The sequence below is a fragment of the Uloborus diversus genome, chromosome 10 (genome assembly GCF_026930045.1).
Source record: "Uloborus diversus isolate 005 chromosome 10, Udiv.v.3.1, whole genome shotgun sequence".
Classification (NCBI taxonomy): domain Eukaryota; kingdom Metazoa; phylum Arthropoda; class Arachnida; order Araneae; family Uloboridae; genus Uloborus; species Uloborus diversus.
The window spans coordinates 113,626,556-113,698,644 of NC_072740.1; the positions used below are offsets into that span (position 1 = coordinate 113,626,556).

Below are 72,089 nucleotides of genomic sequence, written 5' to 3' on the forward strand. Positions count from 1 at the left end.
CTGAATGAGACAAATATATTTTCAAAATATCTACCTTTCTTTAATGCTCAATTCAAAAACCTTTCTCTGTAAATATTAGGGAAAAAACTCACATGTTGCGAATATTGCGCCTCGCCTCCCTCCCATCCCAGGCGGACGCGGATGCGCCCCACTTCCACACAGGTTGAGAACTGGAGGATGAGAGAAATAAATTTTCCGAATATGTTTCTTTGTTTTTTACCCAATTCAAAAACTTTCCCTCTAAATTTTAGAGAGAAGACTCATAAGTTGCGGATATTGCACCCCCGAGGGGGACGTGGACGCGCCCCACTCTACACAGGTTGGGAGCAGCTGAATGAGACAAATATATTTTCAAAATATCTACCTTTCTTTAATGCTCAATTCAAAAACCTTTCTCTGTAAATATTAGGGAAAAAACTCACCCCCAATACCAGGTGGACGCGGGTGCGCAGGGCCCGATTAAGATGTCGAGGGGCCCTTGGCCAAACCATTTTTCAGGACCCCCTGTAGTCAAAAAATTACCGTTTTATTCATTAGGTTAAGCAATTTAAGCAATTAGCAAAAGCAATAGATGCGCCCCTCTCCACACAGGTGGAGAACTGGTGGATGAGAGAAATAAATTTTCCAAATATATTTCTTTTTTAACCCAAATTAAAAAAATTCCCTCTAACTTTTAGAGAGAAAACTATGTTACGAATATTGCGCCCCCTAGGTGGACGCAGGCGCGCCCCACTCCACCCAGGTTGAGAACTGGGGAATGAGACAAATAAATTTTTCAAATATCTTTCATTTGTACAGAATTCCAAAACTTCCCTAAAACTTAAAAGGAAAGCTCATAATTGGCGCATGTTGCGCCCCTTAGGTGGACGCGGACACGCCCCACGCGCGGGGGGGGGGACAGACTTATCAGATCACAGAGTTTAGACTGTGTTGTGAAAAATGGTTGTCATCTAGATAATTTTTTAGAAGAATTATTTCTGAGTGTTTAGGATTCATGTTGCTTAAATATGGATGTGTGTTGCTTAGGCGCCAGTAGACCCTTCCTACTCGCGCCCTCTTGATTTGTCCAGGGGGGGGGGGCAATTGCCCCCCTCAGATCCGCGCCTGAGTCGAACAAGAACCAAGTTATCAATAATGACTACAGATGTAACAGATATATTCTCCCAGCAGAAAAGTATGGGATGGAAAAAATAATCCCGTTAAGGTCTGGAAATTTTCCCCAAAGAGAAAATGGACAAGCGATCGTTTTGAAAACAGACGGAATATTTTTTAAAGATTGTTTCCGGGGGGGGGGGGATTAGCTGCAGTGCAACTTATCCATTCTGAAACACACCATCTCACCAATAAGTGGAACTCTTGGGGTTTCTAGACCCTGTTCTAAGACAAAACTTCCCCTTACCAGTCTCCCCCCCCCCCACCGGCAACCCTACTCAAACCCTCCACGAGCTTTTTTGGCGATAACCGATTTCCTGATGGCAAACCTGCTCCGCTCTGTTCCTCGGGATTCTGACCCTCTCCGAACCGGTCTACCGGGGGTCTTCCCAAAAGTCTGTGGTCTTCCCGCCCCCTTTTTGCCTTTCTCCGACCTCAGAAAGCGTTCGGCTACTCGACTGTGAAGAAGCATCTCGCCTCGTGTTCTCTTTTTAATCATTAACGTATATTAGAGTTTATATTATAATTTTTTAATATAAAAGTTATAGTATTAATTTTAATGGGATCTCAAGATCTCCACCATATCGTTAGATTCCCAGCAAGATGTGAGTATCACTTTTCAGTGTTAAATTTATTTCATTCTGTATGTAATCTTTTATAAAAATAATATATTTAATAAAAAGTCTAATATTTGATTGAATTCTAAATTTATGCATTTAAATCATTTTTATTTTTCGCTGTTCAGATGCTATTGGATTATGACGCACATGGGGGGACAGTATCTTGGCAGCCATGCCGTTTTATATTTTTAAGTATTATGGTAATTTTGTGTGTTTTTTCACCTGTTGCTAAATTTTTTGGCCACAAAGCCTAGACGTTATTACTTTCGTTGTGCCGATGAAAAAGAGGGAATAACTTTTTGCTAAGCTAGTGTCGTTGAAAATGGTGCACTTCCGTCCAGGGGACGGAATTCCGGCATTTCAAAAATTTCGGCCATCGGATTTTTTTTTTTTTTTTTTGTTTTGTTTAAAAAAAAAATCAGTTTTGAAAAATCTTTTTCATCTCTAAAAAGAAAAACAACTGTTTTGCCCTTTTTTTTTGCGGTTGTATTTGATGTCCCCCCATCGTTGATGCCAGGATGGAGGCTTAAAGCTTGCCAAAGCGTTGGGGAAGCGAGTGTCACTCCGTTTCTGAGTTTACTCGTGGTGCATTCAAAAAGTGTAACGAAACTCACTGGCTTAACGAAAGATAACTCTTCGGTTTTTTGTTATCTGTGTTCACTTTTTGAAAGATCAGTTAAAATTAAAGATGGCAGACGTTAGGTTAGCTGACGACGCAGATCATTGCTTTTTCGGAGGATATGTATGAAGTTAGTGATGAAAAAAAGACTAGAGGATTCTTCTTTTGAATAAAATAAAAAGAGGAAAATAAATTTTCAGATTCCTTTCAACTAAATTTCATCTTAATTAAGATAATTTTTTAGATGCCATCATTGTTTCTTAGCACAGAACAACAAATAGTACTTTTTTTAGAAAAGAAAAAAAAAATTTCCCACACTTTCTATTTTCTGCCCTACTGTTTGCAAAAATTGATGTATCCCCGGTACATGCAGAAAAAGTCAAGCCGACTCTTTTTGCGTAGAAAACATTTCACTATAAATGTACTAACTTTTATAAAATCAGATTTGACCTGATATAAACAAGGTATTTTTAATTATTTCTTGATGAGTTACAGTAAAAGGTAAAATGTATTTTTGATCTAAAATTTCCGATCTCCGACACATTTTTCCCCAGTAAGGAAATGATAGGCAAAGGTGCATTTAAATTATTTGACTAAAAGTAAAGTACAATGCATCGGTAAAGGCTAGTAAAATTCAAAATGCATTCTTATAATTTTTTTGGGATACTTTCGGAAACACGGTGCCACCGCAAGCGGTCGAAACAGTTGAGTCCCTGATTGAAAACGTATTGCGACTCGATCGTTTCCGAACGCTTGCGTGGCACCGGTGCCTGTTTCCGAATGTAGCCCAGTTTTCATATGCTCAGCAATAAACTCATTATAAACTGCGTATATAATAACAAACATAACATTTAAAACATAAACATTGCATGCACTGGGCGCCGCCATGTTTTCTAACTGAGCAAACCACCTCTTTCCTACGTAAGCTTCGTTACCACTTTCTTTGTTCAGATTCATATAAATAACAAGGATTAAAAATAATTTTACCAAGACTTAATTAGGAAGTGTAAAAAATATGGTAAAATTTTCAAAACGGTACCCGGTCATTGACGCTAATGTTAAAAGAACACAAAGTCTACTTAGAGCGACAGAGAACACCATGTAGTTGAAGCTACTCTGCCGTGTGCAGGTAAACGGCAGTATCTGCAGAAATAAGTTATCGAGAAATTTGAAGAAACGCGTTTTCGATTCAATACTAACAATCGAGAAATGTTGCAATTAGATGTCTTTTTCGCGCCTTTTTTTCAGCGGAAACCAAACAAGCGAGCTTGTTCAATAAAGATAACGTGCAATAGATGACAAAAATAAAAAAAATGAAAAATTTGCAGTTACTGCCCTTTACCTGCACACGGCAGTACTCTCCTGTAAAGTGATGAAAATGGACATGGTGTTGTTTCCCTCCCAGGTACAGATATATTTATTTATTCTTGCACTGATATTCAAATGCTTGCTCTTCAGGGGTCAATCCAGGATTTTTTTCCTACTACCTATTTTTGTGAAAGTATGGCATAAGCATTGTTTTTGTGATTTTTTTAAAGGAAAATTATAATTTTTGTAAAATAATATTGGAGCAACTAAATTTAAGTTCGATAGTTAAAAAGTGTAAAAGTCATCTACTAATATTCTGATTTATGTGAACAATCGCTTCAGTAACGATTATTTCGTTGTTTTAACTCATTTTTTTTGCCATTTTTCTCCAAGTGCATGTATGCAATTTTATTGCAATCTTTTAGCATCTATATTTTGGGGGCCCGTTTTTCTGACAATTTTCTGCATTGTAGTCTTGGATGCAAGACTTTCCATCTCAGGACGGATTTCCGTCGAGACGGAGTTCGGGACGGAAAGAAATTTGATGACTCTTTCAGTTTTTACTTAAAAAAGAAAGAATGAGTGTTTAAAAAATATGCTTTAATATTACTGGACCATTCCATAACCATGATGTTAAAATGTCTTAAGAGTTGAATTTAAATCACCGATTGAGAATGAATGATGAAAACATGAAATGTTTTCGGCACAGCTAAGGTTCCTGCATTTTTGACAAAGACCTGAGGAATCACTAAATTCCAATGTCATTGGATCTAACACTTGCTAGAATAGAAATATGGTGGGAGGGGGGGGGGAGAAAAAGGAAAGGAGAAAAATAGAGGTCTTAAAACGTTTATATATTGGATAATCTAAAGGGGGAGGCTACTCAAGAGTTCCAGTATAAAATATCAAAAAACTGAATTGAAAGCCATTTTTGAAGCTAGGAGTGGTTTAACATTTATCCTGTGCAAACTCTTTTAAAAATTTAAAAGTCAAAAACTTATAGGCTGTCTTTAATGATGTAAAAGTGGGGAGGGGAGGTTTTAAAAAAATGTAAAATTAGAGTCTTAAAAACGCTAATTTAGGCAATCTTTGGTGAATTTATGAGAGATGGTTTTGGTGTTCTAACATGAAAATATTTTGTACCTGATGTATTAAAATCTATTCGAGGCTGTACTTAAACGACTTAAATGAAATGCATTTGGGACCTTCTCCCGAAAACCGTTTGTAATTGAAGTCTTAAAACTTTTAGGCTGTCTTTGGCAATATCAAGAGGGAGGAAGGGGGCTCTCTTTAGGCGAAATTCCGAAACAGGAGTTAAAAGCGCAACCTTAGACCGTCTTGGGGTTCCCCTTCCCCAAAAAATATTAAAAGCTGAAGTATTCAGAACTCAGCTTTAGGAGAGGGAATTCGAAGGCTTTCTCGCAAAAATTTTTAGAATTTAAATTCATAAATCTTTGGTGATGAAAAGAGAAAACCACAAATTTAGTGAACTTAGAGGAAATAGTTAGGGGGGCTTTCTCGCCCGAAACTTTCTCTGTGCTGAAGTATTAAAATGCTATTTTGGCTATTTTTGAGTGAGTCAAGAGTTAGGGAATTCATGGGTCTTTCTCGAAACATTTTCTAAATTGAAGTCTTAAAACTTTGGGTTGTCTTTGGCGATGTGTGGAGGGGAGTTAAGATCTCTCAATAGAAAAATAATAACAAAAATGTGCGTTTAGTAAACACGATGAGGGGGGGAGGGTATTCCGCACCCCAGCCCGAAATATTTCCATTTCTGAAATTTTAAGAACTGCCTTAAAAGTTGAAATTTAGGACATTTGTGGTGAACTCAGAGGAAGGTGTTCGAGAGTTCTCTTCCGAAAATTTTTTGATGCTGAAATATTTAAAGTGCCACTTTAGGCTATATTTTATTGCTAATTTCACCACCTGCTATCTTATAAAAGAATTCTTTTTCAAATGAAGACTGTGGGGGAATGGTGCCAGTTCATTATCATTAGTCGGCCATAACCTTCCCTTTTTTTTCTGGTTTGTTGGCGCTACCTTGGGTAGACTTTCCGATCAGAACTGATTTATGTTGCAAAAGTGAAAATCTTATGTCTTAAGCGATTTCATTGCTACAATAAAAATGTATATGATCGGCAAAAAACTAATGGTGGGGAACTGTGAACGCTTTTACCACTAACCTTATCCAACATCCTCTAAAATTGCATTTTTAGAACTTCAATTTCGAAATATTGCCTAAGGAGGGTTCTTGAACTCCATCTTTCAATAGTACATTCAAAAAGTGTATAAACATTGTGAAAGTGAAATATGGAGTACAATTTCGTTTTTAAAGTTTCAATTTTGGAGTGAGCCCAGCGCACCCCCCCCCCCCCTCTTTGTCTAATATTTTTGTAGTTTGCCCAATATTGTGATTTTTGGGACTATTATTTTGAAATAATTGATGTAAGAGTCCCTGAACCCCTCCTTTCCCTGAACTTTACCAAAATGGCCTACCATAGCATTTTTGGACTTCAATTTCAAAAAATTTCTGGGGGAGAGCCCCCAGACCACCTTCCTTATTGCCAGATTTTAGGGTTTTTGGAATTATGATGTCAAAATGCTTAAAAATTACAATTTAATGGCTTAAAATTTAAATCAAACACAAATTCCAGAACTGGCATTGTTTAAATCTACAACATTTATACACATAAATTTTTCCTCAAGCCCACATGCGGGCGGAGGAGTGGGGAGGGGACTAAATTTATTCCGTCTTGAACACATCACCAAAACTTGCACCCGTGTACGCAGTACAAAGCCATGTGGGGTTGGGCCCCAAAATAGATGCTAAAAGATTGCAATAAAATTGTGTAATTATGCACTTAAAGAAGTTAAAACAACGAAATAATCGGTACTAAAGCGATTGTTCATATAAATCAGCTTAACATTTAATTTTATGAGTAAATTTTGTTTCAAATAGAAAAACAAATTAAAATGCTGATTTTTGTGAAACTTTAAATTTTTAATATTCTTTTTGTGATTGCCGATTTTCAAAGTTAGTTTTGTGAAGCTGCTGATTTTATTACTTGATTGTAGTGAAAGTACCGTTTTTAAAATGGGATTTATGTGAAGGTACTGAAAAACTGTAGTAAAATCAGCCTGTATTGGGCCCTGCTCTTAATCATATTATATTTACAGATATGTTGTATATAATATTTCATTGTTACTTCACCTTTACAGATAATGTAACAATGATTGTAAAATATATAGGCGGCTATGCACTCATGAGCTATTTTTTTCGAGTTTTCATGTTGGAAATTTTCAATTAAAAATGTCTTGATTTTCTACCCAGGGTCCTGTAAATTCAGCACCATTTTTAAAAAGTCTAGTGGGCAAAGAGTTAAAGTGGGGCATGGAATACAGAAGTGTGAATTTATTGGTGAGTTGTAAATATTCTATTTAAATTCTAAACATTTGATTCATTTGAAGTTTATTTACTTGAATAAATATTATAAAATGGAATATATTTTGATTGGATTGAATGATCAAGTATTTTTTGTTAGGTTGTAAAATGCAAATATTACAGCCTATTATGTACAATTTCACAGCTTGCAAGGTTTCTGTACCGCAATTTTTTTTATAAAGTTATCTAATGCACTTCCTAACATTTAAAGTTCTATGTTGTTAGTAAGTTAAGCAGAAAATCTTAGGATTTAATGTTTTATAGTAAATCTGTCTTCTTAAACCTGAGTGTGAAATGGTTGTGCTAATACTTAAGTTTGTGCTAATTGAAAATATCAGAAATATATCAAAATATCCGATATGTCTCAAAATATCGGATATTTTGGACATATTCAAAAATATCATGATGTTTTCCGACCCTGATTAAGAACAATATTTTGAGAAATTATGCAACTTTTTTTTTTTTTCAAATGGAATCAACTAAGGTAGGTAGACCTCAAGATTCAGAAAATTTTCAAGTGACCAATGGCCACTAGACTCAAAAAACTAGGTGGCCACCAGTTTTATCGGGTTTTGAAAACAGCGCTCTAGTACGAGAATGGGGGGGGGGGGGGGTTCAATTTGTATTTTTTGAAACAAATATTATGAAAGTGATGCTAAAGGAATGCTAGCAAGAGATATAAATTATATTAATCATTTAAATATAAGAGGCATTGGGTGATGGTTGGGAACTCCTAAAGCAATCCACCCATTTTAAAGTTTCATAAGAAAAAAAAATCATTAAGCCAAAAGTAAAGTAGTGTATGAAAGGATTAGAAAATATATTTGATAAACATATGATTTAAATTTTTTCAATAATTGAGATTATTGTTTTTTTTTCCTTGCACATAAAAATAATTAACTACAAACCTCCTCCAGTAATATACAATTTGGCATTTACCAAGAATATATTTCCAAAAAAAAAACATTCTTTTTGCATTATTTGAACTAAGAGTATGACCAAACATGGCGACTATGTTCCATACGCAGCGTCTCCATGTTAGGATGACCATGAAGGGAAAACAATCAAAGGACTGGCTATTGGGCTTATATTTTAATCTGATGCGATTGAGGATTAAAAAATTACAACAGTTATTCGAATAAATAGAAGCTAGCCCCCGTTGTTTAAATGATTTTCAGTGGAACGTATTCCTAATGAGTATTAGCGTCCACATCACAGCAGAAATATAAGATATAGTTTATAGAAATGTAGTAATATAGTTTTTTTTCTTTCTATTTTAAATGATGTATAGGATTTTTAATGAAATACAGGATTTATGGGACAACATGGAACATTGATTATGGCAAAGGAATGTTAAAACGGGGCACGCGGGTGGGGAGGGGGGGGGGGGGCTTTGTGCGGTCAAAAAAAGGAAGTTGCCTTTTCAAGTTTTAAATTAAATAATTTGTCTTCCTATTTTGACGATTTTCAGAATAAAGGCTGTTTGAGTTAATTGGGAATCAAATAGGATCGGAACGACCTTTGAGGGTTTATATAAAAAACATACAATATGGTGGGGTTTTTTTTTTTTTTTTTTTTCACTTTTAAAGAGCCAAAATTTGCATAATATTTTCACACTTTCAGAACAAGATTTAAAGCAAAACGTAAAACTGTTTAAGAAAAAGAATTTGAAAAAAGTAATACAGGTTTCATACAGTTGGTTAAAAAAAATTCCCTGACTTATCATTTTTTTCAGGTTATTTTTTAGAAAATTCCAGGTTACTCGCTTCATTCAAAATTAAGTTTAAGTAACAATATTTTCAAAATAGTCAAAATTGTTCAAAGTAGCAGGGCGTAAGAACTGAAACTTTTCCACTTGTAAAATAATAATAATTAAATAACTTTTTTTTTTTAATGTCACAAGTTTTTTTTTTTTTTTAAACATTTTGTTCAAAATTTTTTTCATTTGTTTACTATTTGTTAAAAACAAAGTACTTTCAATTTAATTTAGCATTTCTTTGATGCACGTGTCATGCATATTAGCGTTTTGCTGTAATTGGCAGCAATCTTTCTCCGCTTTTGGTTTACGATTCTTCTTTTTATTTTCTTATTAGTATGTAACACAAAACATATTGAGCAAAGTACAAAGCTATTTTTCAGTATAAATATGTTTAACTTGTTGCATTGATGGGGTCTATCATAGGCCAATGCCAATAATCAATTTTTTTTTTCCTTTGGCATATAAAGGATGCTTGAATTAAAATTAAAAATTTTCTTTCATTTACTTTCAAAGAACATTTACTTTCAATAGACATTGAGATAAATATCTAATTATGTTTTTGTAAATTTTTGTCGACTTCCATCTCGCAAACGATCAAATATGGCGACTAAGCAAAAAATTTAAGATAATGGGTAAATTTTTGAATTTGAAGCATAAAAGTAGTTATAAATAATAATTTATCCTGAAAAAAACTACAATTGTAAGACAAAATAGTCAGCACATAAGCGTCTAAATCAAGTAAAATAAAAAACAATTTCTTGAGATAAAATTTCAGATTTTTTCAGAAAATAATTACGAATTACCCGGTAAAAAGGGTACATTTTGCGTTATCAATAGTTTGCATTGCAATAAACATCCAATTCTATTTTCGGAATTTTAGGCAATTAAAAAGTCTTGTGTACTGAAAACTTGGGAATGACCAAATATGGCAGCTACGACAAAAATTAAGAAATAATTTTTTGAATTTGTAGTTTGAAAACAATTAAATAATAAATCTTCGTGAAACTACAATTCAGTTGAAAAGTTTTTAGCACATATGTCCAAGGCAATGAGGATAAGATTAACTTAAAAAAAAAAAAATTCATTTCTCAAGAAAATTACATATTTAAAATAAAATTAAAAAAAAAAAGTTGCAGTACATTTTGCGTTGTTTTCATTAGTTTGCACTTAAAGAAAACATCCAATTCTGCTTTGTTTTTGGAAACTTAGGCATTTAATGATCGTGTCTACTTCCATTTTATGATAACCAAAAATGGCGACTATGTTTCATTCGTAGCTGAAAAGCCTTTTCGATTAAAAAACGATTTTCCTAATTGACCCTACCATCCGCAGGCTTGTGCTTTACTTGCAGGAAAACATTCTTCTCCTGTTAAATTTGTGCATAATTCCTGTTCACCCTAGGAATTTTTTTCTTTGGAACTATTGAGGGGCAAAAATGGCGTCCGCGGAAGTTTTTTTTTTGGATAGGGGGGGGGGAGTCGCCTTTTTTTTATTTTATTGCCAGCGTCATTTTGCCTCGAAACTTCTGCATTTTTTTTCAAAAAACATCGATCAAAACAAAGATTAGAACTCAAGGTACAAGATTCCCTGGTAAAAAATCGGAAAAAAAATTTTTTGTGGCAAAATTTGAAATTTGTCTGACGTTTCCCTGACAATTCCAGGTTTTCCCGGAGCGTATAAACTCTGTATTAATGACCGTATTTTCCTGCGCATTATCTGCGGGCGGCATATAATCTGCAGGTTTTAAATGGGCCTGAAGAAAAAAAGCTCCATATAATCAGAGACGGTGTATAATACGATGTAAAAGAATGAAGTTTCAATTTAATATACCATTTCAGCAACTAAACTAAAAACGTGAAAAGGTAATTACTTTGAAGGCATAATCAAAATTAATCTGAAATATAATGATTTCTTCTTGAAATCATGATTATAGTAAGCTAATTACTTGAAAAACAAAGAGTCAAGACAAAGAAGCAAACGCTCTAATCTTGTACAAATGGCTTCCAAATTCACTGTATTTTTGCTTATTTTACATTGCCTGAATCGTGTAAGAGGAACATTCAAGCAACGTAAAATAACCAACATACAGGCAGGCAGTGAGAAAGAACATTCAAGCTTTGTAAAATAAACAACATTCAGTCGGGGTACGGTCTTGATCGGTGAATCTTTATTGTACTGATGCATCTGTGGAGTGGTGTGGAATTCTTTTCTTGGGATCTAAAATAAAAATAACCCCCCAAAAAAAAGTTGGCGACTGTAGACATTTTTTGGGGTCGCCAATTTTGAAAACTGAGTCGCCACGTGGCGAATGGCGACCGTAAATCTTGACCTTTAAAGGTAGGCAGTGTCTGTGTTGGGGTAAAGAAAGAGCAAAAGGTATTGATGGAAAGAATGATTTGGAACAAAATTATGAATTCATAAACAAAATTATGAATTCATAATTTTGTTTCCAAAATTCTTTTATGGCTTCTTTTGATCGAACTAATTATTTATGAACGTTCTGGTCGATGATTCATTGTTATGCCTTCGGAGTAGACTTTCTGAATTTCAATTTCCCTCTTGAGGATTTAATTTTCTTTACTGGTACTTGTCTAAAGCAATGTTCTTTTGTTTTAAATGATAAATTGTATACTATGTCAGATGGTCAAGTGTTTTTTTCTCCCATTAATAAACTTCCATTCTCTTCCTTTAAAGATTCTATTCACGCTCTTAAATGTTGTGACATTTATAGAGTTTATTGCATTTATTTTCTCGGATACACATCCAGGGTTCCCAAGGGCCCTCAAAAGTCCCTATAAAGGCCCTATTTTCTAATCAGAAGTCCTAAAAAATTAATCAAAGGCCCTATTTTTTAAGAATTTGTCTGTGTTAAATCAACGAAAAACAATTTCTCAACTTGAATTCTCAGATTTTCATGAAACTTTGAGATACCTTACTCATTTATGTCTTAAATTTATCTATATTTTTACAAAAATCTCTCATTCATAAGGGATGTGTTATTACTTTTAAGAACTTGTTAAACAGCACTTTTTTTTACTTGCCTGCAGTGTTTTAAAGTATTTCATTTGTACCTATACTCTCATTTGGAAGTAAGGACTTTAAAAGTGGCTATGAAATTTTTATGCATGCATTTTTCATTTGAATTTATAGTCACAAGGTTTTTTTTTCCCCCTCTTTATAGGGATCTTGCTAAACATGAAAGCAAGATATCAGATGTCATGGGAAACCTATTTAAAGTTAGAGTGGTGAGTAATAAATCCATATGTGTGTGTACTTGCATTTTAACTGTACAATTTTTAGGACATTCATTCTCATGTTGATTTTGTTAGTTTTCATATTAGGAATCTTTTCAAATTTTTGATGTCCTAACTTTATTGATGTATCTTACTTTTACATTTCATATGCATTTTTCTTTTTATTTTCAAGTTAATACAGTTATCAACTATTATGAGTGCTACTCCCCCCACCCCCCCCAATGTTAAGCAACCAAAACTTGTGACTAGAAGGTCCCTGTTCTGATCCTCGCTGGTCAAAATTACACTGTCTTCATTAATGGTGACTGGGGGGACGTTCATGGGTGCAAGACCTTCTGTCTCCGGACGGATTTCCGTCTTGGACAAAATTTCTGAGACTGAAGTCGGGACGGAAAGAAACTTTCTTTCAGTTTTTACTTAAAAAAGAAAAATTGAGTTTGAAAACATGCTTTAATATATTACTGGACCATTCCATAACCACGAATTTACATAGACATTCTCTCGGTTTTCCGTCACGGGCTTGTTTTGTTTGCAACGTGCTTTTGGAGGAGTGGCTTTTCAACTCACGCCGTTTGACTTTTTTTAGGTACAGCTCTGTTCATTCCAACTCACTGCATTGCAGACCAAGGAGTTGCTCGCTATTCCCCCTGATTTTTCGAAATAATCTGCTCTAATTGATAATTTAGCCTTTTCTCATGCTATTTTCGATCATCCTTTTTTTTTTCATTTGCGGGTTTTTTTTTTTTGCAAACTTAACATGCATAAATGAAAGTTATGTACGCTCTTAAGAGTTGAATCTGAATCACCGGTTGAGAGTGATTGCTGACAAGATGAAATGTTTTCGTCACAGCAAGGGTATCAATGTACCAGGTAAAACAGAAACTATCAGGCATTTTGAAGATATTAATGAAAATGGGAATTTCGGAAATAATTGAGGGGAAATTTCTATCTGGTTGGAAACATCGATGGGCAACCAGTCCTGCATTTTTAGCAAAGACTTGAGGAATCACTAAATTCCAATGTCATTGAATCTAACACTCGCTAGAATGGAATTATGGGGGGGGGAGGAGAAAGGAAAAGAGAAAAATAACGGCAGCACAAGTTTGCGAAAATACACTGCTCTTGCAAACAGTTCACAAATTAACCCACGATACTGAGGTCTTAAAACGTTATATCTTGGACAACCTAGGGGGGAGGGGCTTACTCAAGGGTTCCAGTATAAAATATCAAAAAACTGAATTGAAAACCATTTCTGAAGCTAGGAGTGGTTCGATATTTCTCCTCTGAAAATTCTTAAAATTTTCAAAGTTTTAGGCTGTCTTTAATGACGTAAAGGTGGGGAGGGGGAGGTTTTAAAAAAAATCGAAAATTGGAGTGTTAAAAACACTAATTTATGCAATCTTTGGTGAATTTATGAGAGATGGTTTTGGTGTTCTAACATTAAAATGTTTTGTAGCTGATGTATTAAAAACTGTTTGAGGCTATACTTAAATTTCTTAAGAGAAAGGGAATTTGGGACTCTCTCTCCCGAAAAGTGTTTGTAATTGAAGTCTTAAAACTTTTAAGCTGTCTTTGGGAATGTCAAGAGGGGGGGAAGGGGCTCTCTTTAGGCGAAATTCCGACACTGGAGTCTTAAAAGAGCAACTTTAGACTGTCTTGGGGGTTCGGGGTTCCCCTTTCCCAAAAAATATTCAAAGCTGAAGTATTCAGAACTCAGTTTTAGGTAAACTTTAAAAGACTTAAGAAGAGGGAATTCGAAGGTTTTCTCTCAATAAGTTTTAATATTTTCGTTTCAGAAATTTTAAGAGCTTTGTTTTGGGCTATCTTTGGATGACTTAAGGGGGAAGGGTGTAGGAAGGTTCTTTCAAAAAGTTTCCAAAATTAAAGTATTAAAACTTTTAGGCTTTCATAAGTCATGTTTATAGGTAAGAGGGGTACTATTCCTACAAAACAATTTAGAAACTGAAGCCTTAGAAATTGAAATTTAGGACGTTTGTGGTGAACTCAGAGGAAGGATTTTGGGAGTTCTCTTCAGAAAATGTTTTAATGCTGAAATATTTAAAGCACCACTTTTGGCTATATTTGAGTGCCTTAAGAGGGATGTGATTCGGGAACCCTGCCTGGGGTTAGGATTCAGTTCCCCTATTTCTTTTTTTAATTAATGAATATTGGAAAGGGTACCTTGTTTAAAAAATATATCTACTTCACTGAAGCAATTTTTTATTGCTAATTTCACCACCTGCCATCTTATAAAAGAATTCTTTTTCAAATGAAGAATGTGGGGGAATGGTGCCAGTTCATTATCATTAGTCGGCCATACCCTTCCCCCATTTTTCCTTCTTCTCTGGTTTGTTGGCGCTACCTTGGGTAGACTTTCTGATCAGAACTGATTTATGTTGCAAAAGTGAAAATCTTATGTCCCAAGCGATTTTTATTGCTACGATAAAAATGTTTACGATAGGCAAAAAACTAATGTCGGGGAGCTGTGAACACTTTTACCCCTAACATTATCCAACATCCTCTAAAACTGGAACTTCTTCAAAATATTGCTGAAGAAGGGTTCCTGAACTCCATCCCTTCGATACTGCAGTCAAAAAGCATATAAACATGTGAAAGGTAAAGTACAATTTCGTTTTTTAAAGCTTCAATTTTGGGGAGAGCCCAGTGCCCCCCCCCCCAGCTCCCAGACACGCTGTTATTGGCAGTTTTTAGGTTTTTGGCCTTACGCTATCAAAACGCTTAAATATTACAATTTAAAAGCTTAAAATTCAACTCAAACACATTCAAAAACTGGCATTGTTAAAACCTAACACATTTATACACATAAATCATACCTGCCAACCCTTCTGGATTTCCCGGAAGTTTTACGGATTTTTATGTCCTTTTCCGTTTTTCCCGTTATGAGCAAAATCTTCCGGATTTTTCTCGTTTTGTAGGAAAAATAATTATCTCGCCAATTTTGGCGCTAACGATACTTTTGTGGAATGCGGCACAGCGTTTTAGGCCAAGTAGCCAAGGAAAGGTTGCCGTAAGAGAATGGCACGAGAAGAAGCGAGGCAAGATTATGACGTCACTGAGTGATACAGCGCATGACTTCATCGGGATCCAATCAAAGCAAGCGTCGTGGCGGGCAACTAAGGGCACAATTTCGGCGCCAATTATCTTCTCATTTTCTCAATTCGAGCTGTTTTTGCTTTGTTCTTTTTTTAAGATGAGTAACAAATGTTATTTCCAAACTTTTAAAGAAAGCAATAAAAGTAACATTTACTAAACGAAAGTAATTTCAATTGATATGAAATTCATAACTAATATATTGTTAAATGTAAAGAGGGTAGGTGTCCTGTTTGATTTTATTTTGCGTTAAAATCTTGTGGATAAAAATAAAAAAAAATCTTCCGGATTTTTTTTTCTCGGAGGTTGGCAGGTATGCATAAATTTTTCCTTAAGCACCCATTCCGGGGGAGGGGGACTGAAATATTTTCCGTCTTGAATACATCACCAAACTTGCACCCATGATGATGCTTCTGGGGGTGCTGGACATGGGATTGCTCAGTTTCTGGTCTGGTTTGAAATAACAGAGCTGTCCAACTGGTTAAGGAACAAATAGTGGCAGGTACTGGGGACTCTGTAGTAAACAGTCAGAACAGTCCTAATTTTCCTAAAATTCCTAATATTTTGAATTGTAACTATAGGTAAATTAATTCATTTAAATGTCCACAAAAGCCAGCACAATACAATAAAAAAAATACTACAAAGATCTAATAAAAATTAAATATTTCATGAACATGATACGTTTAGATACTGATTAAACATAGCATAATACTCGACACAGGACACACATCCATCTTGTATGCAGAAAAATACACTAAACTTCACTAAATATTAAAAAAGTTGTCACAGATCAAGGGGGGGGGTCATGACTCACTTTTCCCTTCCCCTCTCTTTGTATCTAGCACTTCATGTAATGCCCCCAAAAATTGAATTAAAAAAATACTTACTTTTTCTCATGGTTTCAACATTTGTAAAAAAAATTTTTTCAAGCAAACATTCAAAATTTCCCCCACAGAGGGGGGGGGGGGGTTGTCATAACTCCCCTTGTATCCACCGCTGCTTATATTGTTTACATCTTGTGGTTTAGATTGTGTGTGGTAGAAAGCATTTGCCAGTCAAGGAATGCCAGTAGAATTGTCACTAGTGTATAAGAAAGCAAGCAGTAGACTTGGAAATTCATTTGAATTTATTGTCACATGCTCTTTTTAATTTATTCCCCTCTTTATAGGGATCTTGCTAAGCATGAAAGCAAGATATCAGATGTCATGGGAAATCTATTTAAAGTTAGAGTGGTGAGTAATTAAATCCATATGTGTGTGTACTTGCATTTTAACTGTACTATTTTTAGGATATTCATTAGGGTGGGCTGAAATAAGCCGAAAATTTTTTTTTTCGAAGTCAATTTTTGGATAGCGCGCAAAAGTTGCGTAGTGAGCTAGTTAGCACTCATAAAAAATTTCTTGGATATTAAAAAATATCTAGCCGGCGCTATTTGACACTGAAAAACCGAAAAAAAAAGAGAAAAATGAATTTTTGTCGAAATTTTTTTTTAAAAATAAATTTCAAATATTTTGCTGGAATGCACCGAAAATGTTATATAATGAGCCAGTTCGAGCCCATAAAATGTTTCATTGATTTTAATGAGCACTTACCGCTCCTTTCCGACATCAAAAATTGGAGAAAAATGAAAAAAATATTGAATTTCTTTAAAAACCAATGTGGAAATCATTTTTCAAAATTAAATCATAGACTAATTAATTAAATAGTGCCATTAATCATAGTAAATATTATCACGCAATAGTATCATACGTTTTCGAGAACTACATATATAGATAATAAAATTTTAAAAAAGAAATCTTCAAATTTGATTTATAATACCTCATGCATAATGAATATTATTTTTTGGAATAATATTGTCCCTTGTCATCAAATGATGGAAGTTCTTTCCTAGCTTGAAGTTTAGCACGAATGTATCCATCTCGTGCAGTTTCACCACGAACTTTTATTGCAGCTTCGGTTATTAGTTTCACACAACGTTTCACAGCTTGCGTGTGACAGGGAAATTTCTCAAAAGTAAACTCTGCAGAATGTTCTTTGCACATTTCTTTCCATTGTTGGTCTTTTAGATGCATTGTAAGAGGTGGCTCTGTTACAACACAGTTTGCCCAATCAACTAAATCAACATAATCAACGGCTTCAAAATTGAGTTTAGGACGCTCAAAAAATCGTACACCATCCGAGCTCTTCGTCTTCTTATTTCTGGAATTCAGAATGCGCCTAACCGCTAATTATCGAATGTATTTTCTTCAGTCAAACAACATTGTCAACAGTAGCTGTTCAGGATGAGCGAAATATGCAGAACTTTAAAAATTATCTCCATAACGTTGTCTGGAAACTGCCTTGCAAGAGAAATCATTTTCCAAAAATGTTGGGCGCGGTACTGGCAGTTCGGTTTCATTTTTATTTCAATCCACATTGGAGCATAAACTAAAATTACATACTTTACAAGCATTGTAAAGTTTTCTGATGGAGTTGGAGTGCCTATATGCAAGCGTAACAAACGGTTTGTAGTTGTTAGTCATCGCACATGACTGACTGAGTTTGCCTGGGCTACTGTAAGCCACGCTTGAATGCAGTCAATTTTATCAAATTTGACCACCGGATTTTTTTCACAATCTCTAAGAAGTTGTTCGATAGCTCCAGAATATGAATGAGGCCACTTTGTGCAACCGTCCAATTCCAGTATAAGATGCCTCAGTGGCAACTCATTGGGGACATTGCACACAAGAGAGGACCCCTTTAATTGCTTAATTCCCAGCTGTGGAGGTGTAGAATTACAGCATTTCTTGTCGGGGGGGGGGGGGGGTTTGTCTCTTAAGGGGACACTGGACGTTCAAAAAGAAGAAATCTTTGTCAGATTTTTGAACTTTTTATTTTTTGAATTTATTTGAATATGAGGACAATTTTGCGAGTTTTGTTTCATTTATTATAGTATAGAGAATGACTTAAAATAAGTTTCAGTGTTGTGAAATCAAATTAATTACGCAAGGGACTTTTCAAAGTTTTGTTAATTATTGTTAAGGTTATTTACATTTTTTTAAATAATTGGTCTTCGAATTGAAATTTTTTAATGAAATTTTATAATTAAGCTTGTATTAGTGTTTAAAGTATATGGTTAAAACTTCATGCAAATCCATCAATAATTAAAAAAGTTTGTTTTCAAGGTCCAGTGTCCCCTTAAGTGAGTTATAAAGTCGAGAGGAAGAAATGGCTTGAGAAAAAGAAGAATACTTGTGTTCAATTCATTAATCAGTTTAAAGGACTTCAGAGGATTCACATTTTTTTAATACTCAAAGGCTCTATTTTTCAAATATATATAAAATAGTTATAAAATAATCTTAGGAATAATAGAAGTAATTGAGCGCCGTTTATTATCCAGGAGAAACAATTGGAACCGAAGATTAAAAAATTAGCATCTTATGTAACTATTTTTTATTTGAGTGTGTGCATTTTTTAAAATTGGCGTGCAAATGTCGCATAAAATTGATTGAATTTTCACTGTTTTTTCTAAGTAATGTATTGCGTAACATTTCAGTACTTACTTATTTTGAAACTACTTTTAATTTTTTTTTTTTTTTCATTTTTCCAGTGTTTCAGTCTTAAAGGAGCGTAGCTAAATATTCTATGAAATGTATAAAAGTCTTTGAGGATTTCAACTAATTCACTGACAGATACTTCTAATGTTTGCTGAAACTAGCTTCAAACTTTTATTTTCGACCCCCACTTTTTTTTTTTTTTGAAATAAGTGCATTTTTTCCCTTTTTTTTCAGTTTTTCAAGGTCAAATAGCGCCGGCTAAATATTAAACAAATTTAGCGAAATTTTTTATGGGTAATAACGGGCCCATATAGCAACTTTTCCACACTATCCAAAAACAGATTTCCAAAAGAAGTTTTTTCGGCCCACCCTAATATTCATTCTCATGTTGATTTTGTTAGTTTTCATATTAGAAATCTTTTCAAATTTTTGATGTCCTAACTTTATTGATGTATCTTTCTTTTACATTTCATATGCATTTTTCTTCTTATTTTCAAGTTAATACAGTTATCAACTATTATGAGCGCTACTACCCCCCCCCCCCCCTCCGCCCCTATGTTAAGCAGTCAGAACAGTTCAGGGCCTTGGCGGCCTGGTCGATAAGGCATTGGAGTTGTGACCCAAGGGTCCAGGGTTGGATCCTCGCTGGTTAAAGATCCACCATCTTCATTAATGGTGACTGGTAGACGCTAAATATGCTAGTGATCACCAAGTCCTCCAAGTGAAACAATACCTCTGGGGGTGCTGGACTAGAGATTGCTCAGTTTCTGGTCTGGTTTGAAAAAACAGCTGTTTTCAGGGTCCCATCCAACTGGTTAAGGAACAAATAGTGGCAGGTACGGGGCATTCTAAGTGAAAAGTCTAAGCAGTCCTAATTTTCCTAATTTTTGAATTGTAGTTATAGATAGTCGACTCCCACAATATTGCGATTCAAGTTACGCGAAATGGCCATACGCGATTTTTTTTCCGAGTAACGAATTCTAGAGCTAACGCAAAATACCTCCTCCACAATAACGAATTTTTTTGGTAGGAAAAATCGGCTTCGTTATTGGATACTAAATACTGATTTCATGTCTTTTATTACATCCCCTTAGCGTCACTGACAGCGAAAGTTCTCACATCAAACTAGTCTCATCACGTTGTTAGTGCATCAAATAACCACTCAGTATCTTTCATTTATTTATTCTAAATATTAAAGTTGATGAAATGTAAGGGCATGTTAGTGTGCTTTTTTTTTTATCTAAGCACCAAAAAAAAAAAAAGATTACGATTCTGGATATGCTTGAACAACTACAAAACGTCGTCGGTAGCACGACAAAAAGTATATGATTGAATCTTCCATACGTACAATTAAAAGTCTAAACAAAAAGATATCTGTAAAAGTTCAGAACTTAGTTTCAATATTAAAGCTTGCAGAGTCTAAGCAAAGTAAATAGTATGAAAATGGAAGCTGCTCTTGTATTATAGATTAAAGAGATCAGGAAGAGAGGCCATTGATGCCTCGAATAGAAAACTTATTGAAAAAAAGGCGAAGCAACCGTATTTAAAAATGTGTTAGATAAAAATAATGTTCTGATTATGGAGCATAAACCATCATTTTATATCTCATAAATATTATTACTGTATTTACTCTACACAGTACTATTATAGTGCAGCATGTATTATTACTACATACTGTGTGTACCGTGTTTTATTTTGTCTTTCCCGTTGGTCATTTATTTTGTGCATCTTTAGTATTTTTAGTTGAATAAAACAGCTTTTTTTATCTTTTAAATACAGTAAAAGTTCTATTCTTTATGTAAGAAACTAATGTATGGTTGAGGAATGCTTGAAAGCAGTTTAAGGACGTGTTTACAAATGTCTAAAAAAAATTTGGTACGTTCCTAAAAAATTTGAAAAACATACATTTTTCCACAACGTGAAATTTCGACTTACGCGAGGAGTCTTGGAACGCATCCCTCGCGTAAGTTGAAACTCGACTGTACCCTAAAATTTTGATTTTTCTACCTCATATTTTGACAGAAAAAGTGCCACTGAAATTGGTTCACACTTTCTTAGTCATTTTGTCTTTTCACTTATATGCAGGGGCAGATACAGGACTGCAATAATTCAATACATTAAAATGATCTAGTTAAGTTGTTTTATAACCAGTGTCCTCAAAAGCCAGCACAATACAATAAAATTTTTTTAAAAATCTAAAAAAATGAAATATTTTATGAACATGAGTCATTTAGATATTGACTAAACATAAGCATAATACTCCCCACAGGACACACATCCATCTTGTATGGAGAAAAATACACTAAACTTCGCTAAATATACTTCACTAAATGTTAAAAAGTTTTGTCTCAGACCGAAAGTGGGGTGGGGGATCATGACTCCCATCACCCCTCCCCTCTCTTTATATCCACCACTTCATATAATGCCCAAAAAAATTCGACATTAAAAAAAAATTTGAAATTTTAACCGCAATGAGGGGGGCATGACCCTCCCTGTTTTCGCTACTGTTTATATTGTTTATATCTTGTGATCTAGATTATGTGTGGTAGAAAGCATTTGCCAGTCAAGGAATGCCAGTAGAATTGTCACTATCGTATAAAAATGCAAACAGTAGGCTTAAAAATTCAAAATTTAGCCTGTAACATATTGACTTTTAAACCGTTTTTTTTTACTTAAACCGTTTGTTTCTTATAAAAAGGATAAAAATTGTAATTCTATTAAATAGGAATACCACTGTTTGCTAGAATTATAGTTGGAGGATTGGTGGTCACAGCAGGAGAGCGGGATTGGGATAATTGTTTAACTTGAATGATGCATTTGCATTAAAACTTGTATTATTATTTTAAAAAATAGCTACTGCCATGAAATGAAAATAGTTAAGAAGTTGCTTTTTCATCTATTGTATGAAATATATTATTTTTATAGATGCAAAGTAATTTTCATTACTAGTTATTGAAGACCCCCAAGGGCAAGAGCTCCCCCCCCTCTAATTCAATGACGCAGTTTGTTCTATGACCGATCTTATGTGGTCACCCGTGCCATCGCAGCCAACTTTCTTTATTTGTTTGGGAGACTCCCGAACAATACCTGCAGTTTTTGCTTAATGTTGCAGCAAACTTTTAAATTAATATTTATGGATGTAGATTTCTGTTGAAGTACTAATTTTTATTTTATTAATTTGTTTAGTTAGGATTTTTCAACAATGACATGATTAGGTTTTTTCTTACAAAAAAGGGTAATTTTTTATTTTTAGGAGCGAGATAAACTTCAGGAGGCTTATGGCATTGCAGAACAAGATAATGCGCAAAGAGCAATAAGAGTTCAACAATTAGAAGTATGTAAGAATTTCAAATTTTTTCAGAATTTATTGTGCTCTTAATATTATTTGAGCTGCTATGAAAAGTTCATGCAATGATTGCATCACTTTGTCTGGGGGCCATTTTGAAGTAACCAGGGGTCTGGCCAGAGGATATTTGGGTCCGTTAACGGACCCTTCACAAAAATCCGATCAACCAAAACGGACCTTTCACAAAATCCCGATCAAACAAAACGAACCTTTCACAAAATCCCGATCAAACAAAACGGACCCTTCACAAAATTCTGATAAACAAGATCGGATCTGTCACAAATTGTTTATTGAAAGAGCAAATCTGAAAGCAAAATAACGCATATTTCTGAGTATAAACCGATAATTTTTGGAACCTTTTTTTAAGTCAAGTTAGAGGGATCAGCTTATACAAAATCGGCTAATTTAAAAAAAAAAATCTCTTTCTTTCCGTCTTCCGTCTTTCTTTTTATCCGTATAAAAATCACAAAGAAAAAATTTTCAAGCGAAATTCTGTGTCATTTATGATAGTCAAAAAGTTAAAATCTAAATCGCTGATTTAATTTGATTTTTGCTTCAATTACGTCGATTGTTATTAATGATATGTTTATTGTAGAGCTCTAAAATGCAATTCTAAAATAAAGGACTGAAAATAAATTATTTTATGTGCCGTTCTTTATACTTTTAACACATTCACTTTTAAAAATCGCAATCTCTTTGCATCCACCTCGGGAATAAGATTTTTTGTATTTACGATGCTTACTAATGCCTTGTGAAGAGGCAAAGGAATTAAGTTCGTTTATATTTTTACTAAAATCATTAGATTGAAAGTTTTTTTACGAAATTCATGTGGGATATTAGAAAGTTAAATTACGGAATCGCTGGCTGAAATTAATTTTCGTTTCAGCTATTTTAAGTGTTTTAATACATGGTTAATATCTGTAGTTGGCAGGGTTTGTATTTTATAAATTTTTATTCAAATCATTTTTTTTAATTAAATTTCTGAATATTAATTACTTAACATTTATAAACATACTATATTTTATACAATGAATAAAAGAGCAACTTAATAGCTAAACAGTGGTACCACTATTTCCCCTTTCAATATTTTCATACTTTTTAGAAGAAAAATTATCAAAATTTAGTTGTTTTCTATGTTTATCAGCCAAGAGTCACACAATTTTTTTTAAAAATATTCTACAAAATTTTGAAGATAAAAATAATTTACAATTTTTTCAAAACAATCCCTAATATTTAAATTAGATTTTCTGTGTTTCAATCTTGTATGAGTAACCTTATGTTAAAATCAAACACAAGCTTCACCAAAAATTGTTTGTTGTGTTTGGAGTTTGTCCTTTTGTATCCTGTAAATATTTCAATCATTTTGATAGTTGAAAGGTATTTTGGCCTTTACCACTTTTAGTCGGCTTACTATTTTTAATCAATTTCACTTATTTTTTGTTTTCAAAATAAAACATGTTTCAATGGTGAACCCCCCCCCCCCCCTTCGTATTTGAATTTGACTCTGAGTTGGCGAAAGTATAAGAAGCTGTTAATGCATATTTTACTATAAATTTAGTATGTTTGTGCATTCAATGCATTGTATGGAGGCAAAAATAAATAATACATGAGTTGTATGTATTTTTTTCTGAAATACGTCGTAAAAAATGCATCTTAAAACAAGAAACTAGTCCTTAAAAAGTAAAATGAACTCCTGCAAAACTCTTTAAAAACTCCTTACTTTTAATTTTAAAAGTTGAGTATGAACCCTGTATTACTGAAATAAGTAGCATGTTTAAACTTTAAAAACACTTTTATTGTCACTTATGCTTTTCCAGGGGGGAGGAGGGGGGGAGATCCATAATTTAAAAAAAAATTTAAATTAAAAAAAATTATTATTAGTTTTTATAAAGTAATAGCTTAAATTGTGTGTATTTCATACTGTTTTTAATGATAGAACATTCATGACAATTGTGCATATTATCTATAGTTTTTGTGCAGTGTATGAAAATTTCAATCAGATTGAGGCTCAACTGATGAAATTCTTTATAAAACAGATGAAGTTCTTTTTAAAATGAGTTTTTTTTAATGCGGTCCCTATCTACCAAACAAAAGCTGTTGAGTGTACATTTAACAAAAACTCATATCCTAAAAAGTTTATTTTTTCTCGAACCTTAACCGTTGATTTTTTAGAGGTCATCAAAAGTCATTTTCGTAGTCTAAAATGGGACTTCTGGACCTTTGTACAGTCGACGCTCATTATAACGACCACACATTATAAAGACCGTCCCATTATAACGACCAGTGGTAAAAGTCCCAACTTTGTTTCTATGAACTCTACGATAATTTGCCTTCGTTATAACGACCGTTTTGTATCGTCTAATCCAATACAACGACCGAATTCAGCGGACGCTATTTCTGGTGTTCTTTTCAATTTGTAGCTTGAAATGATCTTGATTATTGTTTACGGACATCTGCTTGAGGTTTTCAATGGCAAATTCAACTTTGAGAGGGGGTGGGGGGGGGGATTACCATTCACCACAGCTAGCACAGAAAAAATAATGGGAGAAAAAATCGAGAAATTTCCAGATTCCTAAGAAAAGGGAGTTAACAGATGTGTTCGTAGCTTGGTGTTTGAACCTAGTGCTTTTTAAGATTTGGGGTTCTCGAGGGACTTTTAAATGTTTCTTTGAAAAGCAAAAAAAAATAAAAAAAATCTTCGGAAAATGTAGTGGTAGCAGTAGTAGTAGCAGATTTCTAATTTAAAATTTCTTTAATGTTCTGTCATAGTATTTTGCACACGATTTTTCTAAAAATTCCTATGGTAAAAATAATTAGGGCATTTAACTGGAATGTTTGAAAAAAGTACCATTTTTTTGATGGAACAACGGGGCATGCATGATGACTGTATATTTTTTAAAATTATACCTCTTATAATGACCACTCGTTATAAAGACCTCTTTCTCTGGGACGGAGATGGTCGTTATATCGAGCATCGACTGTATTTTGAATTGAAATTCTAATTGAATAACAATCATGGCAGAACATTTTATATTTTGGCGTTCAAGTACAAAAGATAGTAGTCTCGCACACTAAGTTATGCAGCTGTGACTTAATAATTAAAATAATGGCAGCAGGCCGAAGTTCAAGGTCAAATGTAAAATTTTCTCATTTCAGAGGGTCATAACTCACTTAGAGGATAATAACACAAATTGAAATATGGCAAAAACTAAACACTGAAGTCACAGTAATGAGAAAATGCAGCTGTGATTGTGTCAGGGTTTAAGTTGGGTTCAAAAGTTCTTTAGCACAAAAGCTAAAATTGTGGGAAAAGTTTTAGCAAAATGCTAAAATGTTACATATTCGCATATCTTTCTAAATGTCTCAGTGTGTTTCATCTCCAGTTCAAAATAAAATTCTTATTTCATCTCTATGGCATCCTTAAAAAAATAAGTACAGCAACTTTTTTTTTTAACGTAAAATGAAAAAAAAAAAAAGGTTTTTAGAATGTTGCACTCCATTCCTCCTAATAATGCAGTTATTGAAAGTTAATTACTATCTATGCTATTGAGAAGGGCATGATGCCGGAAGACTAAGTATTGGTGACTTCGTAGTAATTTTTAAATCTTAGCTTAAGATTTAAAAAAGATTAAGTTGACTATCGTCATGCTGCTTCCTCTCTTGGATTATACATTGTTCCCCTCTCACTTTTTTTCTTAAATAATTTATTTTTTGTCTGAGCAAAAAAGCGAAAGTGCTTTACTTTGCAGGGGTCTGGCCAGAGGATATTTGGGTCCGTTAACGGACCCTTCACAAAAATCCGATCAACCAAAACGGACCTTTCACAAAATCCCGATCAAACAAAACGGACCTTTCACAAAATCCCGATCAAACAAAACGGACCCTTCACAAAATTCTGATAAACAAGATCGGATCTGTCACAAATCGTTTATTGAAAGAGCAAATCTGAAAGCAAAATAACGCACATTTCTATGTATAAACCGATAATTTTTGAAACCTTTTTTTAAATCAAATTAGAGGGATCAGCTTATGCAAAATCGGCTAATTTTGAAAAAAAAAAAGAAAGAAAGAAAAAATCGGCGCTCTTGCGATGCTCCTGCAAGCGATAAATAATTGCTACTGCCAAATAAATATAATGGTTGTTTGTTTTATCACAGTTAATTTGCAACGGTGTTGTTGTAAACTTTTCTGAGAAGGCATTGGTAAGCACTTTTCTCCACTCATGATTTAATAAACAATAATAATATATATCTGCGAAATGAACTTAGAACTGCAAAGGGATAGTAAGGGTAAGGAAAAAATATGATCGCTTCAGATAGGGTTACCAACTTCAAAACTATCACCACTTAGCGTCTGGCGTTGAACCTTTATAATGACTTGATTAGAAAATATTCTCATCATTTTGTCGGCTTGTCAATATTTGCATTTTTACGGTGCGGTGCGATGTTTAATTGTTATTTTGGGAGAAAATTATATGGGTTTTGATTTTTCGATGCTAACAAGGATGATTAACTTTAAATAAACTCTTTTAATTACCTTTTTTTTTCTTTAGATGTCTACATTTTGAAAAATGCAATCCGATATGAGAATCATATTTTGTTCTTTTTTCAAGCTAACTTCGCTTTATTAGGATTCAAATAAATGAAAAGTCTTTATTTCTGTTAGAACTCTCATATCAAGTTTTTAAAGCAAAATTCCATTTTCTGTTATGAGTCAAAAATTAAAATGCTGAATAAATGGTTTATTTTATTTTATTATTATTATTATTTTATTTTTATTTTTTTTTTGGGGGGGGGGGGGTCAACTGTGCTCACAGATATTAATCATATGTTATCATAGGACTCGAAAATGCAATTTTAAAATAATTTTATCAAAAATATTTCTTTTACAAGCCGTTTTTATACTTTTGATGCCTTCACTTTGAGAATTGCGATCTCTTTGCATTCGCTATGGGAATCCGATTTTTCGAATTTTTGATGATTATTACGCTTTGTTAAGAGGTAAACAATTGAAATATCTTTTTATTTTTGTTAAAATCACGGAATTTATAAGTTTTAAACGAAATTCTGTGCTTTTTAAGAGTGTCTTGGGTCAAAAAGTTGAATGCTGAACCCTATTCTGAATTTTGTTTTATTTATTTATATTTTTGTTACAATTATTTTAAATACTGTACAGAAATATATCTAGTATAATTTAACATAATGCAGAATGGTAAATAAATATTGATACTTGAAAGAGCAATGACCCCCCCCCCCCCCCCGCCAAATATCAGGAAAAAAATCCAGAATGATTTTCTCGTCATAGAAGAGGAAAACACTCAACTTTAAGTTTAATTGATGCAGTTTGTGCCATCCCTAAATTCTAAAATTTCGTTTTAACAAAAAAAAAAAGATTTTTTTTTTTTTTTTTTTTTTGCGAAATTTTTTCATTTTTCACAAAATTAATTCATTTTTCACAAAATTATTTGACTTTTCACAAAAAACGGACCTTGTGAAAAATCCTGGACAGACCCCTGCTTTGTTTGCGCAATTGAGAGAGCGCTTTCACATTTTGCGAAAAATGCGATCATAGCGGAAACCCTGAATTGTGTGTTTGTTTACCTTTTGCAAGTTGCAGCCCCTCAAAGATCAGAAAATTCACGAAAACATTTTTTGCTTTAAAAAAATATTCAAATCATTTTCTGTGTAAATATTTAATTAAAATGAAATTACTAACCATGTTTTAGCTTTATTTATACAAAAACAATGAAACATTTTTTTATGTCAGTATCATAAACTTCAGACCTCCTCGGACCCCCTCTGGAAAAATTACAAAGTTTGCGGATGCCCCCCCCCCCCGAGCGCTTGCAATTCTTTTACATTGATTTATTCATTGTTCTGTACGTTTTTCAGAGCTTTTGTCTGGCTTTCGTTTATTACATTATTATTTTTTGAGTTATAGAAGTAAGTTTTGTAAGATATGATGTTAGCATTATCTACAATAAAAATAAATACTTTAAATAAAGCTCTTAGTTTGTACACTACTTAATTAAATTTATATATATATATATATATATATATATATGCCGCTGTATATGGTTGATGATACATGTTTAATTCCCTTTGTAAATTTTTTAGGTTGAGCTTTCTATGTTCCTGGAACTGAAGAAAAAGAGGAAAGTCGACTTGGGAGCTAGGGCAGAAGTTTGGGACAAGTTGTAAGTTGATTTTTGTACTGATTTCTGGCTATACAGTAGGCGCCGCTTAATGTGATCACGGTTAATGTTATCAGAATCACGAAGTCCCAAAACACTTGTACGTTCTCAGGGACCAGACTCTCCCTTAGATGCAATTGGTTTGCACATGCAAAAATTGAGTCGCTGGACCTCTTGCAGGCATGGATGTAGAGCCAGCATGGTTGCAGGTGGTGCTCTCTTCCCACTTAAAGGGAATTGATGTAGCTTCCGAGAAAACAAGTTACCTTCTTATCAGACAAACAGAAGAATTTTCTCAAACATTTTAGCCATGGAGAAAAGCACAATGATTTTTCTGTCAGGAAAAAAAATGACATTTTAAAATGCTTTGACTATAATGAGTCAAACTATAATAATAACTTAATCTATAACTTAATCTATGCTTTAACTATAATGAGTCAAAGAAATGCTGCAGAGGAACTAAATATTTCTCTACCATTACTTTGCAAGTGACTAAAAAATCATGAAGACATTGAAAACAAAGTGAAACTGAATGAAAGTTTAAATAACAAGTGAAACTGTGCTGGGAAAAATGGTGAAGTTGAATCTGCTTTGAAAATGTAGTTTACGAATTTCAGGGAAAAGGATGTGCAAGTAAATGATCATATTTTATTTAACTTATTACAATGTGTTTAAAAATAGCACAGTTTAATTCCCCTTTCATAATTCAGATACCTTCATTCTGCTAATTTAGTAACTGATAATTAAAAGCTTTGTTGAGTCATTGTAATTTTCATTTACTATTGCAAAAAAAAAATACTTTTTAATTGAGAAAAATGTATTTTGTGCGTCCTAGATTCCTTTTGGTTATTGTTATCAAATTGTATTTGTCCCAAAGTAGTCAAATTAAGGGGCGCCTACTGTATATATTTTTTAAAGCTCTCTCTCCCCCCCCCTCTCTTTTTGTATTTCCCTTTCCAACGTAAGCTGGGTTGTTGGCAAGGTTTAGGACACTCTGGTAAAAACCCTGGTTTTTACCGTCCTGTCTGTAAGTGTCTAAAACTATATTTTTAGAGAAATTGTATTTAATGAGAAAACATCAAAAACTAAATGAAATGTATCAAAGTTAGGTTTTATGTTGAACATTTATTAAATACGAACATTTGAGTTATTTGTGCAGCTGATTTTAGTCTAGTTACATCATAAAAGTTGAATTCTTGATTAAAATTTCAATTTGTATGCATGAGTTAATCTTTATTTTTATTTATTATTAATTTTTTTTTTTTTTTGATAATAGTAACTAAATTTTCCAATGTTTATGCATGTGTACCAGTGAAAGCAATTTTGCCAAGCTTTTTTGCCTTCTGTTTAAAACACTTAAGTCTAAAACTGTCCGAAAGTGTCCAAAACTATATTTTGAGAAACTTCATTTTGTGAGAATATATCAAAAACAAAGCAAAATGTGTCAACATTATGTTTTTTTTTTTTTGACATTTAATGTATTTATTCAATGTGAACGTTCAAGTGGAAATATTATGTTACTTTATGAGTCATTCTACAAAAAACGCGCAGGGTGCATAGGTTCAAAAATATTTATTTTTAAGCACTTTTTTATGAGATTTGGAAAAGTATAACAAATTTTGAAAATGATCAATACGAATTAATGATGTTATAAAAATTTTAAAATGTTTTTTTTACTGAATGAAGGGATACTTGTATGCCTCCATTACATGTCCCAACACATTTCTTATTTAGTCAGTACAAAAAAATATAACAGATTTAATAGTGAAATTTAAATCATTTGATGTTTTTTTAAAAGGTTAAAAGTATTATGATGTAAAATAAAAAATATAAATAGCATTCATAATTTTTTGAATTACTGTCACAGTATTTCTTGTATCCTCCATTCAGGATTTAATTAAGTAATAGAATTTCTTATAGACGGCAGTACTGGCAGCTCATTACAGAGGTTTAGAATCACAAGTTAGCCCTTTTTGACTCTAGGTCTTCATAGTGAAGCTATTCTTTAAAAATCCATTTTAAGAAATATGTGTACATTTTAATCAGTTTAAATCATGTTCCTCATACACGTTGCAATGTTTATTTAAATGAAAAGTTTAAAAATAACATTTAAAATATGTATTTACTATCCGTTATCCTCCATTCACATCCAAAATTTTAACTGTAAAAGAAAGTTACAAAATAACCAATAAAAAATGTGACTAACTATGAGAGTAAAAAGGTGCCTAAAAGGATAAAAATAAAAGCTATGAAGTAACATTTAAAAAAATTGAAGATTTTTTTCCCATATTTCCAACTTCAAAAACCTACGTTTTTTGTATAATGATCCTTATACAGCTGATAGTTATGTAGAAATTAAACTCTTCATTAAAAATAACATTTTGCACGCATTAGTTTTTTTTCCCAAAAACTCCTCATAACTCTACCAACTGTTACATGGGGGGTAATTTTTTTGAAGTGAATTGTTTTTTATATGAACATTTTATAGAAATATATTATCAAATACTCATTAATTAAACCTCAAAAATATCTATATTAATGCATTACAAATATAGCAGTAAATACAAATTGATTAGATTACACCCCTTTAGCTTTAGCATACTTTTGAACAGTTTAAGACAGTTTCGTTCAGTAAAAACCACCTGTTCTGTCTTAAACCATTTTTAGATAGTTCAAAACCCAACCTTGAACTTAAGCTTTCTCATAGTTTCTGAAAATAAATATGACTTGAGTTCACTATCACGCCTGCTGTCGAGTCACATCCGTAACTGGTACAAAGAGTTAAAAATTTACTTAAAATGTTGATTCTTTATACTGACAACTAATACAGTGAAACTTCGGTAACTCAACATGCGGATAACTTGGCTACCCCAGTAACTCTGCGTTTATTTTTCTTATGGTTGGCCCAATGCTACTTTAAATGGGCGAAAACCTCTCAACCTAAAATGCATTTTGCAGAAACCCCAGTGCTGTCAGTGCAACTCTTTAAAGATTATTAAAGAGGGTAGGATAAAGGTACCCATGGAAGTCGTTTAAAGAAAGAAGGCACCATGACATGTTTTGCTCATGATGTGAGCAGGAAATTTTATCTTAGGCAGACCTGATTGACAAGAAGCTTTACCTCTTTTCAAAAATTATAGATTTATTCCTCACAAGGTATTCAAATAATGTTAGTGGTTTTTTTTATATACTTAAAAAAAAGAAAATGTATTTATTGGAATTAATTTTCATAATGTGAATGTTTACATTAGTACGGGATACTCTCTTTAGGAATTAAAATAATGGACCCTCAGAGAATTGACATCAGCTTGAGTCGATATGTTTTCATGTTCCCTTGGTGTGTCGAGTTATCAAGGTTTGACTATAGTTCATTATATTCAAATGCAGGAGGGTTCCTGAACTCCATCCCTTTAATAGTGCATTAAAAAAGTATAAATGTTATGAAAGATGGAATACAATTTTGTTTTCAAATCTTCAATTTCGGGGACAATCAGTAAGAAATGATGTAAGAGTCTCTGAACCCCTCCTCTCCCCCCGAATTTTACCAAAATGGCCTGCCATAGTGTTTTTTGAAGGCTTATTTAAAGGCTTAAAATTTAAATAAACACAGATTCTTAAACTGCCATTGTTAAAATCTACAAAATTTATACACATAAATTTATCCTTAAGCCTGCATGCGGGCGGGGGTCTTGAACACATCACCAAATTTGCACCCATGGTAATACAGCTGATATCTTCAAAAAGCTAGTCATACGATGTAATGATATTTTGTTTGTACGAGCTTAAACCAGCTGCTGCTGAAACTGAAGAAGCAGGGTTCGTATGTTCCGGAAGATCCTGGAATTGTCAGGGAAAATGACATTGTTAAAAATGTCAGGTAGTTTTCCAAATTTCCTCCCAAAATTTTTTTTTACCCAGGGAATTTTGTTCTATGAGATCTAATCTTAATTTTTATCGATGTTTCCTGAAAAAAGTTGTAAAAATAATGAGGCAAAATGACGCTAGCAATAAAAAAAGGGGCAACCCCCCCCCCCCCAAAATGTAGTCGCCATTTTTTACCTCAACAGTTCACAAGAAGAAAAATCTTTGGATGAACAGGAATTATGCAGAAACTCGACAGGAGAGAAGACAATTAACTGCTTCAGAAGCACAAATCTTTGGATGAACAGGAATTATGCAGAAACTCGACAGGGGAGAAGACAATTAACTGCTTCAGAAGCACAAACCTGAAGATAGGGGGAGGGGGGTTGATAAGGGAAGATCATTTTTTGATCATAAAATCATTTCAGCATTGTGTGAAATGTAGTCGCCATTTTTGATCATTCACAAGTTGGAGAAGACACGATCGTTAAATGCTACTTTCCAAAAATGAAGCAGAATTGGATGTTTTCTTTACCTGCAAACTAATGAAAATAAAAAAATGTGCTGCAAAATTTTTTAGATATATTTTTTTTGAACAATTATTGTTCAAAAAAAATTTTTTATTGTTCTCATTTGACTGTTTTGAATTCCTATGATTTTATTTTTCCCCGTCTCCCTCTGCAGCACCACCATCAACCGGCCTCTTGGTGCTGCTCCCCTAGCGAAAACCGTCTCCAGGTTGCGTCCATATTCTACACACACGCATGCACACACCCACCCACACACACTAACACACTCATGCCTGCACACAGACACAACCGCACAAGTTATTGCAAAAAACATTATTAGTCAAATTCCATATGTCAAAATTCAAATTAATTTTTAAACTTTTAAAAGAAATTTTATTATTTAAAACTATTTTCTTGAGAAATGAAAAATGTTTTTAATTTTATCCTTATTACCTTGGACGCAAATGTGCTAAAAGCTTTTTAACTGAATTGTAGTTTCATGAAGATTCATTATTTTTAAACTGTATTCATGCAACAAATTCAATTTTTTTTATATTTTTTTTTGCGTAGCCGTTATATTTGGTAATTCCAAAGATGGAAGTACACAAGACTTCCTTAGTGCCAAAGTTTCCGAAAACGGCTTTGGATGTTAATTGCAATGCAAACTGTTGAAAACAATGCAATTTTTTTTCGGATATTTCGTAACTATTTTTGGAAAAAGTTTTAGCTGGATGCTTATGTGCTAAAAACTGACTATTTTGTCTGAATAGTATTTTACCAAAGAACATCACAGATTTTTCAGAGGCCTGCAGATTATTTTACCAAAGAACAAAAGAAAAAGTAAATACAGTCGGACCTCCATATATCGAAGTAGCAAATTGCCGGAAAAAAATTCGATATATAGAAATTTCGATATATAGAAACGATCTTATTTTATCATAAAAATCTCCTCAAACATTAAAATTAAAGCTAATTTTCGTGCATGAAACCCAATTTCTAATTTATATGAGCATCGAATTAAACGAAAGTTAATAACTGAAAAATTAACAGAAGTGCCTCATACATCTTTATTCTTCGGCAGTTCAACTAGATTCGCAACATGAGTGGATTTTCGTTTTGACACTGTAATCGAGAGAAAAGCAAGAAATTAATCTACTTAACTTGAATGATTTTTACTGCAGCTAAAAAGACTAGGAATGATAATCAAAAGACAAAAAGGATAACTTGAAACTGATTTTACAGTGTTACTGGTTACAACTAAGATTTGAAATAAACTTGAGGGAATTTAAGAACTCCACAACGGAACAACGACCTATCTACACACTCCTCAAACCCAGATTTCTTTATGAGTTTCTTAGCAACCTTTAGTAAACATAATTTTCTCCCATAACCTTCATTTTTCATGAGACAAACCGTCTAAAGTGGAAAAAAAAAATCTACGAATGTCTCGAAAAAAATTTCGATATATAGAGATTTTTTCGATATATAGAAACAATTTTTCTATGTAATGAACATTGAAATTTCCTGGGATTTCGATATATGGAAAATTTTGATGTGTGGAAGTTCGATATATGGAGGCTCGACTGTAAATAACATTTAAAAAAAAATAGTAATACTACTGAGAAACATTTTTGCCATATTTGGTCACTCAAAAGATAGAAGTTAGAAAAGCTGCTTAAGAGTGAAAGTTTTTAAAAAACAAAGCAGAATTGGATGTTTTATTTAACTGCAAATTAATGAAAATAACTTAAAATGTGCAGGAGCTCGTTTTTTTTTACATAACTTTTTTGAGAAATGAAAAATTTTATATTAAATTTCACCTAATCCTCATTGCTTTGCAGGGGTGCCCACCTGGGGGGGGGGGCATGACGCAGACTGCGGTGTTGAAATTTTTAGGGGGATGTTGTTTTGAGGGATATTTTTCTCATTTTTTGGGGTTCTCCATGAATTCTCCTTCGTGAATTTTTTGAGGTTCTCCTTCATTTTTTGAAAAAAAAAAAAAATCGAAAACCTGTTTTAACTTAAATATTTAAATAAATATGTATTCCATATTTAAATAAGTATGTATTGAATAATTGTTTTTCATAGTTCACAGAGTTTTATTTATTTTATGGAAGTAGTGAAAACTGCCCCCTCCCCTTTTTACTTTAAAACTCTGACAGTGGTGGCCATTGGTTCTAGTGGCCACTGTTCAGTTGGAAATTTCAGAGATTATTTTCAACTGCCCCATAGTGTTGCAGACTAGCTAGAAAGTTTCTGCTTCTGGGTCTATTTCATTTCCAATAGTATCAAAAGTACACTTTGTAGTTACTTAAATGTGTGGGAAAAACTAGGGGGCACTCACATTGTCATTTGAATTCACACAGAAAACCTTAAAATACCATTTTTTAACTACAAGTCATTATTTCAAAAATTCTTAAGATGACATAAAGCAATAAAAATGTACTATTAAACATCTGTTTAAATGTTTTACATACACTTCTCTTATGCTAAATTGACTATGAACTCAGGGGTCTCGCCAGAGGATATTTGGGTCCGTTAACGGACCCTTCACAAAAATCCGATCAACCAAAACGGACCTTTCACAAAAATCCGATCAACCAAAACGGACCTTTCACAAAATCCCGATCAAACAAAACGGAAACTTCAGAAAATTCTGATAAACAAGATCCGATCTTTCACAAATCGTTTATTGAAGGAGCAAATCTGAAAGCAAAATAACGCATATTTCTGTGTATAAACCGATAATTTTTGGAACCTTTTTTAAAATCAAATTAGAGGGATCAGCTTATACAAAATCGGCTAATTTTGAAAAAAAAAAAGGGGGGGGGGGGCACACTTGCGATGCTCCTATGCTCCTGCAAGCGATAAATAATTGCTATTGCCAAATAAATATAATGGTTGTTTGTTTTAGCATAGCTTATTAGCAGCGTGTTGTTGTAAATTTTTCTGAAAAGGCATTGGTAAGCACTTTTCTCCCCGCTCATGATTTAATAAACAATAATAATAATATATATCTGCGAAATGAACTTAGAACTGCAAAGGGATAGGGTAAAGGGAGGATAAGGGGGAATATGGGTGGGGAAAAAATATGACGCTTCAGATAGGGTTACCAACTTCAAAATTATCACCACTTAGAGTCTGGCGTTGAACCTTTAATAATGACTTGATTAGAAAATATTCACTTCATTTTACCAGCTTGTCAATATTTGCGTTTTTGTTTTTACGTGTGCGGTGCGATGTTTAATTGTTATTTTGGGAGAAAATTATATGGGTTTTAATTTTTCAATGCTAACAAGGATGATTAACTCTAAATTAACTTTTAATTACCTTTTTTTTTCTTTAGATGTCACATTTTGAAGAATGCAATCTTTTAACATCCGATATGAGAATCATATTTTGTTCTTTTTTCAAGCTAACTTCGCTTTATTAGAATGCAAATAAATGAAAAGTCTATTTCTGTTAGAACTCTCTTTTCAAGTTTTTAATGCAAAATTCTGTTTTCTGATATGGGTCAAAAATTAAAATGCTGAATAGATGGTTTATTTTATTTTATTTATTTATTTATTTATTTTTTTTTTTTTGCGTCAACCGTGTCTACAGATATTAATGAAATGTTTATCATAGGACTCTAAAATGCAATTTTAAAATAATTTTATCAAAAATATTTCTTTTACAAGCCGTTTTTATACTTTTGATGCCTTCACTTTGAGAATTGCAATCTCTTTGCATGCGCTATGGGAATCCGATTTTTCGAATTTTTGATGATTATTACACTTTGTTAAGAGGTAAACAATTAAAATATCTTTTTATTTTTGTTAAAAGCACGGAATTTATAAGTTTTAAACGAAATTCTGTGCTTTTTAAGAGTGTCTTGGGTCAAAAAGTTGAATGCTGAACCCTATTCTGAATTTTGTTTTATTTATTTATATTTTTGTTACAATTATTTTAAATACTGCACAGAAATATTTCTAGTATAATTTAACATAATGTAGAATGGTAGATAAATATTGATATTGAGGGAGCGATGCCCCCCCCCCCCCGCCAAATATCAGAAAAACACCCCAGAATGATTTTCTCAACATAGAAGAGGAAAACACTCAACTTTAAGTTTAATCGATGCAGTTTGTGCCATCTCAAAATTCTAAAATTTCGTTTAAAAAAAAAAAAACAATTTTTTTTTTTGCGAAATTATTTGATTTTTCACAAAATTAATTCATTTTTCACAAATTCATTTGATATTTCACAAAAAACGGACCCTGTGAAAAATCCTGGACAGACCCCTGGAACTCACCTGTCCAGGCCCGTCACTTTGAATTTTCAGGGGGGGGGGGTTGTCAAAGGGTAAGAATTCAATGGAAGTTTCAACAGGGAAAACAGCAAAAAGTACACCCACCCAAATGTTTGTTTTTCAAAGCTGTGTGTGGGGGGGGGGGGGGGAATGAACCATCCCAGACCCCGTAAATGACATGCATAATGACATGGCGGTGGCAGCAAATAGCGTCACTCACCACCCTATCCAATCATCCAACCAATGTGGATGTCATTCATTATCCTGAAGTTCTTTTAACTCTGAATTTGTGTCAAATGTTCTTGATCTGATTGTTATTTACTATGAAAATCTTTAACAAAACTTAACTATCTAAGAACTGTGGCTGTTGATAATCTATCCACTTTAGTTGATCCCATTAATAAAAAAAATTGCAAAAAATATCAAAATATTGTTCTTAATAGAACTTTTTACAATCAGAATTTGGTTGTTTTGCCTTTCTTACCTGGCATTAGTTTTCAGGTTGCATAAATTCTGAAGCGATTCCAATTCCCAGTGGTGTTTTCTCCCATTAATAAACTTTCGTGCTACAGTAGCTTTTAAATGAAAATTAGCATTCACAGTAAAATGAAAATACCAGATCGTTCTTAAAAATGCAGCTGTTATGCAAACCATGAAGCTAGCAGAAGTGCAAGAAATTTCACTTTCTTGTAATAAAGACACATTTATTTGTGAATGATTCATTGTATAATTAGTGCTTCAACACTCACTATAGATAAAACTCATTCTGAAGTGCTAATATATAAATATATTTTTGAACATTAGTTTAAAAATTTGTGAAATGACCTATATAACGCAAAAACTCTGGTCCCTAGGTGTGCGTTATAATTGTCTTCTACTGTATTAATCCTCTTAAATGTTGTAGGATTTATTAAATTTATTGCAATGGTTTTTTCAGATACATTGGACAGACCCGTCGTTCTTATAAATTTTGTTTAATAGAACATCAAAGCTATGCGAAAAAGCAACAGCTAAATAAACCAAGTGTCCCTCAACACTCAAATCACTCTTTTGATTTGATTATCATTATTTTTAAAATTATATCAAGGAAGAAAAATTTCAGTTGTATCACGTAAAATGTTTGCTTTTGATCATATATTTTCTGATTTACTGTACATAATATTTTGATGTTACTTCACCGTAACAGATGAATCGTGAAAGTGATTGTCAAATATATAGGTAGCAATGCACTCATGAGCTATTTTTTTCAGTGAGTTTTTTGTTCAAATTAGCTTTCATTTTCGTTTTTGTGTTGGTGATTTTAAATTAAATATCTTGATTTTCTATTCCAGGTCCTGTGAGTCCAGCCCCATTTTTAGAAAGTCTAGTGGGCAAAGAGATGAAGTGGGGCATGGAGTACAGAGGTGTGAATTTATTGGTGAGTTGTAAATCTTCTATTTAAATTCTAAACATTTGGGGCTCATTTGAAGTTTCACTGTATCTACTTAAATAAATAATAAAAATGGAATATATTTTGATTGAATTGAATGATCAATTATTTTTTGTTAGATTTAAATGCAAATATTACAACCTATTATGTACAATTTCACAGCGTGCTATGTTTCTGTATCGCAATTTATTTTTGATAAAGTTTTCTAATGCACATCCTAACATTTTAAGTTCTATGTTGTTAGTTAGTTAAGCGGAAAATCTTAGGATTTAATGTTTCAACTTGATCTGCAAAATTCAGAGAGTTTCATTTTGACAATGTAATCAAGAGAAAAGTAAAAAATCAATCTATTTAACTTGAATGAGTTTTACTGCTACTAAAAAAACTAGGAATAATAATTAACAGACAAAAGGAACAACTTGAAACTCATTTTACAGAGTTACTGGTTACAATTAAGATTTGGAATAAACTTGAGGGAATTTAAACTCCAGAACAAAACAACAGCTTGTCTACTCACCCCTCAATCCCCCTTATTTTTCCCTTTAAATAAGGGCCCTTAAAAGTACTTAGTTTTTGCTCAAGGTCCTTAAAACCCTTTGAAAGTCCTTAGTTTTTAAACGGCTTCAAAAAAGGAGGTTATGATTTCATATTGCGGCTTTTTATGTGTGGAAAGGACTCGAGCTCTCATCATCATCTGTGACCTTCGTTTATTAGCTGATCTCATTGATAGGACTCCAAGAGTAAGGGCAGTTGTTGTAGCAAGAATGCCTGCATATTTTTAAAAGAGCGAATCATGACATTTTAGAGACAAGAAATACATTTGACATTAAGTAAACACATTAATCAAATGCAGCAAATATACAGTAGTAATGCACAATCTGCAGCCCACTGCGTAGAGACATGGGGCAAACGAGTGCATTTAAAGTTTATTTTTCACCGACTTCAAAAGAGGAGGTTATGATTTTGTATTGCGGCTTTTTATGTACGTTTTCGAATAATTCCAACACTACTGGACCAATTTGAATTTTTTTTTTTTTTTGGAAGGGTATACTTCCCAGATGGTCCCATTGTAATTTCAGGGGTCTGTCCAGGATTTTTCACAGGGTCCGTTTTTTGTGAAAAATCAAATAATTTTGTGAAAAATGAAAGAATTTTGTGAAAAATCAAATAACTTCGCAAAAAAAAAAAAATTGTTAAAACGAAATTTTAGAATTTAGAGATGGTACAAACTGCATCAATTAAACTTAAAGTTAAGTGTTTTTCCAATATTTGGCCCGGGGGGGGGCATCGCCCTCTCAAGTATCAATATTTATCTATCCTTCTACATTATGTTAAATTATACTAGAAATATTTCTGTACAGCATTTAAAATAATTAACAAAAAAATAAATATATAACTTAAAATTCAGAATAGGGAGTTCAGCATTTAACTTTTTGACCCAAGACACTCTTAAAAAGCACAGAATTTCGTTTAAAACTTATAAATTCCGTGATTTTAACAAAAATAAAAGGATATTTTAATTGTTTACCTCTTAACAAAGCGTAATAATCATCAAAATTTCGAAAAATCGGATTCCCATAGCGGATGCAAAGAGATCGCCTTTCTCAAAGTGAAGGCATCAAAAGTATAAAAACGGCTTGTAAAAAAAATTTTTGATAAAATTATTTTGAAATTGCATTTTAGAGTCCTATGATAAACATTTCATTAATATCTGTGGACACAGTTGACGCCAAAAAAAAAAAAATATATATATATATATATAAATATATATATAAAATAAACCATCTCTTCAGCATTTTAATTTTTGACTCCTAACAGAAAATGGAATTTTGCTTTAAAAACTTGAAATGAGAGTTCTAACAGAAATGAAGAGACTTTTCATTTATTTGCATCCTAATAAAGCGAAGTTAGCTTGAAAAAAGAACAAAATATGATTCTCATATCGGATGTTAAAAGAGTGCATTTTTCAAAATGTAGACATCTAAAGAAAAAAAAACGGTAATTAAAAGAGTTTATTTAAAGTTAATCATCCTTGTTAGCATCGAAAAATCAAAACCCATATAATTTTCTCCCAAAATAACAATTAAACATCGCACCGCACCCGTAAAAACGCAAATATTGACAAGCTGGTAAAATGATGAGAATATTTTCGAGTCAAGTCATTATGAAGGTTCAACGCCAGAGGCTAAGTGGTGATAATTTTGAAGTTGGTAACCCTATCTGAAGCGATCATATTTTTCTCCTACCCTTACTATCCCTTTGCAGTTCTAAGTTCATTTCGAAGATATATATTATTATTGTTTATTAAATCATGAGCGGGGGGAGAAAAGTGCTTACCAATGCCTTTTCAGAAAAGTTTACAACAACACCGCTGCTAATTAGCTGTGACAAAACAAACAACCATTATATTTATTTGGCAGTAGCAATTATTTATCGCTTGCAGGAGCATCGCAAGAGTGCCGATTTTTTTTTTTTTTTTTCAAAATTAGCCGATTTTGTAAAAGTTGATCCCTCTGATTTGACTTAAAAAAAGGTTCCAAAAACTATCGGTTTACACACAGAAATATGCGTTATTTTGCTTTCAGATTTCATTTGCTTTTTCAATAAACAATTTGTGAAAGATCCGATCTTGTTTATCAGAATTTTGTGAAGGGTCCGTTTTGTTTGATCGGGATTTTGTGAAAGGTCCGTTTTGTTTGACCGGGATTTTGTGAAAGGTCCGTTTTGGTTGATCGGATTTTTGTGAAGGGTCTGTTAACAGACCCAAATATCCTCTGGCCAGACCCCTGAATTTGGTCTGAATCTGATAAGGTGTCTCGGAGAAATCCAAGAAACTTTAAATTTCATACGTCATGGTCACGTGGTGTTGCTGTGATCGGTGTATTTTCACACCTAAGGTTTTGGCTTTCTCTTAAACGATATTTAATTCTCGCGACACATGGATGATTAATTTTCTCAACGCTGCGCCGCATGGTAATTTTTTATTATAGGTGCTACTAATGTATTTATTACTGCGTAGCAAAGCAGTAAATTAAATATATTTTGCTACTTTAATAGTTGAATCAATTATCTTAATATTTTATTTACTAATAAATAACTTCATTTAGACACTAAAATGTAAAGTTCTTTATTGAATATTCTAATTTTTAAATATATTTAGTGTTCAATTGAGAAGGAATTTAATACAGAACACCCCTCCCCCACGATTTAATTTATATTCTTTAATAATATGCATTGTAACTGTGTATGATTTCTGAAGTTTGACCAATATTCTGTATTTACTATTTCACGATGCCGCCAGTTCAATTTGAAATTAGGGTTATATTAATTAGCAGGCTTCAAATAAAGGAGGAAGTTCTGAACTTGTCGGATTTGTTTTTCCTTTGTACAATGTTCCATAAATACTCGAAGACACCTGTACCCATGGGCGTGCACAGGGAGGGGGGAGGGACACCTGTTGGCCCGGGCCCGAGCCTGGAGGGAGCCCAATATTTTTGTAACTAACGGTGAAATGTAGGGGTAACAATATGGAGAGGGGCCCGGAAATGTCATTTGTGATGGGCTCCAAAATTTCTGTGAACGCCCCTGCCTGTACCGATAAGGAAAAGTTTTTTTGCTTGAAGCAGCATAGTTCCTCGGCGGTCGAATGTTAATCAAGTTCAGGTTTGATGAAATTGAGGGAACTCTTCAAATATATTACTTACATTTAAATCGATTTGTACTTTTTTTTTTGTTTGTTTAGGGGTGTAAAACAAAGGTTTATACTTTCTTTACCTATAGTTAAAGAAAGAACTAAAAATATATATTATTAAGAGTAATGATAATGAAAATTTTGAATTAAGGATTCTCTGAAGCAAACATGAAATTCATTCTAGTGGAATTTTTAATCTTCATCTATAGTGGGGCCATTTGAAGAAACATGCAACTTTTTATTGCGAGTTACATGACACGTATTGCGAAACAGAATTTACAATATTACAATTCTAAAATTTACAATTTTACAAATTTAAACTTAAAGCGATCTCATTTTTCTTTTAGTGACTCGTGCATTTGCTTTCGGAAAGCAAACTTTGATAAAGTTGAACAAATGATGAAGACAATTTTTTTTATACATTAGTTACGCATTTGAAAAAGCCTTTCTTCACAGTCATCGGAAGTCTCTGAGACGCTCGCCGTGTTATTTACACCACTAAAAAGCAAGAATTAAATTACTTTTAAATAAAAAACCGCCTTCAAAAAATACAGGAACTAAAATGCAAAAAATAACTGATTACACTTACATTCTATTTCCTACCCAAACATAGAAATGAAATTTTTTTTACAATTCCAGCACAAAAATCAATTTAACACGGAATTATAAAATAAACACTGATTTAAATTACTATAGGATGAAATATTTTGAATACCTAACTAATTATATATGATCTCTTAATTTTTAATAACCTTTTGAAGTCGGGGCCTCCTATAAACTACTACCTAACGTAATTGAGTAGGTTTAGTTTTAAAGATTACTTTCGCGAATAGTGTTTAATTCAGGATTCGGTGGGTTGTCAGTTACGTTATGTAGTTGTTTATAGGAGGCCCTGAATTTAAAAGGTTATTAAAAATTAAGAGATCGTATATAATTAGTTAGGTATTTAAAATATTTTTTTATATAGTAATTTTATAATTTGGTGTTTAGTTGATTTTTGTACTGGAATTGTAAAATAAATTTCATTTCTACGTTTGGGTAGGAATAGAATGTAAGTGTAATCAGTTATTTTTTGCTTTTTAGTTCCTGGGTATTTTTTGAAGGCGGTTTTTTTTTTTTTTTTATTTAAAAGTAATTTATCACTACTACTGGCAACTTTCTAAACAGGGGCACTTTCTACAGAAATACAATCATATAAGATGATTATTTATATCCTATCATGAATGAGATAGCTTTTTAGTTTATTAATTTAAAGGAATAATATTAAATTATAGATACACTGTCCTGTCTCTCTGTTAACTTCTTTCAATCATTTAATTCTTTTTGCATCAAAACCATTATAGAGATAAAAACTAATTTTACACACTCTTTGCCTCAATAACATCATTCTTAGTGTATTTTTTCTTTTTACTCTTTTCAGATCCGATCTTCATATGATGCATTTACGGCAAAAGGATCGGGATGGATTTTAGACAAAATACTGTACTTGGAAATAAAAACAGCAAAATACAAGCCTCTGCTAGGATCATCCTATATCCCACTCCCAGAAGCATTGTCAAAAAAGAAAAGTATCATCAACATTCAAAATACAGACGACAAGTGTTTGATATGGTCAGTTCTGTCTGCTTTACATCTGGTGGAGCATAATGCACACAGATAAATTTGAAAAATTAAATATAAGATTTCTATTAATATTTTTTATATGAAAAGGAAATTTTTCCTTTAAGAATAACAAAAGCAGTGTACATGTATCATGTAAATTTTACTGATATCTGAGGATGAGAAAAAGCATTTTTGCCTCATAAAGAATTTAAATCGTTTATTGTCTGACTTAACTAAACATAAGAGTCAACGATTTTACTGCTGGTACTGCTTATAGATTTTGTAGGAAAGAGCTACTCGATTCCTCACATAGTAGACTGTAGAGTACATGATGTACACAAAATTAAAATGCCTTCCCCAAACGACAAATGGTTAAAATTTGATAAATACTATTTGAATACCTTTTGTTATTTATGCTGATATAGAATGTATTTTAAGGAGAGTGGATTCTTGCCTGCCCGGTCCGCAACATTCATACTCAGTTCAAACGGAAGAACATATTCCATGTGAATATTGTTAAATTATCATAGGCCCTAGTGGTTGTTTGTATAAATAGCCTGTGTTCTATCGCGGAGAAGATGCAATTGAGCATTTTTTAACATCTTTTTAAAGAGGAGGAAAGAATATCTCAAACATTACGATACGTTCAACCAATAATATTTACTAAGGAGGATGAGGAAAATTTTAATTCCGCTTCCATTTGTCATATTTGCGAAAAACCACTAACAAAGGAAAAAGTTTGGGATGATGGCCATGTTACAGGAAAATTTCGAGAAGCAGCTCATAATAATTGCAATTTAAATTTCGAATAGAAAACATTTATTCCAGTAATAATGTACAATTTTAAAGGATATGATTCACATTTGATCATCCAAGGGTTAGGCAAAGTGAGGAAAAAAGATATTTCGTGCATTCTAAATAACAGTGAAAAATTCATTTCTTTTTTGATAGGGTCGCTAAGATTCTTAGATTCTTTACAATTCTTAAACACTTCGCTAGAAAAATTGGTTTCTACCTTGGTCTGCAAATAAGTTTTAAAATATCTAAAACTATTTTTAAGGATAAGTTAGAACTCATGACTCAAAAAGGGGTTTATCCGTATGAATACAGTCAAACCTCGTTATCGCGACACCCGGATTTCACGACACTCCGGATGTCACGTCACTTTTTTTAAGTCCCGAACTTATGCCATACAGTTTTAATGTTAAGTGACTCCGGGTTTTACGACAGTTTTTTTGAGGCAACTCCGGTTACGACGACACTTTGAGCTGCACACATTGGATCAAATATTACTTTGCAATTGAAAAAGTTCCGTAAAATAATGAAAACATTTTGGACTGTTTGTTGTAGGAACTTCAGACTCAGACAAGAGACTTGACCATGCATGACACCTCAAAAATGGTGGGGGACGAGTAGATAAGTTCTGAAAGATACAGGTTTCAGACTTTTGACAAGAGGGACAATAAAAAGAAATTCAAAGTGGATGGATTGTAATACTGGACGAGGGAAACAGCAGGAGAAGAGAAAGACCATAGCTACCTTAAGCTGTATTAGGTGGTCACTACAAGCTTCTCCCATGAGAGAAAGAGACAAGAGCTCCTCATTATATTGAAAAGGGACATACAACTTCTAGTGGATAAAAGAATTAGAAAGGTTTTTTTTCACCTTCGAAAGGTGGGGCTAGGCCGTCAAAATCTAATCAAATTGCAGACAAAAGTGGAGAGTCTTAAATTGGTTTCTTTCTTGCTGATAATTTCGTGGAAAGCAGGAGTATCAAAAATGTTATTCGTAAGTTTAGCAAACACTTATTGGAAAGTATTTTAAAATTCAAAATGATAATAATTATAATAAGTAAAGTTTTTTTTTAAAGAATTTTTGTTAGATTCACCAATAACTCAAATTTACATTAGTTGAATCTAATTAAAAGCATACATATATAAACACTATTAATTTCTTTATTAAATCTAATTTTATTGTGAACTAATGTTTAATAATGAATTTTTAAACTATTCCTGTTATGACGTCACTCCGGCTATGACGACACTTTGTTGACGGTCCCAGAGGTGTCGTGATAACGAGGTTCGACTGTACTAGGATAGTTTTCAAAGATTTGAAGAAATTCAACTACCGCCTAAAACTGGATTTTTTAGTAAAATTACAGGAGAGCATATTACTGATGAGGAATTCACTCATGCTCAAAGAGTATGGAGTACTTTCAAACTAAGTACATTAGGAGAGTATCACGATTTGTACGTGTTAAGTGACGCTTATAATTTCTACACTTTCCCCAGCCTCACTTGGCAGGCAAGTCTCCGCATGTCTGGTGTGAACCTTGAACTATTAACTGATCCTAATATCAGACCTGCCAACTCTCCCGTTTTTTACTCCATTCTCCCGGTTGTACGTTTGAGTATCCATTTCTCCCGTTTTTTTTATTTTTTTCGGGTTTTTTTCTTTTTTTTAAAATTAAACTTAATTTTCTTCCTTAAAATAGTTACTCACAGCCCTAATAGATGGCGTGGCTAGCAGAGCAAACCCGCACTGCTCAGTGAGCTCACGTTCGACGAGCATGACCGGTTAGTTAAATACGTGACAGCTAATGATCACGTGCTCCAATCAACTGCTTAGAATGGTAATGGATGCAGTAACCGGTTGATCATAGAACGCTGCGGTTAGTAACCGGTTACTTACCGATCGATCGGTGCAGTTTGTCGAACGCAAGGTGAGCGGCAAACATCCGATGGGTGCGTTCGGAGTGTCGACCGAAATGCTTCCGGGGATGGTATTTTTGTTTAACTCTACGTTCGCACTTCCACTTCTATCTCACGCATGCGCCGTTGCCGTTTTCGCGGTATCGTTCAGTTTTCAGACGCATGCTAACTGCGCCGCGTGTTTTCATCTTGATCTACAGCGTGCGTTGTAGTTTAACATTCATCTTTAGCGATGTCTGAAAAAAACAAATTTCTACAAACAAAAAGAGCGATTATACGAGTGAATTCTCTTTCATGAAAAAATTAAATAAATACTTGTTATAACAGTGTTTTTTACTTATTATAGCATCGTTTAAAATCTCCCTTTTTCTCCCTTAAAGCTTTGACTGGATCTCCCGTTTTTTCTTTTCATAAGGTTGGCAAGTCTATAATATGCACTTATTCATTGAAAGTGGAATAAGAGAAGGTATAGCCATGATTTCCCATAGGTATGCCAGAGCAAATAACACGTATTTGAAATGATGGAAAATTTTAGAAACAGAAGAAGTATTGATCTTATACAGGACACAAAAAAGGCCTTAAAGCTATTAGCTTCGGTCGAGCGAAAGAAAATTTCTCTCGTTCTGAACCGTCCAATTTACGTTGGATTTTCTATACTTGATGTGGCAAAAATTTTAATTTATGATTTTATGGGCACATAGCTGATTTTGACCATTCTTACTCAAAATAATCATTACAATTTTATTTAAAAAAAAACAAATGATGATAAAGCAGTTCTCTTATTTACAGACAGATTCCTTATGCTACGAAATTGAAACGAGACATTTGTATGATGATTTAAAATCAGCCCTCGATTTACTTGACACTTCAGACTACCCAAAAAGCCATCCTCTTTATAGTGAGGCAAATTGTAAAGTTGTAGGTAAAATGAAGGATGAACTTGCTCCGAAATGAGCTATCAAATTCATAGGGTTGAAACCTAAAATGTATAGCTTAAAATGAGAGAATATTGAAAAGCGTACTGCGAATGGCGTATCTAAAAACATAATTAAAAGAACGATCAGACATGAGGATTATAAAAACTGTCTTTTCAATCAACAACGTGATTCGGCAGAATCGTCTAGAATAAGGAGTTTGAATCATAAAGTTGAAATCATTTTATTTCGAAAATCTACTCTATGTCCATTCAGTTGTAAGCGATATATACTAGACGATGGTGTTAGAACTTAGGCTTATGGGCACTGTGCTGTAAAAAATACTGAGCCTCACGAGACATAAAATAAATCTATGCGAAATCATCAATACCCAATGTAAAATTGGAAAATTTTGTGTTTCGAGTGTATGTAAAAAATGTATGTATGTAAAAATCTGTATATAATAATTTGCTGTCTAATTCATAAATATATCAAATATCTTGTAAATAGTATTTAAAATTTTCGAAATATTACTAATGTTATTGTACGAGGAGATATTCTTCTTGTTACGCCTATTAATCTTTCAAAGATGATGATGATGACTGTATGTTATAAAGAAAAAATAAAGAATATTTCTTATTTACAGAGTTTTTTCTTCTTATCTTAAACACTTTCACTCGTAATTAGAAGTTTTATTTTTAAACTTATGCACTTGACTTTTATCATCATTTAAGATGGAATTTCCGTACTTGAAACATGCTTTTACAATGATTGTTGCTGGTCCATCAAATTGCGGTAAAAGTTATCTGGTGAAGAGAATATTAGATAAGCAACTGATTAAACCCTTTCCGCCAAGAGTCATTTGGTGTTATGGTGCTTATAAAAAACTTTGATGGAATGAGAAATGTAGAATTTTATGATGGGTTCCCAAGTAGCATCAACTCGTCGGATTTTGCTCGGAAGATCAACGACTCCTCCTAATCTCATCGTGTAACGCACGCTGATATCGTTGCGATCAGAATCCGAGAACCGGTTTTCAATGAGCTGTTTTTTATCGGGAAAACTACAGTAAAATCCCTCTAATGCGGACACTAACGGGACAAGTTTTTTTGTCCGCAATATAGAGGTGTCCGCAGGACAGGTTTAATAATGTTATTTGCATTTGAACTGGGAGGGGGTTTCACTGTATTCCTTACGATCAAATTTTTCGATTAGAATTTGCTGGTCTAAATTTCATCGGAAAAAAGGATCGTAATGATCAAATTTACTGATGAAAATTTTTCGAGCAATATTTCATCAAAGAACGAAATTGTAAGGATCAAATTATCCGATGAAAATATGCCGGTCTAAATTTAATCGGAAAAAAAGATCGTAACGATCAAATTTTCCAATGAAAATTTTCAGAGCTATATTTCATCGAAAAACAAAATCGTAACGATCAAATTTTACGATGAAAATTTGCCGGCTACATTTCATCGGAAAAAAAAGTAAGTCGTTTAAATTTTCCGATAAAAATTTTCCCAATCCAAATTTTTTTTGGAAATCTCCCAACTTTTAAAATGAAAGAGTTAACCACTGAATCACATTAAAACTGCCAGTACTGGGGAAATAAATCTGTGTCATGGGTGCAAGACCTTCCGTCTCAGGACGGATTTCCGTCCTGGAGAAAATGTCCGAGACGGAGATCGGGACGGAAAGAAATTCGATGACTTTCCTTCAGTTTTTACTTAAAAAAGAAAAATTGAGTGTTTAAAAAATATGCTTTAATTACTGAACCGTTCCATAACTACGAATTTACATCGACACTCTCTCGATTTTCAACCATGGGCTTGTTTTGTTTGCAACGTGCTTTTGGAAGGAATGGCTTTTAGACTCGCTCCATTATTTCCAACTCACTGCATTGCAGACCGCGAAGTTGCTCATTATTCTCCCTGATTTATCTAATTAATCGTCTCTATTTGAAAATTTAGCCTTTTCTCTTTCCATTTTCGATCATCATTTCGTTTTGTTTTTTGTTTTTTTTTTTTTCAAAAAATGTCTTACAGTTGAATCTAAACCCCCGATTGAGAGTGATTGCTGACGGGTGAAATGTTTACGCCACAACATAGCGCGTCCGCACACCAGGCAAAACGGGAACTATCAGGAACTTTAAAGATTTTAGTGAAAATGGGAATTTTGGAAAGACTCGGGGGAAATTTTCGAGCTTGTTTTGAAACACCGATGGATGTTCCTGCATTTTCAACATGTTTCTGGTAAAATATTCTTGGACTTGAGGAATCACTAAATTCTAATGTCTTCCAATCTAACACTCGCTAGAATGGAAATATGAGGGGAGGGGGGGGGGGGGGCGAGAGAAAGAAAAGGAAACGAGAAAAATAACGGCAACACGAATTTGCGAAAAAACTCTGCTCTTGCAAAGAGAGTGAGTCCGCAAATTAGCCCACGGATACTGAGGTCCTAAAACGTTTGTATTTTTGGACAATCTAAAACGAGGGAGGGGGTGGCTACTCAAGGGATCCAGAATAAAATATCGAAAAACTGAGTTGAAAGTCGTTTTTGAAGTAGGAGTGGTTCAGAATTTTCCCACTGCAAACTCTTAAAAATTTAAAAGTCAAAAATGTTGAGGCTGTCTTTAATGGTGTGGGGAGGTTTCAAAAAAAATCGGAAATTGGAGTCTTAAAAACAAATTTAGGCAACCTTTGGTGAATTGCTGAGATGGTTTTGGTATTCTAAACGGAAAATGTTTTGTAGCTGATGTATTAAAAACTGTTTGAGGCTATACTTAAGTTTCATAGGAGAAAGGGAATTTGGGACCCTCTCCCGAAAAGTGTTTGCAATTGAAGTCTTAAAACTTTTAGGCTGTCTTTGGCAATGTCAAGGGGGAGGGGGCTCTGTTTAGGCGAAATTCCGAAACTGGAGTCTTAAAAACGCAACTTTAGACCGTCTTGGGATTCGGGGTTCCCCTTCCCCGAAAAAAATTCGAAGCTGAAGTATACAGAACTCAGCTTTAGGTTATCTTTGGGGACTAAGGAAGGAATTCGAAGGCCTTCTCTCAATAAGTTTTAGAACTTTAAACTTCGGTGATGAATAGGGGAAATCGCAAATTTAAGTCAAATTTAGTGAACTTAGGGGAAGAAGTTCGGGGGGGGGGGGAGGGGGTTTCTTCCCCGAAAATTTCTCTATGCTGAAGTATTAAACTGTTAATTTGGCTATTTTTGAGTGAGTTAAGAGTTAGGGAATTCGGGGTCTTTCTCGGAACATTTTCGAAATTGAAGTATTAAAACTTCGTGTTGTCTTTGGTGATGTAGGGGGGGGTAGTTGCTCTTTCAATAGAAAAATAAATTTTGAACACAAACTTATACTGCTTTAATAAACACAGAGAGGGGGGGGGGGGGTATTCCGCCGCCCAGCCCGAAATATTTCTGTTTCTGACATTTTAAGAGCTCCGTTTTGGGATATCTTTAGATAACTTAAGGGGGAAGGGAGTTGGAAGCTTCTTTCAAAAAGTTTCCGAAATTAAAATATTAAAACTTTTAGGCGGTCATAAGTCATGTATATAGGTAAGGGGGGTACTGTTCCTAGAAAAAAAAGTATTAGAAACTGAAGCCTCTTAAAACTCAAATTTAGGATATTTGTGGTAAATTCAGAAGAAGGGGTTCGGTAGTTCTCTTCCGAAAATTTTTCGAAGCTGAAATATTTAAAATGCCACTTTAGGCTATATTTGAGTGATTTAAGAGGGATGTGAGTCGGTGGCCTTCCCTGGGGTGAGGATTCAGTTCCCCTATTGGTTTTTTTTAAATTAATGAATATTGGAAAGTATACCTCGTTTAAAAAATGTATCTACTACACTGAAGTGGTTTTTTTTTATGGCTAATTTCACCACCTGCTATCTTACGAAATAATTTATTTCCAAATGAAGACTATGGGGGAATGGTGCCAGTTTATTATCATTAGTGGCCCATACCCTTCCCCACCTTTCCTTCTTTTCTGGTTAAATTGGCACTAACTTGGGTAGACTTTCTGATCAGAATTGATTTATGTTGCAAAAGTGAAAAATCTTATGTCCCAAGCGATTTTATTGCTGCAATAAAAATGTTTGCGATTGGCAAAACACTAACGGCGCGGAGAACCGAACGCTTTTAGCCCTATCCAACATCGTCTAAAATTGCGTTTTTGGAACTTCAATTTCGAAATATTGCCGAAGGAGAGTTCCTGAACTCCATCCCTTCGATAATGCATTCAACAAGCGTATAAACGTTATGAAAGATGGAGTACAATTTCGTTTTTAAAGCTTCAATTTCGAGGAGAGTCCAGAGCGCCCCCCCCCCCTCTCTAATATTTTTGAAGGTCGCCTAATATTGTGATTTTAAGGCAATCAGTTTGAAAAAAATGATGTTAGAGAGTCCCTGAACCCCTCTTTTCCCTGAACTTTATCGAAATGGCCTACTATTGCGTTTTTTGGACTTCAATTTGAAAAAAATTCTGGAGAAAAACCCCCAAGAGTCCCCGTTATTGGCAGCTTTTAGGTTTTTGGAATTACAATATCAAAACGCTTAAATATTACAATCTAAACTAAGTTCGTGTTGTTAGAAAAGTCAAAAGCTTAAAACTGAAATCAGATTCCAAAACTGGCATTGTTAAAATCTACAACATTTACACACATAAATTTTTCCTTAAGCACGCATGCTTGAGGCGGGGGGCTGAAAATATTTTCCGTCTTGAACACATCACCAAATTTGCACCCATGATCTGTGTAAAACATTTTTTTGTTTCCGTTCGCGAGAAACTAGGGGTGAAAATATTTAGTGTTTCCTTGCTTACTCCAAGGCGCTATTATCATTAAATTGGCGTAAAAGAAAGTCATGTGATTCATACATCAGCTCGTTTAAAATACAATTTAAGTCTGTTTTAGTGAACGTTAAGAGAATAGGGAAGGTTCAGGGGCTCATTATGGAAATATTCCAACTTTGAACACTGAGAAGCGCAGCAGTTGTAGTCCCAACAAAACCTCACATTTCGAAGGGGGTTTCTTTCTTTGCCTCCAGTAATAGATTTAAAGTATGATTCCCTTTTTGAGCAATCACGATTGCTTATTGTTCTCATTTGACCATTTCTGGCGTCCGTGAATTTTTCAGCTTGAACCAGGGACACCAGCACCACTCGCCCACCGGCCTCTGCAGGCGCGGCTCCGAGCACATTTCTCCTGGAATCCGTTTCTCCTGTTTAGGAGCGTCCATGTCCTACACATACGCGCGCACACACACAAGTCTTTACACACATACACACACACGCCAACGTGCATACACACAGGTCTACACACACACACAAGCCTACACATGCACGCTAGCGCTCCTACACACACACAACTATACACACGTAACCGCTCAGGAGAAGGGGTAGGCTTGGGGGGGACAGGAGCTGTTTCTAGAATCAATAGCCCCCAATGAGTAGGGCCCTGTCGCAACTCGTGATTGCGAAAAACATAATTTGAATTCAAAATTTCAGAATTCAAGTTAATTTTTTAAAAAATTTTTTTTAGATTTTTTTTCTACGTCAAAGGTGCTGAATCGACGGCCCTAAAAATATGCCGCCAGGGGCGGACCGCCCCCTCCGCCCCACCCTAGCTACGCCACTGCTTTTAACATTTTGAACAGTGTGGTAATTTTCTGCGATACCTTAGGTCTCTATTCCACTTCATTTTATTTTTAAAATGCCACCTGCATCTAATGATCAAGCTGTGATTTACTTACGATTTTTACATTCAAAAATTTAGAACTTTTGGTGCGAGTATTCTTTCAAATACTTTGAATCTCTTTTTGCATTTAACTGTTATTATTTTATTTTTTTTTTTTTTCTCTCTATTTCAAATTTATTTCGGCGACCCATACATTTTTCTCCACTTAGCAATGATTTTCAGGACAATATTTTTCATCAAAAAAAAAATATATATATATACACATATGGGAAATTTTCGGCGAACCTTATCCTATGGGCTGTTCTAATGAAGCTGGCCTATTTATTGATGGTTTTTTTTTTTTTTTTGAATACTAAAAGAGAATCATGGATGTTCTGAAAAATTGTATTTTAAAATTACATTTTCTACTCAAACTTTACAGAAAAAAAATACTTTTTGTCACTATTATTTCAATTGTTCATTTATAATTACTATTTTAATTTTTTTAAAACAACGAAGAGTTTCCTTTTCTCTTCGTTCGTTTTAATCGCTAAAATAAAATTGACGGCCCCACTTCTGAAAAACTGGGGGGGGGGTGAAGAGTACGTTGAAAAAGTATTGTTAATGCATCTATTTCTTGTTGAATAAGTTTAAATATTTTTCTTTCCAAAAATTCAAAAATTTCATGTTCTAAAGAACAACAAAAGTTCTGGAAAAAAAATCCCCCCCAAAAATTTTGATGGCGCATCCTGCGCCATAATCCCCCCCTGTGGGCACCCCTGATAGTGATCCTTTTCACTCCACTTACGTGTTGTTCCTTCATTTCTTCTAGAATTTCCTCCTCTGGTGTAAATAGAAGGTCTGACTTCGAAATGATTCCCCGAGAAAAGTTTAATGTTGAATGTGGCGAAACTGTACAAAGATATGAACCTAATTGTTTGATAGCTAGGATATGTTGAACTTGTTTTGGACGTTTTATTTCTACTACTAATTCACCAGTACATGTTTTTTTACAGATTGAAATTCACCAATAAGATTTACCAAAGCTTTGTTTATTAGAAATGGGGAAACAGCAGTAAATGTAAGATTTTCGTTTCTTTTAATAACTAAAAATTTAGCGGATGTTAACGATTCAGTCTGACGCTCCCCACAAGGGGGAGAGATATTCTTTATATTATCATCGATAAATTAACCTGAGAACTGAGGGGAAAAAATAGGGTCTAGCCCCGTGTAGCCCCCCTGCATAGGGGTAAGGCTTATACACCAGGGTTCGCCTGGGGTATAAGCCTCGAAAATTTTCCTCCGAGCCTGCTTTCCCTAATGTTATCGTCTAAAATTTTCTGTTTTTTGAGTTTCAATTTCGAAAAATTGCTGCGAAAAGTTCCTTCTATCACATACCCTCCCTCCCTTCCCGTAATGTTTCCAAAAATGACCAACAAGAGCGTTTTTAAGATTCCTATTTCAAAAAAAAAAAAAAAGGAGAGACCTTCGAATCTTCAATCAAAAAGACTGCCTATTCTGGAACTTCGATTTCGAAAACGTACTGGAGGTTTCGAATCTAATTCTTTTCCCAAACGTCATTAAGGATGGACGGCAATAACGTTTTAGGATTAAAACTAGTCGACCCGTGCGGAACTCCGCACTGTGCTTCGAAGCTTTTCATAAGGCATTTCGCTCTTTAAAAATTTCAAAGGAAGAACATTATGAAGAAGAACCGAAAAAAAGTAATCGCAGAAGAGAAAGCTTGTAATTTAAAGACATCAGTAACAAAACCTCGTTAAATACGCTACGTTGTGATAATTTGATCATCGCTCACCTTTTGGTTGTACGTATTTTCAATGAAACATTAATATCATTAAAAGTGTGGCTGAGTAGTGACTCGTGAAAAAGCAATAATTGTGCAGGTGAAACAACAGGTTGTGGCAAATACAGTCCTGCTCATGTGAGCATCTGACGGGAAAAAAATAAACATTAAAGAGATATTTATTGGCACGGATTCGAATTGGCGCCATTCAGATTAACACCCCGACACCCAAACAAACCTAGCAATTGCGCCTTCCTTTTCGAAAGCTATTCATTGAAGGAATGCGTAGTAAAAAACAGCAAAAAAGCTTTTTGCCGAAAAAAAAAAATAAGATCATGCTTCTATGTTTTGTCATTAACCAGCATAATACGATTTAAAACTATTCGTAAAGCATGGAATTTGATTAAAGAATGACGAAGATCTCACGTAGCGGTTGAAACACACATTCTAGAGAAGTAATAAATTATATTGAAAATAAGTGTTTTTATCTTTGAATATTGAACTATTTCATATAGAAGGTTGCTTTAACCGTTACGGCTTAAATGCCCGCACATATTTCTCTTTTAATCGAGCACTTAAAATTCAAAACCAAAACCAGTTGAACTGAGTCCGTTTTTTAAGTGTAATTTTTCGAATGTAGACAAAAGGTTTTTTTCATTCAGCAGAAAGCAGAGGAGTAGAAAATGATTTCTGACTAATGAAGTTGATAATAATTTTAATGTTTTATATTTTATTCGCGCGAATAAAAAATTAAATGTTTACTGGGTGAAACTCGTAGTTTTAATTTGGCGTAGTATTTTTCCATTTGTACAAAAGTTCGAACACTGCTATTAGAAACATCTACAGTTCATGAAAATGTTTTTCTGCACAAAAAGGATTTCCTTGAGGTAAATCTGATACTTTTTTCTGCTTACATTATGCTGAGTGGTCTGGATGTAGTCAAAGCTTAAAAAAAAGGAAGAACGCCCTTCGATTAACAGTCAACTTATCCGAATGATAACTGTAGCCTGCATAAAGGAGTCGAAACACCAAGTAGCATTCCCACTGCATTTATTTTATTACGTTTGTATGTTATGAGTACATGTAATGCGTAATACTAATATAAATTTGATATTATATCGGACAGCCCCAAACTTGCCCGAAGTTCAGATAGTTTATAGCCGAACGCTCTACCGAAAAAAACTTATCAATTTAACCGAACAACTAAGTCCAGTGCTTTTAAGCTTTATTAAAATATGAACACACACACACACAGGCTTTTTTTTCCGAAAGCGACGTAACAAAATGGAAAACTGCATTAGAACTTTGCTTTTAAAAAATGCATAAGAACTACAGGCAGCATCAAGGTTTTGAAACAGCAAGGGGAGTTTTCGAAAACTTGATTTTTCGACCGTAAGTCTATTTTTCTTCATTAGCCAGCCTGATAAGTTTTAAAATGAGAAGGGAATAATATATAAAATAAGATATTGAAGAAACATTTTTTTATTCTTGAAAATTTTTAAATTTGTTACCGCAGGCTGCTTGAACCGTTATGACTTTGATGGCAGCACGTGTTCATCAGTTAACAGCACGGTTAAAATACAAAATAAATTGAACTATGCTCATTTTTAAGCGTAGCTTTTCGAATGTAATAAAAATGTGATAAGCTTTTTGTTTTTTTGCAAAAAGAAGAAGAAATATATATTTTACCCTTCAAATTGAGGTAGTAATTTTTTTTTTATTTGTACAAAGAGTCAAAAACTCATTAAAAGAATATATATTTCAATATACGATTTATTACTTTTTTCTGAACAAAAAACAATTCTATTGTAGTGTGAAATCTTAAACCTGTTACTTATATTTTCGCTTACATTATGCTTTAATTTTCTTACCAGAGCCAAAGCTTAAAAAGAAAAAAAAAAAAGTACAATTCAGAAGTAATTTAGCACAAAATCACTTCAAGTTTTCATATCAGCAAGGAGCGTTTCCTTCTCATTTATTCTAATCCTTCATAGTTTTTGTTCACTTAATTAAGTGTTCATATAATGCGCGATATTTTTCTAATTTTTTGTTGCAGATTGTCCGGACGTGGGCCCGAACACGCATTCTCCTGGTTATGAAGAGAACGCTCTGCCGATCAAGCTATTCAGCTCTACCGGGCATAGCGCAAATTAAAGTTATAAGTTTAACCGAAAACCTCATTCTGTTTTTTTAAAACAGGTTTTTCGGCTGAAAAAAATAATTTTTAGACCGTGGGTCTATTTTTCGTCAGTAGCCAGCACCATAAGCTTTAAAATAAGGCGTAAATCAAAGAAATCGATCAAGAATTGAGGAAAATCTGGCGTAGAAACCAAAAACAGGCTACAGAAATAATATATAAGGATTTAAAACAAATTCTGGAGATGAGGCCACTAGGCCTTTTCTTTTTACCTTCTAACGTCATCGAAGTTAGTCCATAAAACTGCATTTTTGAACAACATGAACAAGTTTATTATTGTTGGTACTCTCTTAAAAAATTCCAGCGATTTTAACTCAGACTGAGTAAATTTTCACTCCTTTCCAGTGTCGAAAACGCACTTTCCTTATAGGAGTGAATTTCATTCCTTTTGCGGAGCGGTTATTTTCACTCCTTTTGGATAAGCTATTTTCACTCCTTTTGGATAAGCTAATTTCACTCCCTTTTGATAAGTGTTTTTCACTCTTTTTAAGACTAAATTAATATCCTAAATGAGTGGTTGCTTTCCGTTTTGGAAAGCCGCTACTTCACTCTTTTTTTAGAATAAAATAGGTAAAATCATTTCACTCTCCTTTGGTGAAATTGTTTTTTAAACGTGTTTTCATGTGCTTATGCTGTGTATTTGAATTTAAAACTGTTTTTAAAACTTATTTCATTTGAAAAAAAAATAGTTTTTTAATTTAAAAAATGAAAAAAAAAAAAAAATGTTTTTTGTGTTTCCGAAGAGGATGCACAAGAACTGTATGGTAAGTACGAAGAATTTTCGTTTTTATTAAAACTTTAACTGGTAATATTTCTTGAACTACTCGTATATCGTTACAAATCACCCACGTGCAATATTACGTACATTTCCGAATCTAAAGATTGAAATAAAACTAAAAAACCCACACAGTTCCAAATAAATAGATTTAAAATTTTGAAACTCTATATTGATATTCTCGGTGTGCCTTTTAACATTAATAATGTTTTAAAAGTTACATCAGTTCAAATTAATTTAAAAAGTCACTCATAAATTGTGACAAGATACGTTTGAATTCAATTTTGTTTCTTCGAGGCCATTCATTAATTACGTAAGGACAATTTTGGCAATTTTTGACCTTCCCTTCCCCCTATGTAAGGGTATGTAAGACTCCCCCCCCCCCATCTTACGTAAGATTCTTTTTTTTCTTCACAATAATAAACTAACAAATATTACATCACTGGGATCGTTCTTAAATTAACTATCTTTTTTTTTTTTTTTAATTTTTTAAAGACATTTTTGAGTAAAGAAATGTTTACTGTAAGGAATCTAGACCGAATGTTTTTCGACAAATAATTTTTGTATATGATGCAATAATAATTAAAAATAAGACATGCAAAACACAGTGCGATTCTTTTATTATATTTTACACGTTTCTTTCTTTGAAACACAAGTAAAAAACAGCTCATCCTATAATACATACTTTTACCTCCCTGAAGCAAATGAAATATAATATTTGCCAAACCACTTGACTGCGGATTTCTAATATAAAATATCGGCTTGGAAAATATTACGTAAGAATGGATCTACCCCCCCCCCTCTCCAAGCAAGGGTATGTAGAGAATTTTCCACCCCCTCACCCTCAGGACCCTGAATTAATGAATGGTCCGTTACACATATGAATGAGTGTATTATACAAAGTTTATGATACTCTTTAAAGTTTATTATACACAAAAACAATGTTTAATTAATTTAAAATATACGCAGTGGTTGGAGCTCCGACCATCGGGAGCGGATTCGGTATCCGACCTATAGATTTGCGCATGGTCGGGTCTGTAACACCTGCCTAAAATATATATATACAGTACACACACACCAAAGATGGTAACGACTGTTTCAAATGTCATATTTTGGATTCGATGACCGAAATAAAATTGTTGATAACAGTTTCATTAATTTGGAAGAAAAAGTTCGCCGTAACATTGCACGTGGGTGATTTGTAACGATATAGCAGTTCAAGAAATATTAACAGGTACAATATTTAATAAAAAAGAAAATTCTTCGCACTTACCATTCAGTTTTTGTGCATTTCCTTCAGAAACCTCATTCGGCAACAAATAGTGTTTTAATTCATTAAATGAAGACATTTAGATAGCGACATCCACTTGGTATTCGCGACCAACGTTAGTTAAGCCGAACGTGGAGGTATAGAAGATTCTCCCTAAACAAAATCACGTGACAGATTCGAACCAATGAAAATGTTTTTGAGTCCTTCTTTTAAAGAATGTTTTTATTTTTCGCTCTTCAAAAGGAGTGTTTCCGAATTTCACGGCAATAAGGAAAAGTTTTAGTCTTGGTTTTTTTCGTAAAGCGTCTTTTTTCGATAAAGCTAGCACTCAGAAAGAATGAATGCACCCGCAATAGATTTCACTCTTTTTAAGAGTTATTTTTTCGTTCTTTTGAATTAAGAGTGTAGAGTCGGTAGTGGTTGCCGTTTGAATGCAGTTGTCTAGGCGTTTGTCAGTGAGTTTTTCTACACTTATTTTTAATGAATTTCATAGGAAAAAAGTTGAATTTTATATAGATATGTAGCAGTGCACTTTATAACATAATGACCAGGTGACATTAATGTCGCCTAGTGAAAAAAATATCACTCAGAAAATGCGAAATCAAACCACTGGGCGACTTCAGAAATTCCGAATGTACTTATTCATTATTTTTTTTTTGTAAATTACCGTTTTTGGCACTTTATTCAAAAAACTAGTGAAACGTACCTGAACCTCATACCGTCCCCTAAAAGTTAACAAAGATGGCCTACAGTCAAGTTTTTATAATTTCAATGGAAAGAGCACAAAATCTCTTCTCTCCTAAATATCAACAAAAATCGTCTAAAATTGTGTTAAAACTTCTTTGTGAAAACATTTTTGGGGAGGGAGAGTTCTGAACCTCATTCCTCCTCCAACGTCAGCAAAGATGGTCCCTTCAGCTGTGTTTTTAGAACCTATGTTCCAAACATTTTCGAATTGTTCCGAAAAAGGAGAAGAACTCTCGAACCGTCTAAGACTGTCTAAAATTTCGTTATTGGAGATTTAATACCAAGAAGTGATTGTGCAAAGGATACTGAAAATCTTTCTTTGACACTACCAAAGATGGCCAATAATCGTGTTTTAAAAGACTTCAGTTTCATCAAAACTCCGAAGAGGCTCCAGTTTTTTGCTCTAAAATGCAATTATTAGCCATCTTTGACGACGTTAAGGAAAGAGGTTCGAATCTGACTCCCGAAAACATTTTCGGAATTGAAGTTTCAAAAAGGGAATTTCAGACGATCTTTGGTGATGTTTAGGAGATGGAGTTTGGAAGGTTACCTCCGAGAAATTTGAAAAATTCAAATCTTGAAGAAGTGATTGCAAACATCTCAGGTTGCGTTATTTGGGGAAGGAATGGATTCAGTAACTTTTCTCTGATAATTTTTCGAAACAAGTTCGAAAAAACAACAATTTTAGACGGCCTTCAATCATGTTAAAGGGAAGGGGTTTTCAAAACATTCCCCGAAATTACTACGAAGTCGAAGTTCTAAAACGCAATTCTAGAACACAGCTTTCAACGGAAAAGGAAAGGAATAGGTTCGGGGACAACTTGGATAGATCTCTATATTTAAGTTGTGTTAGATAAAAATAATGCGGCACCCCCCCCCCAGCAAGCGTAAATTAGGTAAGTTGATATTTCTGCCCCCCCCCAACCCCTCCTTGAACAATGTCTGGATTCGCCCTTGCTTACAAGAAAAAACAAGTACCATTGATTTTCTTTATGACTGTGAGAAATAGTTCCCCAGATTTCAAACCAATCAAAGTTAAAGGACTTAAATTAGGTAATGGAATCGAGAAATGCTAGTAAAAATTCTTCTTTTCTCCAATTTTTTACATTCGAAACACTTTTCCCACAAAAACAAATTAAAAAAAACTTCTTTCTTTTTCCATTTTGCTGTTGTTTAAGCTTTCACTACCACACATAATCCATTATCCAATCGCTCCCAGTGGTGGACCTACAGGAGGGGGGGTGATCGCCCCCCCAAAAGGTTTGTAAATTCAAAAAAATTCAGGGAAAAGGTAAACAAACTCTCCCCCCCCTAACACATAACAAAAAATTGTCTACAACTGTATTTTTATGATTTTAATTCCAAAAATTTTCCAGGGGAGAGTTCTTCAACCCCCTCTCTCCAGTTTCATCGAAGATCGTCAAAATGTTTGAATTTTTGGAGCTTCAATTTCGAAAAAATCGCCAGAATCGAAAACTTTTTCGAAAGTGTCGTTAATGAGGGCTTTCAATTACGTTTTTACAACTTGAATTCCGAAAAAATTCCGGAGGAGAGCCCTCGATCTCGAGTCCTCCCCTAAGGTCAATGAAGACCCACTAACATTACGTTTTTGAAGTATCAATATTGAAAAGTTGAGGGATAACTCCTGACTCCATCCCTTCCCTTACCTCTACCAAAGATGGCTAACCATCGTATTTCAAAGCTCCAATTTCCAACAATTTCCGATGGAAAGTTCTAAATCCCGTTCCTTCTCCCTACGTCATAAAAAATGGCTTACAACTGCGTTTTTGAGATTTAAATTTCAAAAAATTTCTGGAGAGGATCCCCCATGTCCTTCTTTCAACATCATTCAAAAATCGTCTAAAATAGCGTTTTTGGAACTCCTACATCGAAATGTTTCTGTTGAAAACTTCTGAACCCCATGTCTTCTGCTACGTCATCAAAGATGGCTTACAATTGCGTTTTTATGACTTCAATTCCAATTTTTTTTTCCGGGGGAAAGCCCCCGAACCCCCTGGTTTTTAACAGTACTATAGATATCTAAAATTGCGTTTTTAAAGCTATCATAAAACGACTGGGGAGAATTCCTGAATATTCTCATCCTTTCCCTTCAACATAGCCTCCCTCTTTCTGTACAAAGATAGCAAATAATTGTGTTTTCGGAAATATATCCTTAAATTTCAAAAAAAAAAAAAAAAAAAAAATCCGGAAAGGGACCCCCAAGCCTCCCTTCCACTTTTAAACCTCCAAATAGTCTAAAAATGCGTTCCTAACAAAAATGTTCGGGGGAAAGACGCGCGAATATTGAACAAAACTCAATCAATAAACAAATCCATAACTATCTTCAAATTTTATTCACAAATGCAATTTTAGTATTTCATTATGTTCCGTACGTAAACTGGAAAAAAGAAATGCCATTTTAGTGCTGCAACCTTTCTTTTATAAGGAAAAAAGTACAATTAGGACCTGAATAGCAACTGAAAAAACTTCACGCGTTCTCAAACGAATCAAAGGTTGAAGGGTTTAATTTAAGTAATAAATACAGAATATTAGTAGAAACTTTTTTTTTTTTTTCAATTTTTTATTCTTATGTGTGTCTATGTATGTGTGTGGTACTCGAAACACTTATAACTTTCATTTGCGCCTTCGGAAAAATTGGGGTATGCGCCTTTTTGAGGACCCAGTCCGACCCTGATAGGCAACCCTGTTTTGACTCTTATTATTAGAGTAAACTTCTGAACTATTTATTTATCGAGATAGACAATGGCTGTCTTTATTGCAGAACTTAGGAAGCAAACTTTAGCTAAAGATGGCCTTTACATTTTCTAGGAATTACGTCACATGAAAATATTAAAAACACTTATGCAATCACAAGATGCCTCGTGCTTAGTCGAAGCTTAATTTTCAAATAGGAACTCACGCCAAATCCCGCACTTCTTTCATTTTTACGTGCTTTTTTTTTAACCTATACAACAGAATTCAGGGTATTTACGTACAAAGAGAACTACTGAAGACTCAGACTTCCGCACTTGTTTTTTAGATGTTTATCCTTATATTCTAATGACCTCTCCCTTTCGTTGCGCTACTACTTGAAATAGGATTGTTTGGGTGGGGACCTTTTGTTAATATTTTTCCTGGGAACCCAGTTAAGCTTTCGGCAGCCCTTTTTAAGTGAAATGCCATTGTGGAGTTTTGAATCACGCAGATGACCTAAGTCTTCACCCAGATATATTTTTAATGATTTATTTTTTGTATAAGTTCTCGTTACCAGACAATCTTCAAAATTTTATTATTTTAAAAACACACACATATATTTACTGCGTTTCTCGTTTCAATGAAAACAACTCTTTCGTATTTTGATTTTTCACATGAACGTCATCTTTGGCAGCAAGATTTTCTTTTATATCTAGAGTTTCCATGGATCAGAATGTACACTGCGTCAATGAAATTTTTAAGTTTTTTTTTTTTTTTTTTCTTCTTCTTCTTTTTGGAGACTTCGCTCTTGGTAAGAGGGGGGTTGGTGCGCTATATTATTCAAAAGATTTCGCTGTTTCAAAGAAAACCTGGCTACTAGGATGTCGAACTGCACAACGTACGATGCACGGAAAAAAAAATTAGACATGCAATGAGGTGATGCCATGCGCATGACAATGTCCTCTTCCACGTAGGAAACTGCTGTCTCGGAACCCAGTATTTGATATTTCAACATTTTCAGCGCCTATTGTTCCCGGCACCCAATCTTCCCATTTCGTTTGTGACGGGCCCCTAAATTTCTGTGCACGCCCCTGCAGGAACCTCATATTTTATCATTCAGCAAATTGAAAATCTCCCCTCCCCTCAAAAACTCAGATCGCCCCCAACTGAAAGTGTTTTCATCCTATATTATAATTTTCAATTAATATTTGATTTTCTTCAATGAGCACATGCAGAGAAGTCACAAATGATAAAAGTGAGATGCAATGAGGTGTAAGCGATAAAAGATGGAGGGAGGGAAGAACATGCGGGGGCTAGTTCAACGCATAGGTTTAAAACTAGTATCTTGTTTCCCAAAAACGGATGTTTCTCATCCATTAGCAAAAGTTTCCAAATTATACACTTCTTTACACATACTCTTTTGCTTCTAGTTGCCACAGTATAATCATATTCTCATACTTGAGAAAAACACAAAATTTTAAATGATGTAACCACTATTGCTTGGAGCAGTGCTGAAGAAAATGAACGATTTTTTTTTGAAAAAGAGTTAGTTCCGAAATTCTAAGTTTCGAGGAACTGAAACTAATGTATCAAAATTCAGAGAACATTACATCTTTTTTGCAGAAAACTCTTCGACGTTACCAGAATGGGAACTTCATTACTTTACTAATAATATATCTGCATAGCGGGCCGTGGTAGCCCGATCGGTAGAGTGTCGGATTCGGGGCCGGAGGGTCCTGAGTTCGAACCTCGATGGTCGAAGATCCACCGTCGTCATTAAAGGGGACTGGGCGACGTTAAATATGCTCGTGGTTTCAATGTCCTCCAAGTGAAACGATACCTCTGGGGGTGCTAGCACCAGGTAGCTATTAGCGCTTGGACTAGTTCTAAATTCTCATTAACTGTACGATCCGGTGATGGTGCTGCCATCTATCGGTATAAAAAATAATGGAGGCAAGGCACTTAGTATGCAGTCCTCGACATAAATACAGTAGTAGTCAGTTGTGACTCGGAATCGGAAATCGGATATCTGCATAGCATTTTACAATACATGGTTCATGATTTGAGGAAATAAAATTAGACAATAGAAAGTACTTGTATACAGTGCTGTATTTGGAAAAAATTGTTTATTCACACCAAAAGAAAAGGTGGATTGAGTTATTTTTACAGTATAAAAATTATATATATCCGGAAACAGCGTTTTCCCAACTGCAGCTAAACTTGAGAGTTTAAAAATCTGCATAAAAAAGCTTGAGTTACATTTACATTGAATAGCTTACCTTTTGCCATGATTTTACTCTTTTTTCGCACCTCCAGCAACAAGTAGACAAGTTAATTGTCTACTAATTTTTGCCGATCTCTTTGTCTGTCAACAGTGTATAATCATTTTTGGTTTTCCCGCTGTTGAGGAATTTTGCTCCATTTCAGCAATAAATAATTAAATTTATTTGGTCTTTTTTGACCAAGATGTTTTCAGGAGCCGGACATCTTTCTTTGTTGAATCACCACGTGCACGTGCGTGTACTGTACAATGTCAAAACTATGGGTGCCTCTGGAAAGCTATTTGGCAGCTGGGGGTGAAAACACGGTGCCTCAGGGTGCAATGGAGGCTAGGAAATGTGATCAAGGTGAATGACGCTAATAAATGTTAAGACGGACCTTCTAAAAGCAAGGGTGACACGTTGGATCATGCGCGCTGACATCGTTCAACCTCAATGAAATGGCGGACGAAGGCAGTAACTACGTTGATGCACTTTCACATTGAATGAAGTACGAAATTTGATTAAAACTGAAAGTTTCTGCGATTTATTCTTTAAATTTTCGCGCAAGTACAGGCATTTGATCGTAGGGTAGCTTTTAAGGCTTTCGAACATGTTTTCGAGTGTTTCAAAGCACGTTGATTGTTCAGTTTGCCGGTATGTACATTTGCTATTTCTATCATGCATAAATTTGACCTAAAAATATCTATAAGCACTGGACATTTAATAATCGAAACGCTTAAATTAGATGATATTTGAAAATTGAATTCAAGTATTAATTTTGAATATGTGGTTTTACTTGCTTGTATTGTGAGGGATCTCGTGGATTTTTAACTAAGAGATTTATTGTTATCAATCTGATGCAATCAGTAAGTGAACGGAAATTCTAACGGTGCTGCGTATAAACAAAACAGAAGAGCTCAAAAAAAAAAAAAAAAAAAAGCAGTTTGAAAAAGAAATTCCTTCTCCGTATCGATTTTTTTTTATTTATCATCTCGTGTGGAAGTTAATATCTTTCTTCGGCGTTATTACTTGAAGCGAGCTTTTTTTGTTACTCTAGTAATAGAAAGAATGAGTAGATCGTTAGCATTAGTTTTGGTTTTTAATCTGTTGGAAAACTTCAAATTGAAAAAAAGTGCTTATTTCTCTTCTATACGGAGAATACGGACGTATATACGATTCAAATGTCGAATCATATATACGTACGTATCAATATGTTGCTCTTGATTAAAATTTTGAACGTTTCTGAAACAATTTTATTTTTCCATGATTACAATATAATTTAGTATTTATGGTTGTTCCTGTAAATGATTTACACACACCTACGCTCTTCATTTTCGGTACGATCGTGCTGCAGTAAATGTCAACAACATATTAAAATTACTGATCAATCCAAGTGGATGTACGAAAATTAGAGCACGAGCAGACAAACTAAAATCATGAACACTACTAAACTAAGTTGGAAAGAAAAGTTGAAATGTGATCAAATGCCTTAAATTACAAGTTTTAATCATTATCAGAACTATTCAATGTGGAAAATGTACCTAGACTTAATTTTTTGTAACTCAAAACAATAAATAATAATGTATACAATTGTATCCAAAAATACACGCAACACGGGCGAGGAGGGGGGGGGGGGGTCAGTAACAGGAACCAGAAAGGGTACCAAAGTTCTGCCATTGAGCTTCATTTTTCACCGAGGTGTACGCTGGGCACTATAGCTGGGTTAAGGGTGCCAGTTTTTCACTTGCGTTAAGGGTGCAATTTCTGCACCGTATAAGGTGCTGCTGGTGAACAAGCTTTTCACCTTTGAAAGGTACCAAATGCAACCTTTAGTTTTAACAGTGTAATGTTTATGTGAGAACACCGAAGTAAGATCTTAGGGGGGAAGCAAGAGGGATGGGGGTCGGGACTTTGTATTTTTTTTTTTTTTTTGTGTATACTTTGTGTGCTAACATCCTGCAAAAATTTAGCTTTCCTTAAATTAGTTGCGACACGAAACCTCTATTGATTGGGCTATATTTAGGCTATTGGTAAAGTAATTTCCAATAGCCTAATTGTAACCCCCCCTGTTGTAACGGGATTTCACTGCATTCGCTAATCGTAGTATGCATCTAGGACTAACGGTTGCGAAAATAGAGGTTTTTGTAGTTTAAACGGGGAAACGATGTATATATGTGCAAAATCTATAAAAACCGAGAAGTAAAGCAATTAAAAATCATTTGCACAACGGGTGAGCTTTCCTGATCTACTCCCCCCTTCCCCCTTTATTTACTCAACTCTAGTTACACCTATGCTTGACATACATACTATTTACACTAACACTTATTCATTTATTGCGCAAATAAATTTCATGCTCGAAATTATCATCTATCGTTAGAGACCAACAAAAAGGGGGAGGGAGTCAGGAAAATGTTTTAGACCTCAGACACATTGCGTCTCAAGATTTATAGGAAACTTCATTGCAGTATAGCTTCTGAAAGAACTAGTCACCATAAATATTATTCTTAGTCGCTCGGGAGTTGTCAAACTCTGTTTATGATGTTCTCAAATATTTTTTTTTGGGGGGGGGGAGGGAGAGGTCCCCCCATTACTTAAAAAAAAAACGTACTTTTAAAAAAATCGTGCTGAATTTTAAAATGAAACGGACTGTTTTCCAAAGCCATAAATAGAAGTATATTTTAGTGGAAGTATTAAACACAAACATATTTATCTCTGGAAATCGTATGTGCAGAAAGGGGAAAAATACCTTTCTATGTTGAGTTACGCTACGCTTGAATGCTTAAACACATCGAAATCCTTGAACCGTGACAATTCCTACTTCTGTTTACATTCAAGTCGAATATTAGTCAGTTTTATTGCAGTTACACGCTCCATATAGTTTTGAGCAAATTGAAATGAGAAAGGACAACAACGATCTTTTCCTGCTAAAAGAAGGCATGAATACTTCAATCCATTTCCAGTTTTCTATCAACGGTGTAAGGAAATTATTTTACTTTTTGTAAAACGAAAAGATGTTTCTAAAGTCATTGCTCTTTAGAACGACTGCGACCCTTCCGTTATTGCGACCGGTGTAAGAAATCACGTTTGCTTTAAAGAGTTAATGTTATTTTAATATCCGTTAGAACGTCCAAACTGAATCAACTCCTTAGTTTCAACTCCTTTGAATCCGCAAGATGATCTATTCGAAAACCAATACAGTCAAACCCCGCTATAATGTATCCTAAACTGATAGACTTGAGGGATAGCTGAAGGTTCGCTACATCCGATTTTTCAAAAAAAAAAAAAAAAAAAAAGAAGTCTTTTGTCATTAAGACAATGAACAGAAATGCATTTTTTGTTCTCTATAATAAGCTTACTGTAGAAATTTACCTTTAAAATTTTTATGTAGCATGGAAGAAAGGAATTATTTTCGGTTGCAAGCTTTTGGTTTTAAAATGCATTTCTCCAGTTTTTGCATCTATTGCAAACAAGTCCGCAATATTTTAATCTATAGTTTCAGTTACAAAAAAAAAAAAAAAAAAAAAAGACTTTGTCTTTGGAGCAGAAATTGAAGGTCCAGGACTAATATCTTCTGTCTCTTCGTCAACATCAGAAGATGAGTCCACAGTCAAGTTGTTATCGTCAAAGGTTTTTGAATTGTTCAGAAAATACCGAAGCTCGTAAAACCAGAAAAGCTTCATTGTATATGATCAAAGTCAAAAATTCTGTCCAATAAAATTTGTTTGAAGTAAATTCACATTGAGATCAGAGAGAGAGAGAGGTTCGTGTACGATTAAAATGTGTGTGTGTGTGTGCGTGTGAGGTCTTTCTCATTTTTTTTCACCAAATGAAAACAAGCTTGAAATTTTAGAAATTTTTGGATCGTTATAACCGATTCTCTAGTATTTGGAGATCGTTACAAGCGTCTGAAATTGCATTAACGATATACGACCGCAGTTCGGACCATTTAAAAGGTTCATTAAATCCCGGGTTCGCTATAGGGGGTTCGATTGTATTTCACAACTTAATGTTTCTATTTCCAATGAAAACAGTTATTTGTTGATGCAAAGGTCCAGAACCATAACGCCGATTCTGCGATTTTTCCGAAAAGGGGGAAAATCTTGAAATTGCTGCCCCTACCCATCTTTCTTTTTTTATACTCCATTTCAACGAAAAAAAACACCCCCAGAAATAGGGTGGATTTGCCATCCCTCCGTAGTTTTCGAATAGATTATCTTGAGAATTCAAACCAGTTGAAACTTAATTTTGGACGTTATATTAGAATGAACGATTCAGTTTGGACGTTTTAACGGATATTAAAATACTCTTATGCAGCATTGTAACATAAAATTGAAAATTAAAACAAGCTGATGTGCGCATCACATGACTTCCTTTTAATCCAATTTAATGCCATTTTCTCATTATTGGCAGTTTTAATATGATTCAATTGTTTACTCTCTAAATATCACCAACAATGGCCAAATTTAAACCAGATTAAAAAAAAAATCTTCAAATATGTCGCCAAGTTGGCGACAAAACTTGGCGACAAAAAGACTGGCGATATATCGCGAAGTGTCCGCCATAATATAACACCACTTGAGTTTACATCGAAATTAACAATAATTCCCCCCCCCCAAAAAGGGGCAAAAGACCCCCTTTGGAGCATCCGAATGCAACCAAAAGGGAAGGTGCACAACTAGACCCCACTAGGAATCTACGTACCGAATTTCAACTTTCTAGGACATTCCGTTCTTGAGTTATGCGACATACATACACACATACGCATATACATACGTACATACAGACGTCACGAGAAAACTCGTTGTAATTAACTCGGAGATCGTGGTCGGGTTGAAAAAAACTCAACATTCATTTGGGGTGAGCAAAATGGAAATTAAGGCCGATTTTTGGGTGAAAATTTTTTCGCGAATACAATACTTCCTGTTTTGTAAAGGGAGGAAAAAAAAAACAGCATTTCTTTTGTTATTTTACCAGTTTCTCATTGATTCGGTATTAAAATTTACAATACAGTGTAAAAATAATTTATCGTTTGTAAATATGACTAAAAACGTGTATTTTCTTGTTCATTTGCGTTATAGGGACCTTTCGCTACATCAGCGACCGACCATAATTCTCTATTTTTTCCTAGCACAAAAAATATTCCTCTCTCTGTCTCCAAAACAATCGTTTCCTCTGTATTATTGAAGCAGATACAATTTCTGAGAATACTACTAGTACTTAGAATCAGATGCTCTCTCGTGCCTCATGTTCAACTTGGCTCTAGAAAAAGCATTTCGAGACTCAGAATTAAATCCTTTCGGAACCATCCTACAAAGAACAGTCCAAATGCTTGCTTTTGCGGATGACATTGATAATATTGGGAAAACTAAGCAAGCGGTTGTTGAAACTTTTATCTGGCTTGAGAATGCAGCAGGTAGGGTGGGTTTAACCATTAATGAAAATAAAACTAAATTTATGATTGCATCAAACAGAAATGTGGATAAATCCCTCTGAAGGTAAATAACTACACATTTGAGAATGTTAAGCAGTTTAAATACTTGCGCACGATGATCTCAAGCTGCAATGACCTATATATTGAGATTTAAAACAGGCTATCCGTGGCTAACAGGTGCTTCTATGGCCTTAAAAACGAATTAAATTCAAATTACATCAGCATTAAAACTAAAATTATTCTATATAAAACGTTGATATGAACTGCTATCCTGTATGAGAGCGAATGTTCGGCTCTCAACAGGGCAGAAGAAGAGCTTTTATTGATTTTCGAGAGAAAATTTTTGGACCAATAAAACAAGATAACTGTTGGAGAAGAGCTTATAACTATGAAATCTAGAAAAAGTATGGTGAACCTAACATCTTCAAAAGGTTTTAAAGGTGTCTTGCATTAGGTGGCTGGGCCACATATTTCGATATGCAGATGCATTCCCCACAAAAAGAGTCACCTTCTCCCAGTGGCGCAGCCACGGGAGGGGTTTTAGGGTTAAAACCCCTCCCAGAACACAAGCACATTTCCTCCGTTAAAATCAAGGGAAAAAAGCAGAGTATTTGAGCTTTTCAAAGCGGAATAGGTTTCAACAAAATATCTTACTGCTTTTAATGATCGGGAAAAATGGTGTCAGTGAAGCTCTACAGGGTATCATATGGTCCTTCAGCACTTCCATCACTGCACAAATCCTTTTAAGCGGAGGAAGCTTACCGCACCGGATTTTCTGAGGCTCTTAACCATTTCTCATCGAAAGATCGAAACCGTTATTAGCTAGCATTTGACATTCATAAAGACATGAATGTATTTGAGGAGGAAATTTTAAATGATCTCGCGAAAAACACAGAAAAAATCAATATAAGATTAAAGTAAAACTAATAATAAATATTCTGTGCTTTTAACCACTTTCTTCGTTTCATAGCGATATCAGTACGAATTATTAATTGTTTTTAAGCAGTTACTTTGAATGAATAATTACTAATCTGTAGAAATTCTTAGATGTTGAATAATTACGCATTGTAAATGAATGGGAAAGAAAGCAACAATTTTCGATTTTGAAAACCCCTCCCAGAAAATTTTTCTGGCTGCGCCACTGCCTTCTCCAACATTGAAGGAAAACGCCGAAGAGGGAGACCCCCTGTCAGGTGGCTGGATGGGGTGGTAAAAGATTTAGAAGTAGTAGGAGTGAACCGATGGAGGGCCATTGAACGGGATAGGGTTGGGTGGGAAAGACTTCAAGAGACGGTCTTGGCATGCAACAGGATGTAGCACCAGCGAAGAAGAAGGAGGAGATAGGGTTGCAAACACCAGGGCCGTGTCCAAGGGGAGGGTTTTAGGAGTTTAACCCCTCCCATCGGGGCTAAAATAATAAGCCAAATGAAGAAATGTATAGTTGACTTTAATTAATTTCAATTTGAAAGTTTAGTGTTCTTAATAAAATGAACAAAATGAAGGAAAAAAACTTTTTCTCTGGAGTTTTTCTGCAATTTACGACTTTTAGAGCTTTACCAACTGGAATAATATTCTAGAAAAACTATTGTTGAAGAATATTTCAGTGTAGTTTGTGTCTGCAATAAGCTCTTTATTGCTTCGTTTATCAAGCATTATTCCAGAACATAAAACCTGATATACATGCTGCATCATAAAATAATCGGTGTACAGTTTTTCACACAAACTGCAATATGCCGCATAGTAAACAAATTTAATTTTAAAAAGAAAAGTACAAAGTTTTTTTTTTTTTTTCAAGAAACGAACAGGTTTTGATTAAAAAGAAGCTGTAAAATGAAGGCATACTGCTGTCACATCGCAGTCAGAATTATCCTTGGAGGGCAGGGAGGGG

General features: G+C 34.0%; 1 protein-coding gene across 1 annotated transcript; it reads left to right on the forward strand.

Annotated features, from left to right (window-relative positions):
• Positions 1-3,691: 3,691 nt before the first annotated feature.
• LOC129231728 (uncharacterized) lies at positions 3,692-43,767 on the forward strand. Its single transcript, XM_054866091.1, has 8 exons — positions 3,692-3,796; positions 7,031-7,117; positions 12,082-12,145; positions 16,434-16,497; positions 22,055-22,135; positions 28,264-28,343; positions 38,333-38,418; positions 43,542-43,767. Exons 3-8 carry the CDS (start codon positions 12,096-12,098, stop codon positions 43,556-43,558), a joined length of 378 nt encoding a protein of 125 aa, XP_054722066.1. The 5' UTR covers positions 3,692-3,796; positions 7,031-7,117; positions 12,082-12,095; the 3' UTR covers positions 43,559-43,767.
• The last annotated feature ends 28,322 nt before the right edge of the window (positions 43,768-72,089 follow it).

Bases quoted from the DNA above. Each gene is read 5' to 3' on its own strand.
- LOC129231728 (XM_054866091.1), top strand. From the start codon at position 12,096: ATGAAAGCAAGATATCAGATGTCATGGGAAACCTATTTAAAGTTAGAG. The intron at 12,146-16,433 runs GTGAGTAATAAA...CCCTCTTTATAG, and splicing joins ACCTATTTAAAGTTAGAGTG to GGATCTTGCTAAGCATGAAA. The intron at 28,344-38,332 runs GTAAGTTGATTT...TTTCTATTCCAG, and splicing joins GCAGAAGTTTGGGACAAGTT to GTCCTGTGAGTCCAGCCCCA.